General features: G+C 35.2%; 2 protein-coding genes across 2 annotated transcripts; one reads left to right on the top strand and one right to left on the bottom strand.

Annotated features, from left to right (window-relative positions):
• Nucleotides 1-737: 737 nt before the first annotated feature.
• On the bottom strand, nt 738-22,617 carry LOC123565427 (DNA-directed RNA polymerase III subunit RPC3-like). Its single transcript, XM_053549679.1, has 15 exons — nt 22,437-22,617; nt 17,290-17,551; nt 15,813-15,980; nt 14,893-14,975; nt 12,286-12,387; nt 10,968-11,060; nt 7,746-7,826; nt 6,842-6,893; nt 5,911-5,971; nt 4,829-4,895; nt 3,785-3,868; nt 3,410-3,511; nt 2,918-2,967; nt 2,011-2,160; nt 738-886 (listed from the first exon to the last, which is right to left on the bottom strand). The coding sequence occupies exons 1-15, from the start codon at nt 22,584-22,586 to the stop codon at nt 793-795; spliced, it is 1,599 nt and encodes a 532-aa protein (XP_053405654.1). The 5' UTR covers nt 22,587-22,617; the 3' UTR covers nt 738-792.
• Nucleotides 22,618-22,712: 95 nt separating this feature from the next.
• Nucleotides 22,713-54,474, top strand: LOC123566650 (aryl hydrocarbon receptor nuclear translocator homolog). The gene is made up of 15 exons (XM_045360937.2): nt 22,713-22,871; nt 34,063-34,120; nt 35,250-35,479; nt 38,681-38,760; nt 41,333-41,425; nt 42,401-42,518; nt 44,335-44,364; nt 44,884-45,078; nt 45,953-46,127; nt 46,663-46,769; nt 47,455-47,605; nt 48,490-48,654; nt 50,207-50,408; nt 52,437-52,521; nt 53,383-54,474. Exons 1-15 carry the CDS (start codon nt 22,832-22,834, stop codon nt 53,571-53,573), a joined length of 1,920 nt encoding a protein of 639 aa, XP_045216872.1. The 5' UTR covers nt 22,713-22,831; the 3' UTR covers nt 53,574-54,474.
• The last annotated feature ends 6,474 nt before the right edge of the window (nt 54,475-60,948 follow it).

Raw genomic sequence — 60,948 nt, 5'->3', positions numbered from 1 at the left:
TTGTGCAAGTTTGATTAAATTCAAATCATAAATGAAGCTGCTATTGTGCAGACAAGGTCAAAATAGCTAATTCTGGCCCTTTCAGGAGCTATAACTATGGAACCCATAAAGGAATTTCACCAGTTGAAGAAAGGAACCAAGATCTTATGGTGATACAAGTTGTGTGCAAGTTTGGTTAAAATAAAATCATAAATGAAGCTGCTATTGTGCAGACAAGGTCAAATTAGCTAATTCTGGCCCTTTCAGGGGCCATAACTCTGGAACCCATTAAGGAATCTGGCCAGTTCAACAAAGGAACCAAGATCTTATGGTGATACAAGTTGTGTGCCAGTTTGGTAAAAATCAAGTTATAAATAAAGCTGCTATTGTGCAGACAAGGTCAAAATAGCTAATTTTGGCCCTTTCAGGGGCCATAGCTCTGGAACCCATAATGGGATCTGGCTAGTTAAAGAAAGGAACCGAGATCTTATGGTGATACAAGTTGTGTGCAAGTTTGTTTAAAATAAAATCATAAATGAAACCACTATCGTGCAGACAAGAAATTGTTGACGCACGGACAGACGGACGAAGGGTGATCACAAAAGCTCACCTTGTCACTATGTGACAGGTGAGCTAATAAAAATATCTGCTTTTGCCAAAACTTAACACATGAAATTACATGACTTCACAATATTCCAGTTTATGACAAAAAATTCCCACCTTTGTGAAAGATATTGGGGATCTGGAAAATTAAGACAATCAATATTAATTTTATTATCAAAAACAATAACAAGTAAAAATCCCTGTAGTGTCTTAATGTCTGTATTTCATCTTCTGATCATGATAAAAGATGTAAGTTTCCAAAACAAAGATCGTCTCATCAAGTTGTAGTTCACTTTGATCTAACCTGAAAACAAAACAAGAGAAAGTTAACTCTGTATACTGTTTGTTTCCCCTTTTCTGTAAGTTTTTCGTTTTTGTTTTTTTCTGGGGTGGGGGAGGGGCAAAGTTCTGATGAAAATACAAATATGTATTACCCTAAGTACATGAAGGATGGTACCATGAACTGTTTGCAAATTATTTATTTTCATGGAGAAAAAGTCATGGTTTGTATCTAGGAGCCTATTTGCTTGGCATTTTTATCGTGGATTTTAAATTCAAAGGATGCTTTAAGTAGGAGTTTTTTGATAAGATTTAATTCTGCTGATTGATGCCACACAGCTAGAATTGAGTACCCAACAAATGATACTGATTTTACAGTAGAGCAAAACAGTTCTAAGTACTTTATACATATGTATGTCACATGACCAATCTCGCTCAAGTGAAGTCAAGTCCCCCAAAAAGTGGTTGTTTTGGTCCATATTATCACAAAGTACAATAATACACACAGTAGGTGGGAATTTTAGGATGTGAATAATAGTTCTCGAATCCATGCCTAGGATTGACTTAATTTGTACAATAATACTTTACTTTTTATTTTACTATTATTGTGATAAAAGCTTTGAAGCTTATTCGAATTTATCTAAAGTCTGCTTTCTGGAAAAACCAGCACTGTTCTTATATGAGAAGGTATTGTCGTGACCCTAGTTGGACTAAAACCCAGGACCTCAAGGTTGAGTGGCCAACATTTTTAAACACCAAACCACCAGGCCCCTTAGTTCTGAGTGGACACCGTGATCCAGTGGTAATACAGTCTGACTACAAAACCAGCGGTCATGAGGTCCATCCACCCAAAACTGAGTATTTTGGGATAAGAGATTAGAGTTCCGTGTATGGGTACTTTAAACCTGGCATGCTACAGAGCAAGGAAAGCTTTTGGAGTCGGAGTGTCGACTGTATCTTGCACTGTCCTCCAACTAAAGTTACTAACAATCATCTGCATGAGTTAGCAATATAGATTACCAGTGGCAATATATACATCTAAATATAAAAATCTCATAATTACAGTATGGATAACAGCATATTTGACAGTTATTGTTATATTTTCTATTGTTATATTTTATATTTGATTTTGTTACTTTATAAACTTACATATTTATCATGTGTTTGACCTTCTGCAGTTGTGACCTTTCTGATGGTGTTATGGTTAGCAGGATTTCCTCTTTCTGAACATCGTCTGCTCCAGACTGCTCCAGTGATGCTAAAATAGCATCAACGCGTTCTTGCTTCTCCATCAGTCTCCTGAAATATACAGCATTTAAACTAAGATAATTACATTTGCCCTATTCTTTTCCATTGAAAATTATGGCATTCATTTTGTAAGAACAGCGAAAGGAAAGGCGCCAAAGTTACGACTATACTGCTTTGTGATAATGGGTGCTGTTTTGATGACATCTGCGTAGTCAGGGAGAACTTCGTTCCTTAGATGACGTTGCAGTTGTTCCGTCTGATGAACAGAATGGCTGGGAAGCCCATTTTAATGTTAAATGCAACAAAATGTGTGCAATTCATAATATAACCTTGCTTAAAAATAAAAAGGAAATATAATATAAATATAAGATATGAATTACTTTTTGCGGAATTTGCAAAATGAATGACAGAATAGGATCGGCAAATTAAACATGAATCACTAGTGTGATTTGCCAATCCAATTTTGTTCATTTCGCATAAATACCTAAAAACAAATTCATTTGTTAATTAAAACTTTTTCGTGGGTGGGTGGCGGGGATGTTTAAAGTCACTCTGACACAATTGTAAGTCATATATATTAACCTCTTTCCGGCTACACGTGGTATTGAAAGACCTAAGGTGCCCTTCAAAGCATTCAGGAACACAGTGGCACCCATGCAGAACCACCAACATTCCACAGGCCAGTAAACTTACTTCCTCACACAAAATCATTCTAAAATACCTCGAGCATTACAACAATGAACATAAGTGTCCCCTCCATCCTTCATAAAGAATAATGGTACATTTTACAGTATTATAATGTACTTACCTATTTTCCTTGGTTTCTGCTATTCTTTTCCTTATAGCATTTGAAAGGGCCTGCAAGCAAACTGAACTGGTTATTATATCAGTATCAAGTGAGATTCAATACAGATGTTTGTATTTAAATGTCTCCAATTTTTATTTTTTTGTCACATAAATCAGTGATATGTGTATTTGATTTTCGCTTCCAGATAACAAAGGTTAGAGGAATTTCAGAAACTCCTAGTGTTTAAAGAAAGCAAATGAGCCGCGCCATGGGAAAACCAATATAGTGGGTTTGCAACCAGCATGGATCCAGACCAGCCTGCGCATCCGCGCAGTCTGGTCAGGAACCATGCTGTTCGCTATTAGTTTCTCTAATTCCATTAGGCTTTGAAAGCGAACAGCATGGATCCTGACTAGACTGCACGGATGCGCAGGTTGGTCTGGATCCATGCTGGTCGCAAACCCACTATGTTGGTTTTATCATGGTGCGGCTCAAATGACTTTAAGACCTTACCTTATAACTATTCTCCAGCAACATTCTGGCAAGCTGATCTAGTTGTACCTTGAACAGGTAGTATGTTCTTGCTGGGGCATGGTCTGGTGTTTTGGATATTTCCTGAAACAGTTGTATTGAGAACCAGTCAAAATTTCTAAATAGAAACAAAAATCAGAACCAGTCAAAATTTCAAAGAAGAAATAAAACTTATAATATTTAATAGCACAATCATCCTTTTTAAAATCATTATATAAATCAGATGTAATACTTATCACTTGTCCCTTACCTTTTTTTTCTGTTCACAAATAATTATGGTTTTGAACATAATGCCTTCGACTCGCCCACTTTATACAAAAGAAAAGGGAGATAAATCACAAAGATTTATGTACTTACGGTGACTGCAACAAAGTTCTGTGCAAACATTGTATACAGAAGTTCTTTCGCTTCTTTAGATGGAATCATAGCCAAATCTTCAATCTGAAATTGTTAACAGATATCCAATGCTTGTCTTCCACAAAGAGTATTTCATCTTTAGACATTTACTTCAAATGTGAATGATCCTCATCAGATGTATTTTTTTTTAAATATAAATCAGTCGAATATGCAGAGCTACATGTATACTAGAAATACATTTGGCATGCCCACGGGCAGAATGTCGAACCCGCCAGCACCTTTGGCCTCTAAGTGTGATCTTGACTTTAGACCTAGGGACCTAGTTCTTATGCACGACACTCCGTCTCATAATGGAGAACATTTATGCCAAGTTACATCAGAATCCAACCATGCATGAAGAAGAAATGCTCCGGACAAACTTCAATTTGACCTTTGACCTCCAACTGTGACCTTGACCTTTGAGATAAGAACATGGGGTTTGCACATGACACTCCTTCTCATTGAGTTTAACATTCATGCCAAATATTAACAAGACTGGTCCATGCATGTCAAAGTTATGGTCCTGACAAATCGGACGCACATGCACATGGACGCACATACACCATATATCATATACCAGATTTATCTGTAGTCTAAAATCAGAAATATTGATGAGGTGCAAATTCTAGTTAATTCATTGTTATTTATCATTTTTGTGTGAAAATTCACTTTTATGGGAAAAAATCAACAAATTATGTGAAAAATAAACCTCATTTTAATAACAGGTACTTAAGATATGAAATGCATACTGGCTGTTTTAATATCTGGACAGATAGAGATTGATAAATTCTTAAACCAGCTTATTTACAGTCTTGTTCTCAAGACACAGCTAATACTCAAATACTTGATATTGTTAAAATCATACCTCTGCATTTCACAATGCTGAGAAATCAGTTTTAACAAAAGTTTGCAACACAAAGAAATTAGCTTCAACAAAAATACAATAATTATCAAAATGTAACAAGTATGCCTGTGTATAGAAAAATATTAAAGTAGAAACTGAACCTGTTTCTGCTCTAAATGTTGCTTTAAAAGTAAAACTCTAAAAATCCTCAAACTTTTGGACCCAAACCTGAAATACAAGAAAAATGAATTGAGTAAGCATACAGGACAGTTGCTAGGAGATTTCTAGTTCAACCGTGTTTAATGCCAGTTTTAGATTAGTATTGCAAAGGTGGTCAGTTTACTTTTTTTTTTTTTTGGATTCAACGTCGCACTGACACATGATAGGTCATATGGCAACTTTCCAGCTTTAATTATGCAGGAAGACCCCAGGTGCCCCTCCGTGCATTATTTCATCACAAGTGGGCACCTGGGTAGAACCACTGACCTTCCGTAAGCCAGCTGGATGGCTTCCTCACATGAAGAATTCAACGCCCCAGGTCAGTTCACTTAAACAGTGTTCTTTACAAATGATGGATAACTTCTCCACATAAGTTGACAAAAATGTTAACAAGTCATATGGTGTCTGCCTGTATATGGATGTTAACTTCAGCGCAGAGTAGTACCAATCTTCCTTAAACTCATTTTCAAATTTCACAGCAGATAATGTAAAATATTAACCCTTACCCTGTTAAATTTCTTTAATGAACTTGTCCATCTTTCAACTTGGACAGTACCATTAACTGTTAAAAGGGGTGCTTACCAAAACGATACTTTACTGAATAGCGAACAATGCAGATCTTGATCAGACTGTATGGATGTGCAGGCTGATCATGATCTACACTGCTCGCAAAGGCAGAATCAATCAAGTTCAGCATGGTAAGGGTTAACATGAAGTTCATTTGTTGTTTACAATTTGATATGGAGGATGGCCATTCTGAATCTTGAAATCCATAAAAATAGGTCCTCTAAAAAGATAATTGAGCCGTGCCATGAGAAAACCAACAAAGTGCATTCGCGACATGCTCAGTCTGGTCAGGATCCATGCTGTTTGCTAATGGTTTCTCTGACTGCAATAGGCCTTGAAAGCAAACAGCATAGATCCTAACCAGACTGTGGCAGGCTGGTCTGGATCCATGCTGGTCGCATATGCACTATGTTGGTTTTCTCATGGTGCAGCTCATTATTTTACAGTTTCTTCTTACCTTTCTTGTACAACAGATTCCAAGTGTGACTTACATAATGCAGTAAGCCCTTTCATTATATCTAAAACAGGTCAAGGATAATCCCATTATCATATAATGTAAGAGAGTAAATTACTCTGGTTTAAAACTGAAACAGAACAAAATAATGAAATAGGGTAAAATGTACCCACAGAAAGCAAAGAACCTTAAAAATGCTTAATATGCTAATTTTGTAAAAGACAGTATTCTATTTATAGACTCATGCAATGCCAAAAAAGTACTATAAAAACATTACATTTTGTGGACATGAAACTTTGTTGTTTTTTTTGGCTAAAACAGTCCTTTCTTTGGGACTTGAATTCTTGGAATTCAACTTTAGAAGTTAAAATGATAGGAATGCAACCCTGAAATCCGTGAAAACTGGTCTCCTTTCTCCCCCATAGAATTCAAAAAGCTTTTATTTCCCTAAAATTTAATTATTGCAATAAAAGAGTTTTATTTTTACTAAAATTAATACAGTATTCAAAATGTTTTATTTTTATTAAAATCAGATCTATAAATAATTCAAAAGGGTTTTATTATCACTAAATTCTGATTATCCGACTCAAAATGTTTCATTTCCATGAAAATGGGATTATAGTATTCAATATTGGTGATTTTACCTTTAAAGTGAGATAACTGTATTCAAAATGGTTTTTATTTTTGCATGAATTTGGTAACTGTAACTATACAAATTGGTTTCATGATTAAGGGTGCATCTAAGTTTGACCCAATTACCCACTGAAAACCCACAAACTCTGCATGGTTTGAACAAGTGTCCAACTACCTGCTAACTAAGCAGTCTGACATAAAATCTTGAAGTACAAATGTAATACTGTACAGCTGCAGTGAGAAAGTGTGTCGATGAAAACCACTGCATGACACTAAAATTTTATTATTTTTCGAAGGATACTTATCACAAACATTCCTCCTCCACTCTCCCCTACTTTACTCACTAGCTCCATCTATATAATACAAAACAAAATAGTTATATCTATGCTGCTGTCATAAATCGGTCAGAAAATAATATACATATTCAAAAGTCCTTGTGTTCAAATACTTCTAGTTTTCAGTTTTTTTGCTTATAGGCATTATCTGCCATATAACGTGGGTCTACAATTTCCGATTTTTTTCAGTGGCTGAAATAATTGTATTCACAACTGTAGTTTCTGCAAAGAAGGAACTGTAAAAGTTCTCTCTGCCAGTCAATGCAGGTTCAATTCCTGGACACTAGGTTATAAAACTAAGGTTGGAAACCAGTCACAGAATGCTGATTTGCTATTGGTCAATTTCAAACTACTGCTTTGAAACAGCCAATCAGATGTTGGGGTTTGTAGACTGGTCTCCAAACTCAAGTTTATAACCACTTGCTGACTAAATTTTTCTTTTGCTACAGTCAGCTTTAATAACGTACATATTTCCTTAAATTCTAAATGATTTACAGAAAGCTGTGTTTATGCTGTGCTATACTTATATCTAAAGAATTTCAAATTCTCTAATCAGAGTACATAATCACATGGAAATTGCAGAGTTCATTATGGGTCCATTACCATAAGTCATTATTGCATAGTTCAAGTCACAGGATAACATTCCAGCTGTAATTTTGGAGGGAGATCTCAGGTTCTCCTCAGGGAATTATTTCAAGCAGGCAACTGGGTAGAACCACTGGCCTTCAGCAAGCCAGCTTCCTCTGATGAAAGCCAACTAGGGCTCCAACCCACAACAGTGAGAAACAGGTGATTCTGAGTCAGTAATTTAAAACATAACCATGGAGGCCTACTTGTTATATTAGCTGTAGAAATGAAAGAAAATCTTACAGAATCGTCTGTCATCAAACTCAGATACTGTTCACACAGGTTTCTTGTAATACCGAGGTCTCGTGGAACTGCCTGAAATATCTGCAAAATAAAAAAATTACATGTGTTGTTTCTGTTGGCTTTAGAGTCACAATGACACACTTTAGGTCTTTAAAGACCTGCTCCAGTCCTACCTTTTAACCTTAAATTGTCACTGAAAAAGCATGAAAACCCTGACTATGAACAGTGACACCTGTCAAAATACAGTCTATTTTCTATAAAATTCTATATAATATAAAATACCTGTGGTTTTGAGTACTAAAGTGTGGCACGTGGCTGTTAACTGTTACCTATTGTAATCATGGGTTGCATACACACAAAAGAATTAGAATAGACGCGGAGCAGGGCTTTAATGACTTTTCAAGCTTTTTGATGATAGTTAAAGACCCTAGATGCTTCTCTAGGTATTGTTTCAGGCATTAGCAGGCATACGGCTAGAACCAGCGACCTCCCATTAGCCAGCTAACCTGCTTCTTAACCTATAATATTCTACATCCAAAGTCCTGTTTCGCACTCACAGTGGTGAGGGGCAAGCAATTAAACAAGAGCTGTCTGAGGACAGCAATGCTCAAATATTCAACAGCCATGTCAATTGAATGAATATAAGCGGAAAAAGAATTTTGTAACAAGAGTTGTCCGTAAGACAGCACGCTCAACTTTTCTCAGTGCTTGACTATGAATTAGAGCTTTGTGCGTAAAAACTTTATAAAACTTCTAAGTTAAAAAGGGGCATAACTCTGTCATTCAGTTTCTCCTGGTGTAGACTTTGATAGTTAATAACTATTTTAAGTTTCAAGTCAAAAGCTTTGATAGTAACAGAGATATTTGACTTTGTCAAAAACTTCAACCTAGCCGAGGTGAGTGCAACAGCTCTACTTTTTCTTCGGAAAGTCAAGCTAAAAATGCAAAACAGAGTTATGGAACCTACGCAATGCATGTTAGATCATCACAGTGAATAAGTGTGCCGGTATGAAGTTTTAATCCATTCCTAGAAGTGTTTACAGAGATACTAGCTCACATACAAAAACTTAGTGGGACGCAGATGCGGTAGAGAACATGGACGTGGACGCACAGGCAAGTACAACAGCTCTACCTGTTCTTCGAACAGTCAAGCTAAAAATCAGCAATCTTAACCACAAGGCCAATGAAGCCCCTAAAATATAGTACATGACAAATTCTGTGAGAGATTTTCACACTCAATTGTTAACATATTTTTTAACAGATGTGCATTCTGTAGCAAAATGTAAAAATATTATGGCCAAACAGACAACTCAAAAATAACGTCAATGTGATCAAACTGCACATTTCTTTAACATTTAATTATGTTAACTGACAATATATGGTACTAATTTTGTTCAAACCTTTTATGCTAGAATTGCGTTAACACATGTATGTTAAGGTTTCATCTTGAAACATCTGCAGAATGCCTCGGGCCATGTTGGTACCCTCAACCTAAAGAACTCTGGCACCAACCAATCCCTCAGGATTCTGCAGATGTTATAACATGGAAAAAAAAAATGTGCTATCCATACAATTGTGGGTATCAGGCAATGGGATATGAGTATGTGTATGATATTTATCATAATTCTGTGGTGTTTAAATTCAAAACATGGTTATTTCATTAAATTAAGACAACAAGAGGGCCATGATGGCCATATATCGCTCACCTGTTATCATTGCACTTAAGGACAAGTCTTCAAGGTCAAAAGATCATAATAAAAATCATTCAAAAGAATTATGTGAAAATATAGTTGAAAATTTCTTAAAGTAACTTTAAAAACAAGATTTGAAAACTTTTTGAATAGGTCCACTAAGCAATGCTACATGTCAAATATCTAGTAAGCTCTAGGCCTTCTGGTTTATTTTTAGAAAATTTTGAAGATTTTTCTATGTACAATCAAGTAACCGCATGGGGCGGGGTCATGATTTGAATAAATTTTGTAAAAGTCTACTAGGCAATGCTACATGTCAAATATCTAAGATCTAGGCCTTCTGGTTTATTTTTCGAATTTTCTTTTTAAGATTTTCCTATGTAAAATCAAGTGACCCCTAGGGCAGAGTCAATTTTGACCCCGGGGGACATAATTTGAATAAATTTTGTACAGGTCCACTAGGCAATGCTACAAGTGAAATATCTAGGCTCTAGGCCTTCTGGGGCGGGGTCATGATATGAATGATTTGAACAAATTTTGTAGAGGTCCACTAGGCAATGTTACATGTGAAATATCTAAGCTCTAGGCCTTCTGGTTTATTTTTAGAAAATTTTTGAAGATTTTCCTATGTAAAATCAAGTGACCCCTAGGGCGGGGTCAATTTTGACCCCCGGGTCATAATTTGAACAACTTTAGTAGAGGTCCACTAGGCAATGCTACATGTCAAATATCTAAGCTCTAGGGCTTCTGGTTTTTGAGAAGAAGATTTTTTAATATTTTCCTATGTAAAATCAAGTGACCCCAGGGGCGGGGTCAATTTTGACCCTGGGGTCATGATTTGAACAAATTTGGTAGAGGTCCACTAGGCAATGCTTCACACCAAGTATCTAAGCTCTAGGGCTTTTGGTTTTTGAGAAGATTTTTAAAGTTTTTCCTTTCGGTTGCCATGGCAACCAGAGTTCTGCATGGAATTCAATACTTTGGAAAATTTTGAAAGGGGGCCACCCAAGGATCATTCCTGTGAAGTCTGGTGTAATTCTGCCAAGATTAGTGGTTTTCAAGAACAAGATTTTTTTACAAATTGTTGACGGACGACGGACATCAAGCTGTCACAATAGCTCACCTTGTCACTTCGTGACAGGTGAGCTAAAAATGTGCATAAACTCTAGTAAAAAACTATTTTTGTCATTCAAACCCATTTAAATTTATGAGTACTTTTTTGCAGAACCTTGGTATAAAGTATTGGGATTTTCAATATTTGAGCCGTGCCATGGGAAAACCAACATAGTGGGTGTGCGACCAGCATGGATCCAGACCAGCCTGCGCATCCGCGCAGTCTGGTCAGGATCCATGCTGTTCGCTAACAGTTTCTCCAACTCCAATAGGCTTTAAAAGCGAACAGCATGGAGCCTGACCAGACTGCGCGGATGCGCAGGCTGGTCTGGATCCATGCTGGTCGCAAACCCACTATGTTGGTTTTCCCATGGCACGGCTCATTTCAGTATCAAAATAAAGTAACAAGACAGTTTACCTCTGTGAAGGACAAAGGATTTGATGTAAAACAGATATCGTCTGATTTCACTTCGGTCAGTCTCAACATTGTCTGTAATATATCTGCCGCTTTCTGTGAAAATATTGCAATGTTTACATGAATATTGCATCCTGGGTATTTTCTGTGACCATTTAACTTTGACATTTGATAGTCTCTCATATTTTTTCAAAGTTACCAACTTCAACTTTTTCCTTGTAAATATTCAATCATGTTATACTATGTAAATACACAAAGAAAACAAGAGTTTAAATCTGAGAATATGGAATTCAGATATCATAAAATCGGCACAAAAAGTGGGTAAGTACTTCTATATTTCAATGCAGTTATCCACCTTTTGCACCGAGGTAACAAACTACAGTTACGGTAGTAGCACGTATTAATGTTAGGTTAGTTTGATTATTAATGATAACAATAAATTCTGAAGAGAAAATTTCTACATGGTTAATGCGCAACATAAAGAGACAAAATTCAAGGATTTTTCACAGACTTTTGAGGCCTTTTTTCATCAATGCCACAACCAGTCTAGTGAAATAAGGAAAATGCTCTCGGAATTGTCTTAACTGGGAAAAATTGCAATTTTAACAAAATTTAAAAAAGATGTTTTTTTGTAATATTTACAAATGTGCAATGGGTTTTTTGATAGTTGATCAATATTTTAACTGTAAGTGATGCTTAAACAATCAAAATAGACATACAAAGTAGCAAAACTATCTTAAAACAGCAAAACCCCTAAAAATCAAACAGTTGGAAAATTCAAATTCAGAATAGGGGAAAACATACTTTTTTGGATTGGGACTACCTCCAGTAATAAAAAAAATGCCTTGCTTTTTAAGTAATACTATCACATTGTTTTTCTCAGAATTATATTTTGACATGTCAGAACAAAAATCATAAAAAATTTCAAACGGGTTTAACTCATCATTTATTTCAAATGAATACGTAATTAAAATTTAAAAGGTTAACCAGGTATCGGTACAAAGAACAACAGTATCACTTCTTTTATATATAATATAGGCTGACCAACCTTTGCATAAACTTCAAGTGTACCTTTTTTTCTTCAAAACCAAGTACTATTGTTCTGGAGTTTTACTCATTTTCAAGGTCTAGCATCAAATTCAAGGACTAGCATCAAATTCAAGGACTTTTCAAGGTCTAGCATCAAATGCAAGGACTAGCATCAAGTTCAAGGACTTTTCAAGGTCTAGCATAAAATTCAAGGACTTTTCAAGGTCTTAGCTCTGGATCCATTACTACAATTTGTTATAATGATGCTTGTGTGTAAAGGATAAAGGTTTACCTTGCCTATTTTGTTATGTATCGCCTTGATGAACAGCTGGTCTCTGAAATATTGATGGAATCTCCGGTGATTTATCTTCCAATATATACCGTCATCTGATACCTACAAGAAAACATTTCATTACAATTATACACTTCCAGTACTTAACCTTTAGCATGCTGCCAGCAAGTGATTCTGCCTTTGTGACCAGTGTAGGCCAAGATCAGCCTGCACATTGGTGTAGTCTGATCATGATCAGCACAAACTATTCAGTCAGTAAATTTTCAGTGAACACCCCTCTGAATAATAAATGGTACTGCCCAAACTGAATGATGGATTAGTCCATTTTAGAAAATTAGCAGGGTAAGATTTTAGTTTAATGTTTAAAATATCTGAAGTTTATCTTTCAATATATAACATCATCTGATAACTACAAAAAATTTTCATTACAATTAATATACATTTTAATCATTTAAAGCAACTGTCTTATAAACAGATTTTTTGTTAAAGTCAAAAATTTTATGTTTATCGTCTAACAAAAAATTCTGCTATCATCTTATATCTACAAGAGAAATGTTACATTACTGTAAAATCATTATTATTCATGGGTCTTATTTTCTACAGATTTCATGTTTTTTTTAACCCACAAAATTAAATCTAAAAGGACAATAAAAGTTGCAATTTATTTCATCTTTAAAACTGATTATGACTTTTAACTAGTTTGTGCAGATAAAAATTCAAGGACTGATTAAACCATGAAATCAACAAAGATTAGTCACCCACATATATTACTGATTCAACAGTTCTCACTTTTTACACGTAAGTTACATGTTAAATCCAAGTAATTTTAGAACCTGGCAAGAAACATAAAGATATCTTTAATAAAAGTTAATAGCATATCATTTTCCAAGAACATGATCATTATTTCTTTATATTCCTACTAGTGCCAGAAAGCGTTTTATTATTTTTTTCTCGTCCTTTCTACTGCTGAATTATAAGGCTCCCTATATAGAATATCGTGTTTACGAAGTCATATAGGCAAATTGCAATTAAGAAGAATCATTTTACAGGGAGACATGAAAACTAATGTGAAAACATTTAATTTCATGGGCAGGAAATTTCCCGGTTAACAATAGCTGCCGTAGAACAGCAATGCTCGATTATGCAACAGCTTTGTCAACCGAATGAACATTATAAGTTGAAAACGGGGTATAATTTTGTAAAGATGCAAAATAGAGTTAAGGGACCTGAGCAGTGCAAGTCTGTTTATAAATCACAGTGAACAAGTGTATGAAGTTTCAATCCGTTCCCACAAGTGGTTACTGAGATACCAGCTTACATACAAAAACTTAACCGAATCGAGACATGGACGCACGCTGATGCGGATTCTCTGATTAGTCGAGCTAAAAAATGTTGTTTTTTCGTTAGGATATTAATTTGTGGATTTTGAACACTGATCATAAAATGAATGAGAATTTTACTGCTTCCCTGAGCTGACTCAACCACAAAATCCACGATAATCAATCCCCCTCAAAAATTAATGATTTCACTGTACATATATATATTTCAAGGGATCCAGATAACTTCTTAGGCCAATGAGTATCTACTCATCATAATTCTTATGAATGATTAAAATAGTAAAATCTGAACTTGACTTATACACATCTTATCTGGAGCGCTGCATTTCAATTCTGACCTGCATTTAGATTTTCTCTTGTGTTTGATGTTTACTGCCTTAAATAGAATATTTACGGTAGGTAATAATTATGTGGTCAACAGCAACTGACACATGAAAATTGCACTAAGAAAAATAATTTTACAGCGAGACATGAAAACTTTGCATTTCAAGGCTAACCTATATACCTACACTGTTAATTGAACTCTGTGATTACTGCTTTTGCACATTTTATTTATAAACCTATTATGTAGTCAATAAATGAGATCATGTAAAACCACAATAGAGAATCATTTTACAACATGACACGATACCTACAAAGTTCAAAGCTGATTTATATATAGTATTTCTTTTCCACAGGCATGAAGCTTGACAGTAGAAGACCAAAATGTTGGGAAGCCTTTATAACCTCAAGGGTTCAATGACCTTGACCCGTAAACTACATATTCAGACCCTAAAACTGGTAAGAGTTCATCTAGTGACCCATACAATCATGCTATGAAGTCTGAAGGTTGTGAACCAGTGATCTAATTCTGTTTCCAAAAAAAATCATCTAACCAGGTTTGAAGTCAAATATTGATGGAAACGAAATTGTCCCAAACAGCTTAACTAGCACAAGTAAGAGTTCTTATGAAGTTATGAGGGGCTGTAAAAAAAAGCAAATATGTAAACTGTAACAAGAACAGTGTGTTTTTGGCATTAGCATCTTTTCCAATGATTTTTCAGTCATATAAATGAGTGTCTACTTGTAGCAGTGAGCACAATGCCCGACTTGATAATTTAATGCCTCTTCATTGGAACATTGGAATCACGACGCAGACACCTAATATCCCTAGTTACATTATACTGCCAAATAGGTGCCCAGTCCTTTAACTATCCCCTTAATGCTGACTGCCAAGCAAGGAATGTAACAATAATAATCTAGACAGATATTGTGTATGATGATATCTTACAGTATCATTGTCTGCAGACATTTTCTGTCTCTTTGACGGTGGTTCGCTCTCATCTGTAGACCTCTTTCTCTTCCTGTCTCCATCTATACAAGTAACAAACAAGACATTAAAATGATTACAATACATTTTCATAATACTTACTGATATACAAAAATTGTTCTTTTCAAAGACATTTATCTACAACTTGACCTTTAGCCTGCTGGCAGCAAGTCATTCTGCCTTTGCAACCAGTGCAGACTAAGATCAGCCTGCATGGTCGGCACTGTTCCCTATTCAATCAGTAAATCTTCTGTGAACACCCCGTTGAGTAATAAATGGTATTGCCCAAATTGAAAGATGGACTAGTCCATGTAAGTGCAGAGTAAAACTTCAAGCATTCTTCAGTCACTAAATGCTAAAGGAGGTAGAGACTTAAAACTTGTATGAGTAAAGCTGCTTACGGGATATCATTGTTTATTTCAAAAAGCGTCTTATCTGTGAAAATACAAAACTTTGCAATTTCGACACAATTTAAACGTGTTCCTTCAAAATTCAATATGTCTGCTTCAACATTTCTTCCTTCATGCAAACCTACATTTATCTAGGGATTCTAAATGGGTCTGAAATTGAATAAATTCCTATTAATTATGAATAAGGCATATTCAGGAGGAATGTACAAAGGCTAATCTACAGTGAAATCATTAATATTTGTGGGGGACTAATTTTCGTGGATTTACTGGTTGAGTCAATCCACGAAATTTAATCCCAATGAACAAGTAAAATTCCGATTCATTTTTATGTTCAAAAGTTGAAACCATGAATTCATATCCCCACGAAATTGCCATTTTGACCAAAACCATAAAATTTCATGCCTACGAAATTAAATGATTTTACAGTATGTGCCATTACCCATTCCCAGTTTTGAGGTGGAATATAAGTACCTTTAGCGTTGAATGCTGGAACTTTATACAGACTCGACAAATCTCTCTCATCTAGATCCTCTTCATCACCTGTCGTTTCCATCTGATTCAAACATTGCTGTATGAAATGGGTACCAGCCAGCAGATTGAACTTGTCATATACAACTCGGGAACCAATTTTCTGATGCCCTGAAAAATATTAAAATATTGTTATACCAAATATAATCTACCTCTTTGATAATGATGAAGTTAATATAACCATGTCATGTTGCGCTAAATCACCGACATGGATTTCTAGAGCCGTGAAGTCAATGCAAGCAGTTTACTACAAATATTATGAGGCTTTGATGTGTATTAGAAATTTCTTATCTAAGTTGACATAGCTAAAATGCCAGGAATTTGTCAACTCACTGAGTTTGGACATAAGTACGAGTAATTTAGGTAGTGTACATTTTCAAGGCTGCTGATACAATTTTATGGCATGCATGTTAAATCATCCAAAATAATGACAAACAAAATTACTGAAGACAAAGTTTTGCTTCATATATCAAAGTCTCTGTTTCATTCATTATTTGCCACACCCTTATACTAATAAAAGCTCTGGTGGCAGTTGCTGCTTTAAAAAGACAGGCAATGGAAAATGAAAACAGCTGCTTTGCATACCAATATATGCACTCCTCAGAAAACTGGCTCACAATCCTTGTTTATAGCATGGCTGCCACATTTTTTTTTAATACCAACATAAATACATTAATTTCTTGTCAAATCCTATTTCCAATAATTGTTTCCTCAAATATTTGTCAAAGGTTTGAATACTGATTAACTTAGCAGAAAGTTATTTTGAATCCATTTTTATTACCTCCCTTTATGGCTCTACATGTAACTGTATAAGTTCATGCACAGTATTGAAAGCAGCACTTTTCTATCCGTGTAAGTATGCATAACATCTATTTGGAGAGCTGTTCTATCTGTTTTTGACATAAAATCTAACGCCTTATAGAAGTTTAATGAACTTAAAATGGCATTATGCTCATCTTACTGCACATAGTGTGTTTTTGGTGAATGTTTTATAAAAGCAATTTTCAGTTGCTGTGCATTTAAATGTGTTAAATTAATGATAATGCCGCATAAGTATTTGAAGTTGATGCTTTAGAAATAAAGAAATTTGACTAATTAAATAATAGTTCTTTTCTTCAATCTCCCTTACCTATAGGCAGAGATTTCTGTAGTTGAAGGGAAGCAACTCCTGCGTGCAGTTTGATGTTTCTTATAAAAAAAACTGGCCCAGTCAAAATAAATCGTATTTGGAAAGTAATTATTTTGTACTGGTAACAGGAAGAGTTTGGGATATTGGGTTAAAAGCTATTTCCTCCACCCTTTTTACACACGCATCCAATGTAGTCGGATTTTTACTTGAAAAATGCGCATAATTCTACTTTAAAATAGATTTTACAGCAGATAAACAAACATTTTAGAAATTTATCAGTATTTTCCCTACCTGCATGTTCCAAGGCTTCATTCAACTTATTGGTGACCGTGTGAACGACAGAAGACATCATCAGCTGGCCATGATGCACGAGATCCTCCACAACCAGTTCTGCAGCATCACCGTACAGTGTCTTGGCACAGTGAATGTATCGTGGAATACGATGTCGCCATAACAAATGTTCTACATCAACAAAATACTCTGTAAATCCTCGTTTGCTCTTCTCAAATTTCACTATATTCTGCTGTATCAAAACTACAAGAACTTTTCGCACCTGTTAATATAAAAACAACAGTGCCATTGACCCTAAAGCGCTCACCAGTGTAAAAGGCTTCAAGTGTAGGTACAAGTGTGACCAGTTCTATATTTTAGATATATTTCATTATGAAAATCATTAAAATAACATTAAGTCATTATTTTATCAGAGTGCCCTTACCTTTCTACAGTTTATTACTTATCTAGAAATAATTATAGCTAAACATATGTGCATTTGATTTGGTCTACTACTTCAAAAGATATTCCAGACAGAATTTGATATGGTAATAATTTAACTAGTAAGTGTTAAATAGTATCAGAAAGTAATAAGCCACTGGAGTAGATAAGTACTGGTCAGGTTTTAATGTGTGCATGTGTGATATGATTGGCTGAAGTATGATGCATGTGTGATGTGATTGGTTGAAGTATGAAGTGGGCGTGAATGAATAGGTTGCAGAGTTTGGAGTTTGAGTTAGATTTAGGTTTTTGTTTTAGGCACAGGAAAGTCAAAATTAGTCAAAACTGATATTCTTATATTTTAGGCAAGAAATACTTTGGAAACTTTGAGAATAATAAATTATTATATACTATGAATTGATCAATTGGAATTATTGGAAAGTGAAATAATATTATTATTTAGAATGGAATAAAAGAATATTAGAACTCTACCACTTGTTAAATAGTAGCTATTTCCCCGAGAAATGGACCCCGGTTACACAAGTACAGAGTTAGGTTTATATCAATATCAAAGGATTTAGAGAAGAAGATATTCAAAGTTCATCTTATATTAGCCTACATCATATACATGTCATACACATGGACATGGCCAGTTTTGAACCTAGGGCAATAATTTGAATAATTACAGTAGATTCAGATTACAGCCAAACCCTGCTATCACATGTCAAATAATCCAAGGAACCTTTACAATCACTTTGGATTCACATATACTTGAACACTTTTGACCCTGAAGTATCAGGATATTTAAAAAACAACTAGTTTTTAAGAATAATCAATAAAAATAAATTGGTCACACTTTATTCTAAAGAGCAGTCTTTCAAGAGAGAACGTACATTTTTAAAAATATTTTCTCTTAAGGACAATTCTTTGAAAACATCTGTCTTGCTTTCTTTGACATTATTATTTGACAATACTTAAGTTCTAGAAAATGCTTAACAGTGGACAATGCTGGACAATATACATCAGATATATGTCTTTTATGTCAAATCTCTTTTACTGAAGAGCAGCAAGTCCCTGTTATGTAGTCTCACCATACTCCTTTATTTAAACAGATGAGTTGATAAGCAATACCCAGTCATATCAAAGAGACATTTTGTGATATAAATTTATATTTTTGGATGCCCCCGGTGGCATTTTTGTCGATACAAAGCAACCTAAGCCCAAAACGAGGTCAAGTTCAAGGTCAAACTGAGGTCAGGTGATGTCTGATGATGAGGAATAGTCACAGGTTACATCTGCTTTAGTATCAAGTCATTCTAGTAAGGGGTATTGGTGCTAGACAAAACGGTCCCATTTGGTTAACCTTGTACAGACGGACGAACGGACGGACAGGACAATCACTATATGCCTCTCGCATCAGTAGATGCCAGGGGCATAATTAAACAACATCTGTCTGTAAAACACATGCCCCACAGGAGACCAGATAGTAAATATGCCTAAATATCTAATAAAGAATTTATACTAGATTACTTCTCACAGATTTTCTTAGTTTATTGTTTTCTTATACTAGCATGTATATTGTTATTCTTGCAAAAATGTCTATGTAAATATTACTAAAAACCGATTTTTATTGTATCACTGAAAATATGTAACGCAGGGATATGCTAGCAATAAGCAGAAGAATTTCAGATTCAGAAATGTTTAGGATCTCTCAAATGGAACACACTCGCTATACAAACCTTACCCGGAAAACGCGCAAGAAATTTGTCAAGCGTACGAATTTAAGCTCGCATCCTTGCAAAATGATAGTGAACTTGAGAAATTGGGAGTTGAATTTGCCAAAGCCGCAAAATATTGTGAGCTGAATTTTCAAGCCAATTTCCATAAAAAGAGCTTTCTCCAATCCGATCGTAGTAGCTTGCTCTACTGATTCCATGAAAGCAATCAGGAAACAGACAAAAAGAGCATGTTTTGAAGTGTGTGTGCATGCATTTACAGGTTGTTATGACATATCAAGAATCTCATGAAACGTGAGGGAACTCTGCCTTATACATGTATCATTGGTTGGTGAGTTTAACCTTTGCAATTTCATGGACAATATGGAAACCCCATTTTTATCTGTCAGTACTTATTATTGTTATTCATGAACTGTAGAACTGAAACACTCGTAAATTATATGAGCCACGCCATGAGAAAACCAACATAGTGCATTTGCGACCAGGATGGATACAGACCAGCCTGCGCATTTGCGCAGTCTGGTCAGGATTCATGCTGTTCGCTTTCAAAGCCTATTGCAATTAGAGAAACTGTTAGGGAACAGCATGGATCCTGACCAGACTGCGCAGGCTGGTCTGGATCCATGCTGGTCGCAAATGCTCTATGTTGGTTTTCTCATGGTGTGGCTCATATATGAACAAATCTGTAGGAAAGAGCACCTGCTGAGTCTTTATCTGTAAGCTTGCAAACAACTAATTTTAAAAGCAATATACATATTCTTCAGCCCAATTACCTATTTACTGACTGTTTTCCATTCGCAGTGTACTGTTTTGATTCCAGAAGCTGACAAATTTTGTACTTTCATTTTTGCTTGCAGAGGTGGTTTCATAAAGAAAAAACATTCATTTGCAAGTAGACAAAAAAGCAACTCACAAAAATTTGTGAGCGCTGATTTCTGATAAATTCTAATCCTCCTGACATGCAACAATTTCATCAAGTTATATGCTACTTTACTTTAATATAATTTCATTCCATTTTTCTTATGAGCTAACATAAAATAAACCGTGCAACAGAATTTGAAGACGAGTTATGCACACAAATTTCACTGTCAGAAATATTTTGCCAACTATCATGACCATCGCAGTTGTCAGATGATCGGGTTGCAATCTTCAGCTGCAAAACAATTGGCAGTACAGAATCGCTATTTCTGGACTTTTTTGGGGGACTTTAAATTTTCTTTGGTATGTTTTTATGAAATTTGATGAAAATGCTTAAACTTATAATTATAATATCATAAATCCATAAATATAAGAAATGTGGATCTTGACATTCAAAATGGAACAAATTGCAGGGGCGGCAAATTCAATTGTCCGTATTGCCCAGGTTGTACTGACAAGTGAAATTTGACCAGAATTTACTATATAACTATCATACGGACAAGTACAAAGAAGCAATTGACAATATCGGACAAGCAAGTCAAAATCAGATTTTGCCACCCCTGAATTGAAAGTTTCTTATGAGTCATTGTGCACATCAAAGAGGTATAAAAATAAATAGATAAGCAACTTGAAAGGCATATAGAGCAAATATCGCCAACATCATGTGGGAACTGAATGATTTATTTATTTATTTATTTGGGTTTTACAGTGCACCAACACAGTATAGGTTATATGGCGCCAAACAGGACTACAAGTTTTGGTTTCACATCTCATTTACATCGAAATAAAAACACGAGGTATGGAATCAAAATTTGCATACCTGCTGGAATCACAGAGTTACAGCAAAACCAAGTGTTAAGACCCTATTAGTCGCCTCTTACGATCATACAGTGGTTCCAATTCTTTTCATACACAGATCGTCCCAGAACCACATGGGGTGGGAACTGAATGAGATATTGTTCAACCAGTGTATGAAACAGACAGCAGAAGGATAAAAATTTATTTCGTGAAAAACTTTCTATCAGATCGTTTGTTTTTAATTATAATGGTGATTTTTTAAAAAAAATGTTTAGTATTTTCTACACGGGGAATGAATGAATTTATGATTGGAAGTCTGAGAAATCAACACTTGTCGTCTGAAAATTTAACCCGATTCAGTTTATTACGAGCCGGCCTTATCGCCATTGTAATTCTTTGATAAGCGTCTGTGGATTTGATCACTAGTGAACAAGTCATCAAATGCTTCAAGATAACACAGTGACATGCATTTTCGCGAGATTATCTCCTGTTGCCATTCTGTGTATTTTATACTTCTCTGTGCACATATAGCTCTATTTAAGAATAATTTATAGCAAAAGAGTGTTTTAATGCTTATTTATGCGTGATGGGCGGTTATACGTCGGGCGTAATAATTTTACAAGGGCGCAGCCCAAGTGACATTATTTGTACGATGTATAACCGCCCGAGTGCATAAATAGTGTTAAAATACGGTTTTTGGAATAAATTATTTCGATTCTAATTAAATACGCTCTTAATGTAAAAATGTAGATCAAATATAGTAGCGCTCTTTCTTGGTTGCAACAAAAACATTGACGTCACCGCACGTTAACGTGACATCATTAAGAGTGTCTTTAACAGAGACAAGCATATTAGAATTTTAGATAATACAGTATGCCTACACTTAGCATTGTCTTTATAAATACTGGTTCAATATGTGTATCAACTGATGTGGAAAATAAACTTGAAACTACTGTGTTTTGAAATATTGGAACAAATGGGGCTAAGCAATAATTCAACTTACACGACCATCAGAAAATAAAAATAGGGTTGGTTAAAAGACAAAACTAGACGATGCAATAACTGTGCAATTATCTAACCTGATAAAAAGATTGTTAGCAAATGGCAGGATTTCTAAATGATAAATTACATGAACTCTCATACTTCTTTTCATGAATTTAACATGTCCTCGCTTTTTTTTTTAAAATTCAATACGGCAAATCATAAATGATTTAGGATTTTGTTTGACATGTAAAATCATTTTTTCTCCAAACTCGGAAGATAACACCAGTCTACCTTGTCTATGTGAAGGCATGTTTCTGTGGATATTTGACGTAAAGGACACGCCCCTTTACTGAGCAACACAAACGCGACTTCTTCCGCAACTTCTCCGAAACTTTCCCTTAATAAAAGTTTGCAAATTTCAGACTTGCATTTCGACATCATGAAGGATGTAATTTCACAAATAATATTATATCACGACACCGGTTAATATTTGACTGTGCCGCAGATTGTAATTTAAGTTCAGACGCTTTTTAAAGTGTGACAAAAAACCAAGCGCTTAATTTGAGGTGAAAATGAAATCAAGAGCCAGTCAATTCCTTTAATTGGGCCATTGTGTTTTTGTCATAATTAACAGTTTTTGTCAATAAACAACAATATCTGATTTGTTTTAACCCCAAAAAAGTGTAATGGCGAGTACATCGCTCTCGCCAGGACCATGTGGATCAGGTATAATACTGAGTTCAAGAAGAGATTAATAGGAGGCTGTTTACAGAAAGTACAGAGTGAGACTGTCTTTATAAATAAATATTTGTGTATCACGATCTGTCACTCATCATACTACAGACAACTCGCCAATAGCGGGTCACTATCAACACTTTTAGCATGTGGTGACGAATGTTTAGACTTTCATGATATCTAAACTTACTAACACTTAAAACTATTGCTCACATTCATTTAAACGTTTGATTTATTTGAATCTATCTTTTATGTCTGAAGTTATGATGAAATATTTAAACCTGTCCGATTCACCAATAGGGGGTCACTTTTGCCAATAGAGGGTCACCTAGTTTATCATATTTTCTATCCATTTAAAACAGTCTTTTTTCTGACAAAACATGACTGTGGTATTGGAAATAAACATTTCAAGGCAGAATATAATGAGAATCAGTATGTTTACATTTCAAACAGGAGATACTAGGTAAAAGGAATACAGCGCTAGTTTTCACAGTTGTATTTCTAAGCATAATTAGCACCAACTATATCTAAAACAAACAAAAAGTATTGATGCACAGAACCTTATTCATTTATCTAAATTTGCCAGTTCAAACCATTATTACATCAAATCAACCATTGATTTGTATTCTTAAGCAGAATAAACAATCTTTTGATTATCCCTGATATGGGTGACCCTTTATTGGCTAAATGGCCGCCTCTGCTTGATGGCACTTTTTTCATCAAAGTCAATCTAAAATTCATAATCATATTATTCCTATGAAAGTGTGTGTTTCACTCTTCAAAATGGTACCGAATTTGTGTGGTTTTATCTAAGAAACTGTGAGGTATGCTCAAAAATATTCTACTTCGAAGAATTCAAAAGTGCTAAAATCCAAGTCAGGAAACTGGTTGCAAGAGTTATCTATTCATGGAACTCAAACTCATTAGATTAGATCCATCTTCTTTTGTGTAATAATAGCTAAGTGATAAGTTTATATTACTGGATACTTAAACATTGTATACTCTAATATGTATTAGGGAGATTCACATTTTATTTTCAAGTGACCCGCTATTGGCAGTGATTCTCTATTGGCGAGTTGACTGTACCCAAAAATTTAAGAGTTTAGCACAAAAGTTAATTTGATCAGTATACACATATATATATATATTTACTTAGTTGGGAAGATATCTGTAATCACAGTCACTGCTGGAATTTCATTCCTACTAGGGAATGGCTGTACTAAAAAAATTTAGCCTCGTAGATCATGTAGATGTTATATTTAGATGTTAAGCGCAAATAGCCAATCTCTGCAATTTACCAAACGCGCAGCGCATATATCAAATTTCTTTCCATTGGTTATCTGCGCATCGATTTACCAGTCGTTGCGCAGGATAGATTCGCCCTGTGCGATTTACTAAATGCGCAGCGCAAATAACAAATGTCACTATAAATATCTGTAATTTGTGCTGCATATTTGGTATATATTCTGCAGTAAGTAAATTGATTATTTAACAAAATTTAATGTCAAATGCTAAATGTCTTTGTATATTATGGTCATTCCTTTTACATTTTTTTTGTAATGTAAATGGTCTGTTGTCATAAATTAAATAAAACTTAAGAGTTTCATATACAGTATCTTGGTGAGGTGAGATAAATTTGTTTATACATCAGTAAATTCCCAGCAGTTGGTCACCAGGTTTCAATACCTCCAATCTGAAACAAAGCAATAAAACCAAAACATGCGTAAAGTGTGATTTCCTCTGGCTAGTACACATCGTCCTATGGTATTTTTAGGCTATTTTTATATTTGTATTATTTCAGCAATACTGGAGCACACAAACGGAACAAGTTTCAATAAATCGCTTGTATAATGAAATACCTCAGTCGTAAAATCGAAGTACAAATTACAATTGTTGGCAATCTTGTATTTATTTATTTATCTAATTATTCTAGTTATTTCTACAGATTACCTGGCCTGCGCAAAAAGCAAATTGAAAAATTACGCTGATATTTTAGGTATTTCTCCTAAATATTTATTAATTTCAACAAGGTTATTCCACAACTAAACAACACAAAATATTAAACTTGTAATTTAGCGCTTTCAGTTCAAGTTTTTTACACATTTAGATTTTTTATGCCACTATAATTTAACATTAACCAAGTTGAATATGACTAAAATATTTTATTTTTTTTGCGTGGCGTGGTTTTATACTAACCTAAAAAGAAAGGTTTATTGTTTAATTACAGGTAGAGGTATTAACAAATCAGGCTGCGCAGAAAACCAAAAATGTAGTGATTGCCTGTTCTGCGCTACTCGCATATCCCATCATTAAGTAGAATACTCAAGGATTTTACATATAAACTTACTAATTAGCTCTCTAATTCTACTCACCCTGGTGTCGGCGTCACACCTTGGTTAAGTTTTTGCATGCAAGTACATACAGCTATCATTTAAAGGCATATAGCTTTGAAACTTATTTTTTCTTTTTCTAGGTCAATTACCAACCTCTCTGGGTCAATTTCCATAACTCTAACATGTATTTTGAGCAAATTATGCCCCCTTTTGGCCTTAGAAAATTCTGGTTAAAGTTTTACATGCAAGTCACTATCTCCAAAACTAATGCAGATATTGAATTGAAACTTCACATGTGTCTTTGGGGTTATAAAACTAGTTGATAGCACCAAGTTCCATAACTCTGACCTTCATTTTGGTCAAATTATGCCCCCTTTTGGACTTAGAAAATTCTGGTTAAAGTTTTGCGTGCAAGTACATACAGCTATTACTAAAAGGCATATAGATTTGAAACTTATTTTTTCTTTTTCTAGATCAATTACCTACCTCACTGGGTCGAGTCCCGTAACTCTAACATGTATTTTGGGCAAATTATGCCCCCTTTTGGACTTAGAAAATCCTGGTTAAAGTTTTACATGCAAGTTACTATCTCCAAAACTAATGCAGATATGGAATTGAAACTTAACATGTTTCTTTGGGGTTATAAAACTAGTTGATAGCATCAAGTCCCATAACTCTGATATGCATTTTGGTCAAATTATGTCCCCTTTAGAACTTAAAACTCTTTTGATATTTAACATTTTGGGTAATAATTTCCTGCTTCTGTGACAATATTTCGAATAGTCGAGCTTGGCTGTCTTACGGACAGCTCTTGTTTTAATTTAGTTGTTTCATTATACTTCAACATAAATGTACTAAATTAAAAAAAAAAAACTTGAATATTATACTACTTTGTCGGGATGTCTTTCTTGCACCAAAAGCAAATCCTGAAATGACGCCCATATTGTAAGTATTATTAATAAAAACTCGTAATATTATGTTCGTCATTGCAAAAGCTACAATTTCAGTCGATAATGGTATAATAAAGTTAAAGTTAACATGGTTTATGAAATAAATTCAAAATAATGGAGTAATGGAGTATTAGGGCAGGACAAAACACCCTGCACAGATAACAAATGTAATATTTTCTTCACGTTTTGATGAAAATTACTCTTTTTTTCTATTTATTTTCTACTATAAAAACTTTTTAAAAATGATATCGATATGTTGTTTTAAAAATGAAATAATTAATTATATTTGAAATATCGGTGTCATTTCAAGATTTGCTGTTGACGTGGGACTGACATCCTGCACATGTTACAGATGTAACATTATATTAATCTTTGAAAAAGCTACTGGTACTACTTTAGTCTGTAATGGTATTACGATGTTAAAAGTTAACATGAAAAGAAGTTTATGAAAGATATTCAAAATATCAAAGTAATGTCAAGATTTACTTTCAGCACAAGACAAAGATCCTGCACAGATAACAAATGTAATATTTTGTTCACGTTTTGAGGAAAATTACTCTTTTTCTATTTATTTTCTACTGTGAATATATTTAAGAAAAAAAAAAACAGTTATATATTTTAGAAATCAAATATATTTAAAATATCGGTGTCATTTCAGGTTTTGCTTTTAGTGCAGGGTCGATATCCTGCATACTTTACAGATTTAATGTTATATTCATCATTGCAAACACTACAGTTTTAGTTAATGGTATAACAAAGTTAAATGTAATATATTGTATGAAATATATATTCAAATTATCGGAGTAATGTCCAGATTTTCTATTAGCGCAGGACAAACACCCTGCACAGGTAATAAATGTAATATTTCTTTCACGTTTGATGACACGACCAATCGCCAATTAAATTATCGTAGCCAGAACTAGAATGGTTGTTAATGATTATTCAGGAGTCTGGGAGGCACTATGGTATTACTGGAACTGATGGATCTGCATCGACCATTTATATTTGACTGTCTTGTCCGCCCAGTTACTGAAGTGAACCTATGTACTGAAATAAACATGTGCACCGTTAGCCTGTCATTCAGTAACACATGTATCATCAGTACATGTTATCATGGAGGTGTCTATTGATTGTTATGCAATAACGAAAATAACTGGCACAACAGTTGTGCGAACAAAAAAAAAATCAGCATGATTGTCATGAGGGTAAAGAAATAAATCAACATGACAGCCTCATCCTCATATTATGGCAATGGCAAGGAGTTTGGTGACTGTATGTACCTGTAGATCCAATATCTAGAGGTTTGGTTTCAAGAGCTCTAGACAAAGGGCATAGGGCTATATAGAGGTCCGTTAATTAATATGAATACTGACAATGATATTTGCAGATAGAAGACTATAATTTATCTATCAAAACAGAAGATTATTTGAAAAAAAATGCTCTTGTTAGCTCACCTGAGCACAAATTGCTCAAAAGTAAGCTATTGTCATCAACATTTGTCTGGCATCTGTTGTTAACATTTTACCTTCTGGACACTCTGGGGTCAAAAACTAGGTCACCAGGTCAAATCAAAGGAAAACCTAGAAGCTACATTTTAAGTCCATTTGTCAGGGAAACTGGTAAGAATGTTTGTCTTGATGATATCTCGGTCAAGTTCGAAACTTTGTCATCTTGGATCAAAAACTAGGTCACCAGGTCAAATCAAAGAAAAACCTTATGAAGACTCGAGGTGAGTTATTGTGACCAATCATATTCCGGCGTCTGTTGTGTTGCGTCTGGCACCTGTCAACATTTGCCTTGTTAACACTCTAGAGGTCACAGTTTTGATCCCATCTTTATGAAACTTGGTCAGAATGTTTGTCTTGATGATCTCTAGGTCAAGTTAGAAACTGGGTCATCTGGGGTCAAAAACTAGGTCTTAGGCCAGATCAAAGAAAAATCTTGTTAACACTCTAAAGACCACATTTTAAGTTTGAAACCCATGAGAATTAGTCAGAATGTTTGTCTTGGTGACCTCTAGGTCAAGCTAGAATCTGGGTTTGTGGGATCAAAAACTAGGTCACCCAGTTAAATCAAAGAAAAACTTTGTGTATGCAATAGGGGCTGCATTTTTCACCGGATCTTCATGATTTTTTCAGAATGTTTGTTTTGATGAAATCAAGTCATCTGGGGTCAAAAACTAGGTGATCTTTTGAATCAAAGAAAAACCTTGTTGTATGCAATAGGGGCAACTTATTTTCACTGAATATCCGTGGAGTTTGATTAGAATGTTTGTCTTGATGAAATCTAGGTCAAGTTCGAATATGGGTCATATGGGGTCAAAAACAAGGTCACCTGGTCAAATCAAAGAAAAACCTTGTGTATACAATAAAGCTTGGTCAGAATGTTTGTTGTTTCAAAGTCTTGGATGATTTCAAATCTGGGTCATGTGGGGTCAAAAACTAGGTGACTAGATCAAATCAAAGGAAAAGCTTGTTCACATTCTAGAGGCCAGTTTTTTGTTCCAATCTTCACAAAACTTTGTCAGAATGTTTGTCTCCATGACATCCTGGGCGAGTTCTAATCTGGGTCATGTGGGGTCAAAAACTAGGTTGCTAGGTCAAATGAAAGAAACTGCTTGTTTACACTCAAAAGGCAACATGTTTGGCCCAATCTTAAAAAAACTGGTCAGAATATTTGTCTCCATAAAATCTCTGATGGTTTAAAAATTGAGCAAAGGGATGGTGTTTGAAATATCAGAGTTTGAGCAAACAAAAATTGACTGTAGTTGTATCTTTACTAAGGCGTATACCTTTACTGGCCCGCTTTGCATGTTAAAATATAAGTTGAGTCTTCTATTTCTGTTCACTTTGGAGAAATGTGACATTTTCAATATGAGCTGTGCCATGGGAATACCAACATAGTGGGTTTGCATCCGCGCAGTCTGGTCAGGATCCATGCTGTTCGCTTTTAAAGTCTATTGGAATTGGAGAAACTGTTAGTGAACAGCATGGATCCTGACCAGACTGCGCGGATGTGCAGGCTGGTCTGGATCCATGCTGGTCACAAACCCACTATGTTGGTTTTCTCATGGCACGGCTCATATATAGGTGAAATTGTGTTTCCCTGCACAATAATTAGAATAGTACCTGTCAATACTTACCACTAGATCTAACATAGAGTATGAATGTGACACTTTCCTCAGAGAGTGTTGCCTGCCTAGCAACAAGGTGTGGGAAAGACTTGTATTACATCAATATGTGTTTTCTCTAAAATATTAGAAATGTTTGCAGCTGACATATATTTCCTGCGATAATTTCTCTGTTAGTGAATATTAATTAAAAGGTCAGATATAGTTTTGGTGCATATTTTTGCAGCAAACGGTTGATGGGTTTATGGACTAGATTTTTAAGAAAGGAGAGCATTTTATGAATAAAATGACAGTATTAGATTTGTCTTAAGTATCTTGTGAGAAATTGGAATATTGGAGTTTTGACTAAATCATAAATAAATGTTAAAACAAATGATAAACCTTAAAAATCAGTGAAAAAAAGATACGTTGGTCGGAAGTGTAACTTTCGTTTTCCGTTTCACAACTGTAAAATGGTTTACGCACCTGCTTGCACAGTTTATGGATATTAAATTTGAAATCACTGTCAGGATTGTTCTCATAGAAAACTTAAAAACAATACAACTGGTCAGTATTTTTTAACCAGTCTTTCATGAAAAAACTGGAAAATGGATTCTTATCAGAAGCGATTGAATCGAATGTTCAGCATTGAGACTGGAATGTATAATTCACAACATGTACCAGACTATACCAGACGCTCTTTGTTGCAACGAAGTTACTCTCTTTCATCACTGTCAAATAATATGCCTTCAAATGTTCATTCGCCGGCTGCCAATCAGTTTTATCAGAAAGCTGATGATCCACAATGCGGTAGTGTTTGTTTAGTATTTTTGCGGGTATATTGAGTATAACGCCATGACAGCACAAATTAGGCCAAATAGCCATTTTCGAGCCTAGATGACAGTGAAAGAACCCGTTCTGACAATATTTCAGGCCCGGGGCAAAAATGGTTGATGAAGTCAAATGTTTTGTAATAATTGCATTAATGTTTAGAAATTTCTTTGCATAGTATGTTAGTCAACAATAGTTATTTATTGATTATTAATAAGATTTTGGTCAGCAAATGGATTTGTTAGAAAATTAACAGTTAAGTCATTTACAAAATTATTTGAACCGCACACTGAGAGAAGCAACATAGTGCGTTTGCGACCAGCATGGATCCAGACCAGCCTGCGCATCCGTGCAATCTGGTCAGGATCCATGCTGTTCACTTTCAAAGCCTATTGTAATTAGAGAAACTGTTAGGGAACAGTATGGATCCTGACCATCATAAGTATCGATACAAGGTATTGGACCTCTATTAGTAATGTTTAAAAAATGACATTTACTTAGTATATTCTAAAAGTTGATCGTGTTTTGCAATGTGTTGCAATTTTTAAACAACTTTTACAGTGCAGTTTTTTTTTTTTTAATATTTTTTTTTTAATAAATTTTGTATAATTTATGGTATTTCCTCAGGCTGAAGTAGAGACAAACTTCATAGTGATGGCCACTGTCCAAAACATTTGCAGAGAATTTGTTTTACCATCAATTTTAATAAAAGAAACATCAAACTATTGGTAAACAAGTAAACACAAAATAAAACTGTCAATATCATTTTTTCTTGGGTGCCTCAAGTAAACGAATTTATTGAGACAGACATCGAAAAATTAAGGTTGAGTCCTGTGGGACTGTTTTAAATTTTGCTCACTTCATTCAAAAATAACCTTTGGGGCAGAAATAAAACCTACCTACATATCTTCAACAATATGTACAGGCAAAATAGAGAACTTTAACTGCATGTAACTAAGTATTTTTAAAGATGTCCAACTCGGCCCCCTTCTATTTCAGAGGTAGATTCACTTTGAACAGCAAGAAGTCGCTTACCAAATAAAATATTTCCACTTTTTTACAATAGATCAATAATAAGTCTTGATAAAAGTAAAAACTTACCAAAAAGAAAAAGGAAAATAAGGAAAAAAGTTTTGGCCCCAGTGGGGCTTGAACCTACGTCCCCTGAAAAATTCCAGTGAAAGAAGGTGAATATACATGTGTGTATTTTGCTGAAATTCACAAGAAATGCAAGATTGTAAACTTATTATTACCTCCTTTTCTGTGTCTTGGTTATGCAACCAAGATAGATTGAAAACTGATTGAGTTCAGAAGCTTTATCAGTGCAGCAATTTAAAATCTTGCTTTTTGTTTCAGATTGTTGAAATATCTCGATATCTATCAAATGCAAATTAGCCGCGCCATGAGAAAACCAACATAGTGGCTTTGCGACCAGCATGGATCCAGACCAGCCTGCGCATCCGCGCAGTCTGGTCAGGATCCATGCTGTTTGCTTTTAAAGCCTATTGGAATTGGAGAAACTGTAAGAAACGGATGCGCAGGCTGGTCTGGATCCATGCTGGTCGCAAAGCCACTATGTTGGTTTTCTCATGGCGCGGCTCAGATTATGTTGAAATTTAAAAAAAAAATGGACTAATTCTGCTTTAAAAGAAAAACAGTTTATATTAAAGTGACGTAATTACAAAACTTCATAGACAAACAATAAAATATAGATTTTTAATAGGAATCTAGCTATATGGTATGGGTCTTTTTGTTCTTTAAAAAATCTAATTGAATATAAAAATGTCGTAAAATGTTGTTCAAATGTAATTGACCACCTTTAAAAGAAGCGAAATGGAATTCACATGAGAGATGGGACGGTTTTTTTTTTTAGCTTTTCTGATTTTTGAAAAAAAATCGATGAGGTATTGTCGTCACTTGAAAAAAACTATAAGAGCTACAGCTTTGATTTGAAACTTTGCACTATTGGTTATCATCATTAGAGGACTATGTAGGCCACAAACCATAACTCTGATATACATTTTGTCAGAATTATGGCCCTTTTTGTACTTAGAAAATTTGAGTTTCTTGGTTAAAATTTTTGTTTAGGTCCACCTTTTCTCAAAAACTATAAGAGCTACAGCTTTGAAACTTTGCACACTTGTTAATCATCGTTAGGGGAATATCATTATGTAGGCCAAGAACCATAGCTATGATGTGCATTTCGTCAGAATTATGGCCCTTTTTGTACTTAAAGAATTTGAGTTTATTGGTTAAAATTACTGTTTAGGTCACCTTTTCTCAAAAGCTATAAGAGCTACAGCTTTTAAACTTTGCACACTTGTTTATCATCATTTATTAGGGGTCAATGTAGGTCAAGAACCATAACTTTAACCTGCATCTTGTCAGAATTAGGGCCTTTTTTACATTAGAAAATCTGAACTGTAACTCTTTTCTTCCATGTTGTCCTGGCTTGTCCAGCACTTGCAGACGAGCGATGGCACCCGTAGGCGGTGCTCTTGTTTTTTAATTGCATGTTAAATCAAAATAATAGCAAAATGCTGTATGCTAGTACCACAGGTGGCAGTAGCGTACCTAGGATATAGTATGGGTCCATGAGCCATATACACTTAAATATATTACAATTATTACGTTTTCTAAGGGAAAAAAATACCAAAAAGTCATTTTGAAAAATTTTTGTCACAGGGGCAAAAAAATTTCAAAATGACTTTTTGGTATTTTTTTCCTTAGGAAACGTAATAATTGTAATATATTAAAGTGTTTATGGCTCATGGACCCATACAATATCCTAGGTACGCTACTGCCACCTGTGGCTAGTACAAGTGGAATTCAGAAAATTTTGAGACTGATTGCAGAGATTTGGTTTTTATCACTTTTGCTCAAAATCATGTCAGTTGAGTTATATTCATCAGAACTATCCCAGATTTTGTCACGACTGGTATTGATTCCCACCATAATATTAAAAGCTATATTTAGAAACTCCTGTATTAGTTGATCATAACCATACTGAAACTGACACCACTGCCAGGCAGAGAGATTTTAATGACAGGTGTTACTGAGAAAGGAGAGTCATGAAACTATCTCAGGTACATGTACAAAGATTAAATACCTCAGAAAAAAAAACAACACACACACACAAAGAAATGTAAAGCACAATTTTTAAAAGTAAAGGTTTGTGTGTAATATTTCTCCATTTTTATTTTTTTTTCATTTTTTAGTGGGACTTTTAGAAATCATTTTAGTTTTTAGCTTATACTCCTAGAGTTCAGCTGAACACTTTAGGGTATGGTAGACTGTCGCTCAAATATAATTACTGGTACTTCAGCCTGTTAATGAACTGACCAATCAGATTTAGCCCTGGGAGTTAGTAAAACTGCTTTTGCCCTGCTAAATCATTGTGACTGTTACAAGCCGGGAGCCAGTCAGCACTGTCTCGTAACAGAGTAAGTAGAGTTCAGCTCTTTTAATACGGAAAGTGGTACTAAATAGAATATAGTGTAGTCTGTCGACTTAACATGCTAAGTGTGTGTGGAAAGTTTGAGAAAAAAAGTAAATGTGTGTAAACTTTACAAAAGGGACACAAAACCATATTAATGTTGGTTTATACTAATCTTTTTAAATTTTATCTTTATTGTGATAAAAGCTGAAAGCTTATTTGAATCACTCAGGAGTTCACTTCCTGGAAAAAACAGTGCTGATGTCATATGAGAGAAGGCATGGTGGTGACCCACGTAGGTCTTGAACCCATGACCTCCAGGTTGAGCAGCCTACAACTTAACCTCTAGACCACTGTTCCCTCAAAGGTTTATGTTAAAAAAATGAGCACTCCTTATATATGGATTGAGGTTAGTTGCTAGTTTCCATGCGTCTTTAACCTAGTAGAAAGTAAAAAGACTTTATGGCCTGTTTTACAAAAGGAATCTACATTTTAATTTAATGTAACTTTTTATACATTTCAGGTACACCAGACAGTGTGAAGAGTAACAAAAAAAGAAAAGGAGGTTCTAGCAGTAGAGAGTAAGTTCTCATGTATATTCATTGAATTTGGCATTTGCCTTTGAAGTTTTTGGTTTTCTAAGTTCTATGTCACCACTATTAGTCATTCTAGCTGCGCTTGCGTGTGATTTTCAGTTTTAATTGCATTTGAAAACTACAGCATACTGGAGACGTTCAATAAATCTGTACGAGACACATTAATTTCTCTCAAATAATATACCGGTAGCCTATGATTTCCCCATAAATAACAATACCAGTAGGTATCACACTAGTATGGTTTAAAATTTTCAATGTCTTTCTATCCACAAATTTTAACGTTAAAGATACAGTTATGCAAGCACTAAGCAGCTGAACGGAGTGATATAATCTGGCTGTTTAAGGCAGGTGGCTACTTTATACAGATGGTAGCTAAGGCAGGTTTATTTACACATAAAATTGAATTTACAAAGACTAATTTTGTTTTGACCATAAACATTTAAACATACTTGTAATGAATCTATATACAGATGTTCATATTGTTGATACTGTTTCGATTTAGAAGACATGTTTTAGTGTTTCTGAGATGTAGGGGGAAAAAGAACTTGTTAAAAAATAATTTTTATTAAGTTTATTTTATGTCAGGTAAATTGCATGTATCTAATATGATGGTCTGACATATATAAAATTAAGTGGTCACTTGGGTATTGCGACCATGGAAAGTCTCTTCCTTGGGGTCAATTCAATATAATTTAAAGGAATTTAAATAATATTTCTGTAAATTTAAAGAAATGTTGTTTTGAATATCAAAGGATACAATTTCATTTTACTTGTGGGATATTTTGTGTTTGATTCATCTTACGATATATACTGTAAAGCATGAAGTTTTGTGGGCATAGAATTTTGTGGTCTTGGCAGAAACAGTTTTTTGTGGATTTCAAACGTAAAATGGGGATTTAACTTCTTCAGTGGGATTTAATTTCATGGATTGACTCAACGGAGATACCTGTACTAGAAAATTTGATATCCATGAATATTAAACATTTTTCAGGATGAAATGATGAGCTGTAATCAGTTTTAATATAATTCTATCTTTTCGAGTTAAAAAAAAAAGTTTAGTAATTGCCATATGTCATATTTTTATTGCATTGTAAGTTTGGCACTGTAATTTCAGCTCTGACGATGAAGACAGTCAGCCAGGGATGTACGCCAGCAGCGATCAGGCAGATAAGGAAAAGTTTGCTCGCGAGAGTCACTGCGAGATTGAGCGACGGAGAAGAAATAAGATGACATCATATATCAATGAACTTTGTGACATGGTGCCAACGTGTTCCACACTTGCCAGAAAACCAGATAAACTTACTATACTCCGTATGGCAGTATCACATATGAAGTCACTCAGAGGTATATAAACACAAGCTTATTCAATTGTCAAGGCCCACTCCTTCAGTTATAAAACCCCTGGAAAAAAAACCGGTATTAGAGCGTCGTCTGTATATTGGTCTATCCTCCTAAATTTTGAATTACTAAAATTCTTCTGGAGAATCCGTATACTTTAAAATCATTTAATTTTGTGAGCATGAAATTTCATGGTTTTGGTGAAAATGGCAATTTTGTCGGGATATGAATTTGTGGATTTCTTTCAACTTTTGAACATAAAATGAATCTTGTTCGTTGGGATTAAATTTCGTGGATTTACCACGAAATCCACAAAAATTAGTCCCCCATGAATATTAATGATTTCACAGTAGATGATTGGTGGCAACTTTGAATAAAACTTGGGTACATACACGGTTTTGCTTTGGAATGATAGAGGATGGGAGGATTTTATCTGTGGAATACAAAAAAAAATCAGCTGATGAAAACTCTGGTTTTTTAGCTCACCGGAGCCAAAGGCTCATGGTGAGCTTTTGTGACCACTCAGTGTCTGTCGTGCGTCATCCGTCATGTGTCGTGTGTCCATCAACATTTTCTAAAAAAATCTTCTTGAAAACTACTGGGCAAATTTTCACCAAACTTCACAGAAATGATTCTTGGGTGGTCCCCTTTCAAAATTTTTCAAAGAATTTAACTTAATGCAGAACTCTGGTTGCCATGGCAACTGAAAGGAAAAACTTTAAAAATCTTCTTGTCCAAAACTGCAAGACTTAGAGCCTTGATATTTGGCATGTGATATCATCTTATGGTCCTCTATCAAGATTCTTCAAATTATGCCCCTGGGGTGAAAAGAAGCCCAGCCCAGGGGGTCACAAGTTTTACATAGACTTACATAGGAGAAAATCTTTTTGTCTGAAACTGCAAGGCCTAGGCTTTTGATTTTGGTGTAATGCATTGCCTTGTGGTTCTTTACAAAAATTGTTCAAATTATTACCCTGGGGTGAAAAGAGGCCCTACCCTGGGGGTCCCAAGTTTAACATAGACTTATATAGGGAAAAAAAATAAAAGTCTTCTTCTCTGAAAGTTCAAGGCCTAGGCTTTTGATATTTGGTATGTATCATTGCCTAGTGGACCTCTAACAGGATTGTTCAAATTATGCCCCTGGGGTGAAAAGAGGCCCCACCCTGGTGGTCACTTGTTATATGAGTTATATAGGAAAAAATACTTCAAAAATTATCGGATCATATTTTCTGGACTGTTTCGATATAATTACCTGTTGTATCCAAGTGATTATGTGTCACCTTACTGTTACCTTGACCTACTGACCTACTTTCTTGTTTTTAGCTCACCTGAGCGTGAAGTGCTCAAAGGTGAGCTTTAGTGATCGCCCTGTGTCTGTCTGTCGTCCGTCGTCAACAGTTTGACTGTTAACACTCTAGAGGTCACAATTTTGGCCCAAACTTTATGAAACTTGGTCAGAATGTTACCCTTAATAAAATCTTGGATGAGTTTGATATTGGGTCATCTGGGGTCAAAAACTAGGTCACCAGGTCAGATCAAAGGAAAAGCTTGTTAACACTCTAGAGGTCACAATTTTGGCTGAATCTTAATGAAACTTGGTCAGAATGTTACCCTCAATAAAATCTTAAAAGAGTTCGATATTTGGGATCAAAAACTAGGTCACCAGGTCAAATCAAAGAAAAAGCTTGTTAACACTCTAGAAATCACAATTTGGGCCCAATCTTAATGAAACTTGGGGATAAAAACTAGGTCACCAGGTCAAATCAAAAGAAAAGCTAGTTTACACTGTAGAGGCCACATTTATGACCATATCTTAATGAAACTTGGTCAGAATGTTAATCTTGATGATCTTTAAGTCAAGTCCAAATCTGGGTCAGATGGGGTCAAAAACTAGGTCACTAGGTCAAATCAAATGAAAAGCTTGTTAACATTCTAGAGGCCACATTTATGACTGTATCTTCATGAAACTTAGTCAGAATGTTATACTTGGTGATCTTTAGATCAAGTTCGAATCTGGGTCATGTATGGTCAAAAACTAGGTCACTGGGTCAAATCGAAGGAAAAGCTATTTTAACACTTTAGAGGCCACATTTATGACCATATCTTAATGAAACTTGGTCAGAATGTTAATCTTGATGATCTTTAGGTCAGTAGGTCAGTGAGTGATACAGGACCTTCATGGCCCTCTTGTATGAAATATAGCAGGCAAGTATTATCTAACAGCTATAATATATTTTAATTTGATATTGCACAGAAAAACCATTTTTGCTTAGAATGAAAAAAGTTCTCTTATGAATTTAGGTATCAAATATATGGAAAAATATGCATAATTTTGCAGATGTTACAAACCTGATAAGAAATTCATTTGTCAAAATGGTGAAAAATATTTAAAATATTGATGTATGTGCTTCAGTTAACAGAGTTTAAAAATGAGTGTGTTAATAAGTTTGCTTGATTATGCATGCATTAAGTGACAATTTTTGAGTCACTAAAATGGATTGAAATAAATTACAATGTTATTTATGCAAATATGCTAATACAAATATGCTAATTAGTTTGCAAACTAATAGAATAATAAGTCCGTGCTCTTATATGATACTAATAGTTTAACATTTACCTTGTTATATTTCAAAAATGGACTGGTCCATCATTCAGTTTGGGCAGTACCATTTACTATTTAAAGGGGTGTTCACTGAGAATATACTGACTGAATAGCGAACAGTGTAGACATGCAGGCTGATCTTAGTCTGCACTGGTCGCAAAGGCAGATTCAGTTGCTGACAGTAGGTTAAGGTTAAGAAAATATATTGAACCATTCAATAGAAGAATGAGTGGACCAGTTACTTATCAAGAAAATATAAAGATTTTATTTACAGGAAGTTATTTGTTGGAATGATAAATGTGTTATAAATGATACACTTGTAAACGTTTAGCCGGCTGGCGGCAAGTGATTCTGCGACCAGTGCAGACCAAGATCAACCTGCATGTCCATGCAGGCTGATCGTGGCCTGCACTGTTCGCTGTTCAGACAGTAAATTTTCAGTGAACATCCCTTTGAATAATAATGGTACTGCTCAAATTGGACCAGTCCACTCTGGAAATTTAGCAGGGTAAAGGTTAATATCCCATCTTTTCAACTGCCAAGATTTCCTGAATGATTTATACTTTGTCTATGATATTTTACTAACAAATATGTATAATTACCAGGAACAGGAAACACCAGTACAGATGGATCATACAAACCCTCATTTCTCACGGACCAAGAGCTTAAACATCTCATATTAGAGGTAAGTTAGCATTTACCAGTCTAAGTCATTGATATTTTCCATTATTTGTATATGACTGAAAAATTGCTGAAAAGACTCTAATCCCAAAGAAATACACATGAGCCGCACCATGAGAAAACCAACATAGTGGCTTTGGGACCAGCATGGATCCAGACTAGCTTGCACATCTGGGCAGTCTGGTCAGGATCCATACTGTTCGCTTTCAAAGCCTATTGTAATTAGAGAAACCGTTAGTGAACAGCATGGATCCTGACCAGACTGCGCAGATGCGCAGGCTGGTCTGGATCTGTGCTGGTCGCAAAGCCATTATGTTGGTTTTCTCATGGCACAGCACACATACATGATATTGTACAGTCATGTACTGTGAAAAAATTCTATTTTGTTGACATGAAATTTCATGGGTTTGGCTATACTTGCCATTTTGTGGATATATTGTTTTGTGGATTTTATGGATTTCAACTTTTGAGGATAAAATGTGTAGGAAGTTATATATATTTTGTTGAGATTTAATTTCTTGTATTAATGCAATCAGAACATACCCAGAAATGTTTTACCAACACCTGTGGATATTAAAGAGGGCATTTCCAGCTATGAAGCATAGATTCTAAAAATTGCCTTTCTACTTTTTAGCTCACCTGAGCAATGCTCAGGTGAGTTTTTCTGATCGCTCGATGTCCGGCGTCCGTCGTCCGTCGTCTGTCGTCTGTCGTCTGTCGTCTGTCGTCTGTCAACATTTAGCTTGTGTATGCGATAGAGGCTGTATTTTTCAATTAATCTTCATGAATATTGGTCAGAATGATAACCTTGATGAAATCTAGGCCGAGTTCGAAAATGGGTCATCTCGGGTCAAAAACTAGGTCACTAGGTCAAATCAAAGAAAAACCTTGTGTATGCGATAGAGGCTGTATTTTTCATTTAATCTTCATGAATATTAGTCAGAATGATAACTTTGATGAAATCTAGGCCGAGTTCGAAAATGGTCATCTCGGGTCAAAAACTAGGTCACTAGGTCAAATCAAAGAAAAACCTTGTGTATGCGATAGAGGCGGTATTTTTCAATTAATCTTCATGAATATTGGTCAGAATGATAACCTTGATGAAATCTAGGCCGAGTTTGAAAATGGGTCATCTCGGGTCAAAAACTAGGTCACTAGGTCAGATCAAAGAAAAACCTTGTGTATGCGATAGAGGCTGTATTTTTCAATTCTTCTTCATGAATATTGGTCAGAATGATAACCTTGATGAAATCTAGGCCGAGTTTGAAAATGGGTCATCTCGGATCAAAAACTAGGTCACTAGGTCAAATCAAAGAAAAACCTTGTGTATGCGATAGAGGCGGTATTTTTCAATTGATCTTCATGAATTTTGGTCAGAATGATTGCCTTGATGAAATCTAGGCCGAGTTCGAAAATGGGTTATCTGGGGTCAAAAACTAGGTCACTAGGTCAAATCAAAGAAAAACCTTGTGTATGCGATAGAGGCGGTATTTTTCAATTGATCCTCATGAATTTTGGTCAGAATGATTACCTCGATGAAATCTAGGCCGAGTTCGAAAATGGGTCATCTGGGGTCAAAAACTAGGTCACTAGGTCATATCACGTAAAAACCTTGTGTATGCGATAGAGGCTGTATTTTTCAATTGATCTTCATGAATTTTGGTCAGAATGATTACCTTGATGAAATTTAGACTAATTTCGAAAATAGGTCATCTGGGGTCAAAAACTAGGTCACTAGGTCAAATCAAAGAAAAACCTTGTGTATGCAGTAGAGGCTGTATTTTTCAACTGATCTTCATGAAATTTAGCCAGAATGATTACCTTGATAAAATCTAGGCCGTGTTCGAAAATGGGTCATCTCGGGTCAAAAACTAGGTCACTAGGTCAAATCGAAGAAAAACATTGTGTATGCAATAGAGGATGTATTTTTCAATTGATCTGTATGAAATTTGGTCAGAATGATTGTCTTGATGAAATCTAGGTCAATTTTGAATATGGATTATCTGAGGTCAAAAACTAGGTCACTAGGTCAAATTAAAGAAAAATCTTGTGTATGCGATAGAGACTGTTTTTTTCAATTGATTTTTATGAAATTTGGTCAGGTTGATTGCCTTAATGAAATCTAGGTCGAATTTGAATATGGGTCATCTGAGGTCAAAAACTAGGTCACTTGGTCAAATCAAAGAAAGAACTTCTGTATGTGATAGAGGCTGTATTTTTCAGTTGATCTTCATGAATTTTGGTCAGAATGATTGCCTGGATAAAATCTAGGTCAAGTTTTAACATGGGTCATCTAGGGTCAAAAACTAGGTCATATCTAAGAAAATGCTTGTTTTATCGCAAGAGACCAATTTTTTGGTCCAGTCTTAATGAAAATTGGTCAGAATATTTGTTTCCATGAAATCACTAGGTCAAACATGTTTTACACTGTTATGGAGTGTTTCTTAGGTGAGCGACCTAGGGCCATCTTGGCCCTCTTGTTTGTATCAACTCTCAAATTAAAAGTGACTTGAATATTTCCAGATGTACAGTAATGACCAATGACACTAATAGTTGTTATTTCTTGTTTCTTTCAGGCAGCAGATGGTTTTCTGTTCGTAGTGCAGTGTGATACGGGACGGATTATATACGTATCTGACTCAATTGTTCCAGTTTTACATCAGTCACAGGTTAGTGATAACTAAGTAAAAGACATTACTGTATGATCAGAAAGATTTACAGTGATTTATTTTTGTTATATTTGCGGAAGTGATATTATTGTCATGAAGTGGTAAGTACATGTTTAACAAGTTAGCTATATATATCACAAATCTTCTTCCATCTGAACCAGTTCCAGTTTCAAATAGAACAAACTTTAGACTCCAAAACTACCTGATTTTACAGTGTTATTTTCATAACAGCTATATGAGCCGCACCATGAGAAAACCAACATTATAGTGCATTTGCGACCAGCATGGATCCAGGCCAGCCTGCGCATCCACGCAGTCTGGTCAGGATCAGTGCTGTTCGCTTTCAAAGCCTATTGCAATTAGAGAAACCATTAGCAAACAGCATGGATCCTAACCAGACTGTGGGGATGCGCAGGCTGGTCTGGATCCATGCTGGTTGCAAATGCACTATGTTGATTTTCTCATGCTGCAGCGCATAACAGCTGTATAATGTTGCAGGCCCCATAACATGTAAACATTACGGATGTGTAATTTCCAAAAAAATTTCATCTTTTTAAATTTATTTATCAGCAACTATTCAGATAGAAAGTTTTGAAGAGAATATTTTTCAGATACACTGTGCTATGTCACAGTTTATTTTATTTCAGACCATGGAAAAGGGTCAGTTTATGCAACTCTACTTTTACATACATTATTTTTCATTCTGGTTGTCAATTCTTCTGCAATATAATGCATTTTATTTAAAGATATCCAATGGCTATCTTTTACTGAAATATTTTATATTTGGATATATACTGTGAAAACATCAACTCCACGTATTGAGTGACATTTTTTACAGCTTCCACACAACACCTGAAGACTGCTGTTGTGACAGTTTGGTAAACCTGTTCATAAGAAGGGTCAAAGTGGGTAGTTTAGGATGTTGGAACTTCATTAACAAATTGCTTTAATAATCTGACAGATGTTATTTTACAGGGCGACTGGTTTGGTAACTGTATGAGTGATTTGATCCACCCTGATGATGTAGAGAAAGTCCGAGAACAGCTGTCCACTACAGAGTCTCAAAACACTGGACGCATTCTTGATTTGAAAAGTAAGTAGTGTAACAAATCATTAGTCTAGAGGCATTCCTACTCTGTGAAGTTAAGAAGGTAAAAAATACTGGATGCATATTCAGTTTGAAAAGAAAGTAGGGTAACAAAATTTTTGATGCATACTCTGTCGAAAAAGTAAGTGGGGTAACAGAACACTGGAGTCATATTGGATCTAAAAAGTAAGTAGGGTAAAAAAACACACAGGAGGCAATCTTTATCTGAAAGATTAGTAGGGTAACAAAATACTAGATGCAATCTTGATCTCTGAACCAAGTAGTAAGTGCACCACTTATACAAGCCATATCCTAAACCAAGAAGTTATATTGGGTTGCTAGTTTACGTTTCCACCATAGAATCTCATATTAAAATAGATAGTGTGATAAGTGTGACAAATGCTTAACCCAGACTAGTGCAAAAAAGGAAAAAATGCTTCTTTTTAGCTCACTTGTCACAAGGTGAGCTTTTGTGATCGCGCAGCGTCCGTCGTGCATCCGTCCGTAAACTTTTGCTTGTGACCACTCTAGAGATCACATTTTTCATGGGATCTTTATGAAAGTTGGTCAGAATGTTCATCTTGATGATATCTAGGTCAAGTTCGAAATTGGGTCATGTGCGGTCCAAAACTAGGTCAATAGGTCTAAAAATAGAAAAACCTTGTGACCTCTCTAGAGGCCATATTTTTCAATGGATCTTCATGAAAATTGGTCAGAATTTTTATCTTGATGATATCTAGATAAAGTTCAAAACTGGGTCACATGAGCTCAAAAACTAGGTCACTATGTCAAATAATAGAAAAAAACGAAGTCATACACAGTTCAAAATTGGGTCATGTGGGGACAGGTGAGTGATTCAGGACCATCATGGTCCTCTTGTTTTCTGTTACATAAATGTTTGACCTTCTGATAAGAAATGAGACTAAGAGGTAACTTAGCCCACATTTCTGTTCTCTTTTCTGCAGAGATTTAGCTTTCAGACTATCTAGACAACAAGAAATATTAAAGCAAGCAGTGCCTTAGAATTTAGTTTTAAAATAGATGGATCTCATAATGTGTAGCATAGGAATACGAGACCAGAGAAATGTGATACCTGGTGTTTGTTTTTTGCTGCTCAAGGCTGTCTTTTGCCTTGCTTTGACATTATCTCAGTATCAAAATATTTCATAACTGGGGATACGTTCAGACCTATTAAATTGACTTTCATTTGAAGGTCATACCTGGTAGGCTCGATTGTGTAGAGACTGAAGATCATATGAGATAGACTTAATTGTGTAGAATGAACAGTGTGGCCAACCCATGTGACTTTTGGATGTTGTACATACAGAGAAAAAGTCCTGATTATGCTTTCCTGTGCATAAAACGTCTGCAGTCAGTTCTTCGTACTTTTCTCAAACACTTCGCCCAGCTGCTATTTGTTAACTAACTCGTCCAACTGCAAAAGTGTGTAACTATGTTATCTACATAGTCCATAAATAGCAGTTGGGCAAAGTATTTGAGAAACATACTCAAAACTGATGGCAGACACTTTGTGCAGAGGAATGCATGCATTTTGCTGTCTATGATGCACTTTATTTCATGAAAATCTGTTAAGTAATAAGGAAAATATAGACAAAATGCTACCTGAATCAAGATGTTTTCTTCGTGTGTACATTGTTATATGTTGGTTAGACTTACTCTACAAAAAAATAGTTGAGATACCAATTCACTTGCTAAAATAAATATTATTAAAAAGTTCAGAAAAACTAGCACTGAACGAGATTAAACTTTGTGACGTTACCATCAACTTTCAATATTGATAATTACCTTTTCATTTTTTCAGCTGGTACAGTGAAGAAAGAAGGCCATCAATGTAAGTGCCAGTCTTATTTTTCTACAAGCCATTTGTACTTCTTGTTTGTCTAGGGGTTTTTTGGGGGATGCATGGGTGAGTGGTTAAGGTAACTGGTCTCTGTCGACAAGACCCGAACTAGCTTTGTGTGTGCAAGCACAATAATGCCGACTTTGAGGAATGTCAGTGGGTCTACCTGAGATAATGCTCACAGGGAAACCTAGGAACTTCCTCAATTTATGAAGCTGGAAAGTGGCCACATGACCTGTTATAACTAGTGTTGGTGTGTCTTTAAATCTGGCCAAACAAATTAACAGACATTTTATTTCTTATCATTTTGATAATTTTACAAATGTAAACTGCTTAATATTTTATAATAAGGATGTTAGTTAAATTGGGGACTAATCTTCATGGATTTTGTGGTTCAATTTAGTTATGTTTAAAAAGCAATGTGTGTATTCTTAATTTTGATATCTCAGGCACTTGATAAAATATACAGCTAACAATAGCATATGACATGTATGAAATCTTTCTTTGTAGCATCAATGAGATTGTGTATGGGATCAAGGCGTGGTTTTATCTGCCGTATGAAGATGGGAAACTTACAGGTCGACCCGATGACCGCCAACCATTCATTACGTGTACGGCAGCGTAACACACTTGGACCTTCAACAGATGGCAACCATTATGCTGTGGTTCATGTGACAGGATATATAAAGAACTGGCCACCCTCAGGTAAACAGAAAAAATTTTACAGCCTCAAGGTGCTTACAATATTTTAAACATCATTTATAAAGATACTTGACGAATAAACTGTTCAAAATAGAAGAGGTTGAAAAGCAATTTAAAATCCCAGCTGACATGCTTACCTGAATATGTTCTTTTCATTAAACATGATAATATTTTTTTTTTTCAAACTTCATATTGCCTGGTGAAATAAACATTCTTTTAAATTCACAATCATCCCAAATTCCTCCTATTCTACACTGACTGATAACTTTATCTCATACTGCATTATTTCAAGAACAAGAGGTCATATTCTTACTTTCTATGAATCTTTACTGCTGCTGATTCTTTCATTACATTAAGTTTTGTGTAATGCTGTCGTTCATATTTATGTGTATATAGAACTTTTCTTTGTCGTTCATAAATCTATAATGCCTGTTGTATATAGTAAAATAGATATTTCTTGTTGTTTAAGCTCTCAGACGAAATAGTGAGTTGTTTTAAAGCATTAATTCTCTATTTTAGCCGCACCATGAGAAAATCAACATAGTGCATTTGCAACCAGCATGGATCCAGACCAGTCTGCACAGGATCCATGCTGTTCGCTTTCAAAGCCTATTGCAATTAGAGAAACTGTTAGCTAACAGCAAGGATCCTGACCAGACTGTGCAGATGCTCAGGCTGGTTTGGATCCATGCTGGTCGCAAATGCACTGTGTTGGTTTTCTCATGTTACGGCTCATTTGGCCTTTTAGTTCAATTATTCCCCAGTATACTTTATATGCTTTAATTGATTCTGTATGCTCTGGCAAAAAATTCAAATATTTTCTTAAAGATGATTAAACCACTGTATTTTATTAAGAATTTTTGGTTCCCGACTCTAGGTGTACAGATGGATAGAGGGGACGATGAGCATGGATCCAGCCATTGTTGTCTTGTAGCAATTGGACGGTTGCAGGTGACCAGTGCTCCAAATTGCTCTGATATTCTTGGAAATGCTACAAATGAATTCATTTCAAGAATTACTGTTGAAGGAAAAATAACTTTTGTTGACCAGAGGTTAGTGATTTGAAAATTTTGCTTAGTTTCACCTTTACAGCAGCATACTTTATGTCTTTTTTTTTAATCTTGAAACTTACTTTAGTGAGTAATTGCAAGCAAAAGAAATTTAAAAGCAGTTCTTTGCTTTGTAGCAACTTTCTATCTTCAATCACAGTCTTTGTAGAACAGTCTCAAAAGGTTTGAATTGCAGAGTAATAGAACCTTATTTCCTGCAAAAAAAAAATGCTCTTTCATGAGTATTAATCAGTTTCTATCATAGCTGTAGCTTATGGCTAAGAACTGTGATTTTGTCATTATCTTTGTCTACCACTTCTTTAATGTTGGAAACTGGCTAATAAATTCCCTTTAAACAAAAGTGAAGTTGCACATATATATATACTTGGGTAACCTTTCTGAAATTCTTGCATGGACAGTGACAAGACACAAGACCAAAGTGTTTTAGTTGTTTTCGCCTGATAAGTCAATTAACAACAAAAAATTAATCAAATATGCAGCATTGATAAGTGATCCTATCTTGTCATGTATGTTTCAGGGTTTCAGGCCTGCTGGGATACCAACCCCAAGATCTCTTAAACAAGTCTGTGTATGACTTTTACCATCCGGAGGACCAGGCACACATGAAGGATACGTTTGATCAAGGTCAGTGCAGAAATTCTAAACATAAATAAACTTATTGCTTATTCATTTTTAACCTATGTTAAGTTTCAATGGAATTTCAAGCATTAATGATCTTAGTATGTTAACTTGGGGAGGTTTGCTTTTGTTTATTTGTTTATTTTGCATTGGAGAGTCCTCAGTTATTAGTATGTTTACTTTGCATTGGAGAGTCCTCAGTTATCAGTATGTTTACTTTGCATTGGAGAGTCCTCAGTTATTAGTATGTTTACTTTGCATTGGAGAGTCCTCAGTTATTAGTATGTTTACTTTGCATTGGAGAGTCCTCAGTTATTAGTATGTTTACTTTGCATCGGAGAGTCCTCAGTTATCAGTATGTTTACTTTGCATTGGAGAGTCCTCAGTTATCAGTATGTTTACTTTGCATCGGAGAGTCCTCAGTTATTAGTATATTTACTCTGCATCGGAGAGTCCTCAGTTATTAGTATGTTTACTTTGCATTGGAGAGTCCTCAGTTATTAGTATGTTTACTTTGCATCGGAGAGTCCTATGTTCATCTCACATGAAAATGATATAACAGTTAACTGTTAAGTTAAGCTGATTATTGACAGACATATTTTCCAGTGCTGATTATTGAGTGACATATGTCGATGTGCGTTATTGATCGAGGTATTTTCCTGTGTGGTATTTGATTGACCTAATTTTTCAGTGCTGAAACTTAAAGGCCAAGCAATGTCAATGATGTATCGTTTCCGGGCATCAAACAGAGAGTGGGTATGGCTTCGTACAACCAGTTTTAGTTTCCAGAACCCATATACTGAGGAGGTGGAGTACATTGTGTGTACAAACACTGCAGCCAAGTAAGATATTAATTTAAATGTAATGATAATAAATAGGTTGCAGCAGTTAGTGAAACTTATACTACTTGCTGCTGTTAGCGTGATACCACCGGTCTAGCGATATTTACCTACAGGAATCAGATTTGACCTTCTTTGAAAGCTGATAATGTTTCACACCTTTTTTGGGAAAAAGTGGAATTATATGTGAAGTCATGATATTGCACTGGCAAACTGGCTTGAGATATGTTCAGAACGTTTGAAAAGACATGAATTCTATATATGAAAAGAAAACTTGTTTAACCAAACTATCTTGTGCTTGATTTTAACATTTAAAGCAGTGATCTATAATTCTTCAAATCATTTTCCCAAGTTTTGTTGATTTCATCAAACACTGAAAGGTTTAACCCTTAGCCTGCTGGCAGTAAGTGATTCAATCTTTACGACAAGTGCAGACCAAGATCAGCCTGCACATCCGTGCAGTCTGATCATGGTCTATACTATTCGCCATTCAGTCAATAACTTTTTTGGTATGCACCACTTTTAACAGTTAATGGTACTGTCCAAACTGAAAGATGGACAAGTTCATTATAGAAATTTAGCAGGGTAAGGGTTCAGAATCAGTTTTATTTTGCCACTCATAAAATATCTTTTCCCCATTTTCCATTTAAATAATCCCTTGTATGAAATACTGAGCAATGATTAATTTTTTAGGCGGACATGTTTTTAAAGGAACGTATTTCATGGTGGTTTCATTTCACAAAACTAAATTCAAATGAATTAAGAAGATTCATGTGCATTTTCTCTTTAATCGTGGAAGTCCGCTGTTTTAGCCAAATTGCATAACTTACGCTTATAAAATTAATTGAGTTCATAGTATAGCTGTAAATTTTGTTTTGTATTTATAGAACTGGGAATCAAGCTGCACCAGCCTCTGCCTCAGGGGCCGGTGGACTTCCCCTGGACCAGAGCACAGAGTCCACTCCTCAGATGAGTAATTTTACAGCACCAAGGCCTATGGTTGGCGGCAGTGACGCGTTGAATGTTGGTGCTACAAGTAAACCAGATTTCAGGTTTGTTAAACTCAGAGCGGACACAGTGGTCCAGCGTCTGACTACAAAACCAGACATTATGAGTTTGATCCCCCACTCATCCAACTAAAATAATTAACACGCGATGGGAGATATTGGTGTTTTTCACATGGTACACAAAAGAACCAGGGATGCCAAACGTTAAATTATGCAAATAGTGTTTAAACACGTCTATGGACACTAAAGATGTTGATTTTGAGTCAGTTGCTTGTCACCATCGTAGTTGCGAAACTTCACTTGTTATGTAGAGTTCTGTTATATGTTCAGCTGGCTCGCAGAAAGTCCTTGTTTCGAACAGTTGCTCATCTGTTCCTAAAAGTCTAGGAAGACATCATATGACCTTAATTGTGTCTGTGTTATTTTAACTGCAACAAAACAATAAAATCTTTAAGAAGATCCTTTGGAAGCAAAGAACGCGACCAAGCAAATTAATATCAGACTCTGTTTGATTGAGTCTGTTCATGAGAGGTAATGGAAAGTGCAATACCTCTTACACCTGCTAGCTTCGCCTTAAAAATGGAACTCTGTTACAAATATATTGAATGGACTCCGCAATCCCAGAGGATCAGAAAATAAAGCAACAAGGAATCCAAGTATAGGGAGACATTTTGCAGCCACCACATGACACTTAAAGATGGCTTTTTTGATAATTTATATAATCTATAAGAAGATACTTTGCAAGCCAGCCTTGGTTTGATTTTGTTCATGAGAGATAGTGGAAAGTGCAACACCCCTCATGCCCTCCAGCAACAACAAGCCAAATCATTTTTACTTGTGCCTTTTAAAAAAATTTATTCACAAGTAGTGTTTAAATAGGAATATGATTTTGAAAAAAATCTTACTAGATACTTCTTTCTCTATTACCTATAAATTTGTGTAATTCCCCTCGAAAAATTTGGGGGCACTTAGATTTACCTTTGTCTCCAACAGTCTATCATCCATCAGGATGTCTGTCAGTCTGAGTTTGTGTCATGCATACCTCAAGAAAGAATTATCAGACATCAACGGATTGTTATTCAGCATGTGAAGTTGTGTACCTGTGGTTTTGTTCAGAATTTCACTTAGTCAGACTAGAGTTATGGCCCTTAAGTTAGTAAAAAAAGAGCTTTAAGTTTATGTCCGATATACCTGAAGAAGTGTTTGACCTAGTATCTTGAAACCATTTTCAAATACTATTCACCATATGAAGTTGTTGTACACTGGGTTTTTGTTTTGGATTTCACTCCACAAGACCAGAGTTATGGCTCCTTACTTAGACAAAAAATCTGCTAATATGCTCTAAGGGCCTATAAGTTGTGTCACACATATCTCAGAAAGTACCGTACTTAATCTGGCTTTTGCTTCTGATGTTGATAAACTAATTAATTTTTCTAATATAGATTTACAAGAAATATCTTTAGCTAAAAAATATAATTTAAAAGCTTTTAAGAAATTGCTGTATGTAAATACTATGTAAATACTATGTAAATTTAATGATGGTACATTAGTGTGAATGACAGCTTTTATTAAGTTTGTTAACTTATATTTTTTACAGGGAGCAGTTCACATCTGACCCTTACAGGCAGATGGGGCGCCAACAACAGAATATGTATGCTGGTTTTAGTTCGCAGTCCCCGATGAAGTACCCCAATCAACCTTCATCTACAAACCTACCCCAACAGAGCCTTAGCCAAAGACAGAGTCCTGCTAGTTCGGGAAATTGGGGCTCCCCAACGGGACATTTTGCACAGAGTCAGGTATAGTAGACTTTCTCTTCAGAATCTTGAGAATGAAAGGGTTTGGAAACATAGTCTACTTCACATATAGTTCATAAATCAGTTAGGGTTTGGAAACATAGTCTACTTCACATATAGTTCATAAATCAGTTAGGGTTTGGAAACATAGTCTACTTCACACATAGTTCATAAATCAGTTAGGGTTTGGAAACATAGTCTACTTCACACATAGTTCATAAATCAGTTAGGGTTTGGAAACATAGTCTACTTCACACATAGTTCATAAATCAGTTGCACCAAATTTGGAGTAACTGGTTAACTGCACATGTCATTTATGAAAGAAAGAGAAAAAGTCTTCGTTGTTTGTGCCTATCCATATGAAAAAGAGTAACAAGTAACGTTTGTAAGTTTTTTCTGGGTTCAGCCTAACCGTTCAACAGTATTTCAATTAGCCAGTGTCCATGAATTCTGAATCAGGACTAATATGTTCTGCGGAAGTGACTGTCAACTTCTCCACATGAATCAGAGGTGGAGGATGTATTTACTTTGGACACAATATCTTTCATCAAATCGTCCTGTAGAACATATGCCCCACCTTTCTATCAAACTTGTGACTAGGTGATACATAGGTCTGCGCTTTCTATTTAGCTAAGTGAGATGAGGCTGAGGCTAAATAAGTCAGTGTAACATTACTTCTGTATATGCATATTGACAGGTGAACATTTTCACTTACTAAATATCTTAGATTATTGACCGGCTGGCCATTTAATAAGCAGCTTTACTGTAAAATCATTTAATTTCGTGGTCTTGAAATTTCGTGGTTTTGGTCAAAATGGCAATTTCATGGGGATATGAATTCTTGGATTTCAACTTTTGAACAGAAAGTGAATGGGAATTTTACATGTTCGTTGGGATTAAATTTTTTGGATTGACCTAACCACGAAATCCATGAAAATTAGTCCCCCACGAATATTAATGATTTCACAGTATTACATGTCATTAATAATAAATTTTCACCGATTTTGTTTCAAGTTCTACTTTTACCCATCAAACATGTACTTAATATGAACTTGTTTTAAAGCAAACAGCAGGTGATTCATTTGTTATTCAGGTAGGGGCCTCCGTGGCCGAGTGGTTAAGGTAGCTGACTTCAAATCACTTGCCCCTCATCAATGTGTGTTCGAGCCTCACTCGGGGCATTGAATTCTGCATTTGAGGTATCCATCCAGCTGGCTTATGGAAGGTCGGTGGTTCTACCCAGGTGCCAGCTCGTGATGAAATAATGCACAGAGAGGCACCTGCGGTCTTCCTCCACCATCAAAGCTGAAAAGTTGCTGTATGACCTATAATTATGTTGGTGCGATGTTAAACCCAACAAAATAAATAAATTGTTATTCAGGAGTGATGTAATTATGTAAAATCGACATATACACACATAAGTCAGTGGAATGAAACAGTCACCACTTGTCAGCCAAGAAATCAGTAGACCTATTTTAGCATTATGTTTTGTACATAAATTATTACATATGATTTGCATAATCTGATTTTTAGCTTGACTTTTCAAAGAAAAAGTAGAGCTGTTGCACTTGCCTCTGCGTCAGCGTCACCATTGGTTAAACTTTTTGATAAAGTCAAATATCTCTGTTACTATTAAAACTATTGACTTAAAACTTAAAATAGTTATTCACTGTCAAAGTCTACACCAGGAGAAATAACCCACATAACTCTGGCTTGAATTTTTAGAGAGTTAAGCCACTTTTTACTTTGGAATTTTTTGGTTAAAGTTTTTACTGGCATAGCTCTAATTCAGAGTCAAGCACTGAGAAAAGTCGAGCGTGCTGTCTTACGGACAGCTCTTGTTATGCTTGAAAACTGTACACAAACGATAAGGCAGAGCAGTATTTGCTTTGGTGTCAGATCAGTTTACCATTACTATGCAGTTCTGTAAGTTAAAATCTGTAATGCTGCAGAAGATACAAAAATCAATTTAATTTAAAAATGAAAATGTTTTAATTCACATTCACTTGACAAAAAATGTTTAAATTTTAGGGTGGTGGAGATTTTGGTGCACAGTCTGCAGCAGCGGCTGCTGGTCCAGGATTTAGTCAGATCAGTCCTAACAGTTCTTCTCCAGGTAAATAATAGTTAAAAAAACTGACTCAGAGGCATACCTTACCTTCAAATCTGGAAAATGCTTTTCAATAATCTGTTGAAAATCCAGGAGGCATATTGTATTTGAGCTGCCCGTCTATTAGTCTATCACATTTTCTTGTGTACTGTCTCCTCGTATAGTTTTCATCCAATTGAAATGGAACTCTGTATACCTCATCATTATGAAGTCATGTGCATATTATATATTTGTGCCCCCAGCCTTGAGTGGTGGGAGCATTTGATATAAATTGATGAAAACTTGCTTTAGTCTTTATCATGATACAAACTTGCGCACCCCTTATTTTTTGTCTGGCCTGGCTCCACCCCTTATTTTGAAAGTTAGTACTGAAATAGTCAAAAATGCACATTTTTCACCTAATGACGTGCCTAGCTCAAAAAGTATTTGATGTAAATTTATGAAACCTTGCACGAGTCTTGACCATGATGCGACCTTGCACATTTGGCATTCTTCTTGAGCATCTTAGTGCTTATTACAGAGTTATGGCCCTTGTAATAGCAAAAATAGCGGATATTTTGTTTGTGATGCTCATAGCTCACAATGTATATGGCTTAAAATAATGAATCCTTTATATAAAATGTTTGTTTAGGCTATACCCCCTTATGACTGCAAACATTTGAATTATTGCCCCTTATTTGTGACAAATGTACCAGTGGGGGTACACCCAGTGTCCTATAGCCACATTCTAGTTTTACATTTTCATATTCTTGGCAGAAAACCTTGTAAAGCTATATCAACAGCATTTACCCTTTACCCAAAGGCAGTATTTATACCTTTTGTCTATATTTACCATCGTAGCATAAATCAATACATTCATACTTACAGCACAAGGGAACATGTGGCAACAGGGTTGGCAAGGAGGAGCTAATGATGGTTCTCAGCCACAGGCTGGTACCCAGCAACATCAACCTGGGAACCAGCAAGATGAGAATTTCAGTGACATGTTCCGCATCCTTGATCAACAAGGACAAGAGTTCAGTGACCTTTCCGGCATGTTTAATACATTTACAGATTGATTGTATTCGAAAAATACATTTCTTGGATAGGAAATAAAAATCTGACCACCAGGTGGCGCTTGCTGAACAATATTTATTTTTGGACAGATTTTGAGGTATATTTATTAGTTGATGAAAAAGGAAAGGAATTTTTATGAAGAAAAGTTTCTGAAAGATACCGTGGTCACCATTAGTGGAATAAATACAATTGTACAAGTTATTTCAATTGTAACTGAAAATTCTTTAAATATGTGCTATTAATTTAGAAATGTCTTCATGTGTTCGCCTTTGTAACAGATTAAAAAAAAAGGAAACATGTTTTCTAATGTTTTTTTTTTTAATTTAACACATGTATTGTTTATTGAAGATGAAATTGATGATAAAGTTGGTGAAAGATTAGAATCTGATACCTTGTATTGTTGATATTTGGTTTAGGTTATTATAAGATTGTAAAAATGGCAGAATCTATTAAATTTCTCAGAGTTATGCTTTACAATTCAAGCTTTACATGTAAGGATTTGTTGCATATGTTGCTTTGACAATGCTTTTGCATAATTTCTGAAGTTATTTTTATATGTTAATTGGTCAGAAGGAATGGAAAAGATGGGTTTTGAGTGGAAGAGTTCTTTTAGCTTAGAAGTTTTTCTGTCTTCTTTCCCTGTACTAAGCTAGGGACCAGTCTGAGAACTCTAGCATCTGATTGGTTGATTTTGAGCTCAGTCTTGAAATTGACCAATGGCAAGGTTGCATTTTGAGACTGGTCTCTGGCTGTAAATTGAATTGTTTTTGTCTGCATAATGACTATTTCTTCTAAAACTCCTTTGTGGTATAATTTTGTTAAATTGATACTGTTGTTTATCATATTATGCAGTGCATTTTTAACAAAATATGGAATGCTTAGTTTTAAATAAAATGTGGAACTTACAGTTTTACACAAAATGTTGAATTCTTAGTTTTAAACAAAGAGCTATAAAAATAAATAGATCGGCAATTTGAAAGGCATATAGAGCAAATCTCGCCAACGTCCCGTGATAACTGAATGAGATCTCGTTTACCGGAAGTAACGCTTTCTCCACGCGCCATTTTGTATTCGAAAGCAATCATTCATCGATAAATTAATTATCACCGTATGACCACGCTTCTTTTGCTTGCAAGAAACGTGTACTTTGTGTCTTAAGTTAAGACTATTTCACATTAAACTTATGTTGTTTTAGATGCTAACATGTATTTTAAATGTAGTTTTAAAGGTACAAATTGTAACTCCATGCACGCCGATGTTTGTTTTTACGAAGATAACGCCAATTCACGCCCTGACACGAGATCACACAAGATTACAGCCAGTTGCCATTCTGTGTATTTTATACTTCTTTGTTTTAAACATGGAAGAAATTTGATTTCATAGAGTTTTTATACATTCATTATCTGATCTGACATCTGTATCACAAATTTTTTGTACCATTAAGCATTTAATGGAAAGTTTCTAAGCCTTTGAAGCAGAAAATCATGCTTCTTTGAAGAAGGAAAATTTAACTTTAATTTAGATATGAGATATGGTTATGTCACTGTGAAAACCAACATTATGGTATCTCGACCAGTATGGATTCAGATTAGCTTGCAGTCTGATCAGAATCCATACTGTTTGCTTATCAGCTGCTTAGAAGTACTGAAATTTATGATTTACTGATTTACTGATTATAAAGTCCTAATGTTGGTTTCTGTAGGGCAGCTCTTATATGAAGACTACACTTGAGAGAGTGAAGAAGTTGTCTTAATTTGAAACTGGTCATTTTTTCTTGCATGTAAGTTTGCTGCAGATATCTGAATAGGACATTGACAGTATAGTTTAAATAAAGACAATCACTTAACCCCACTTGTTTAACAGATAAAAGAAATTTTTAGCTTGACAATTGGACTTGCCCATTTGTTGTTGTCTATGTCTGCATCACAATTTGGTTAATAAGTATTTGTGTTTGAGCTGGTATGTCTAATTCATTCGGAATGTTATAGGGATCATGGAAAGTAAAAAACTCAGTGTCATTGTCACAAGTTAGGAATAAAACATTATTAATTTTATCAATTGTTATATTGAGCAATGGTATTTGTTGTTTAACTTTCATGTTTGTCTTGCTTTTATATGTTGATTTTATCAAAATAGCTTTTCACTCAGATACTGGTCATATCATTATCATTATAAGCCACCAATATTTTAACCCTTACCCTGCTAAGTTCCTGTAATGGGCTTGACCATCTTTTAATTTGGAAAGTACCATTAACTGTCAAAAGGGGTGCTTACCAAAAAGATACTGCCTGAATGGCAAACAGTGCAGATCATAATCAGACTGCTGATCATGATCTACACTGGTTGCAAAGGCAGAATCAGTTGTGTCCAGCATGATAAGGGTAAAGTTGCATAATACATTTTGGGATTTTTTTATGCAAAGTTTCCCATGCAGTGCTTGCTGTAATATGGATTCTTTTCGCTGTGTTGTTGGTGTTTGTACACAGTAAAGCATTAATATTTACATCCATTCCAAAGAGTATATATTCGTATTTTAAAAAGATATAATAGAATTAGAATTGGGGGAAAATCATTTCAGTTGATTTCATGGTGGTATAAATTTCATCCTGTGGTAGGATAGTAATCTTCGCAAGTAGAGGTAGTTTTCAAAGATAAGAATATTCTTACGTATTAACCCTCATCAACAACAAGTAATCTTAAACAAATTAAATTTGAGAAAGTCTCAAAAAGAAACAGGTGATTGCTTTAACTGTTCAGGGTGTTGTCTGTATGTGTATTCATTGTGTGTATCATTTAATTTGTCATTTTTAGCTCACCTGTCACAAAGTGACAAGGTGAGCTTTTGTGATCGCGCGGTGTCCGTCGTCCGTCCGTGCGTGCGTCCGTCCGTCCGTCCGTAAACTTTTGCTTGTGACCACTCTAGAGGTCACATTTTTCATGGGATCTTTATAAAAGTTGATCAGAATGTTCATCTTGATGATATCTAGGTCAAGTTCGAAACTGGGTCAAGTGCCTTCAAAAACTAGGTCAGTAGGTCTAAAAATAGAAAAACCTTGTGACCTCTCTAGAGGCCATATATTTCACAAGATCTTCATAAAACTTGGTCAGAATGTTCACCTTGATGATATCTAGGTCAAGTTTGAAACTGGGTCACGTGCCATCAAAAACTAGGTCAGTAGGTCTAAAAATAGAAAAACATTGTGACCTCTCTAGAGGCCATATATTTCACAAGATCTTCATGAAAATTAGTGAGAACGTTCACCTTGATAATATCTAGGTCAAGTTCGAAACTGGGTCACGTGCCATCAAAAACTAGGTCAGTAGGCCAAATAATAGAAAAACCTTGTGACCTCTCTAGAGGCCATATTTTTCATGGGATATGTATGAAAGTTGGTCTGAATGTTCATCTTGATGATATCTAGGTCAAGTTCGAAACTGGGTCATGTGCAGTCAAAAACTAGGTCAGTAGGTCTAAAAATAGAAAAACCTTGTGACCTCTCTAGAGGCCATATATTTCATGAGATTTTCATGAAAATTGGTCAGAATTTTCACCTTGATGATATCTAGGCCAAGTTCGAAAGTGGGTCATGTGCGGTCAAAAACTAGGTCAGTAGGTCAAATAATAGAAAAACCTTGTGACCTCTCTAGAGGCCATATTTTTCATGGGATCCGTATGAAAATTGGTCTGAATGTTCATCTTGATGATATCTAGGTCAAGTTTGAAAGTGGGTCACATGCCATCAAAAACTAGGTCAGTAGGTCAAATAATAGAAAAACCTTGTGACCTCTCTAAAGGCCATATTTTTCATGGGATCTGTATGAAAATTGGTCTGAATGTTCATCTTGATGATATCTAGATCCAGTTCGAAACAGGGTCATGTGCAGTCAAAAACTAGGTCATTAGGTCTAAAAATAGAAAAACCTTGTGACCTCTCTCGAGACCATACTTGTGAATGGATCTCCATAAAAATTGGTCAGAATGTTCATCTTGATGATATCTAGGTCAAGTTTGAAACTGGGTCACGTGCCATAAAAAACTAGGTCAGTAGGTCAAATAATAAAAAAACCTTGTGACCTCTCTAGAGGCCATACTTTTCATGGGATCTGTATGAAAGTTGGTCTGAATGTTCATCTTGATGATATCTAAGTCAAATTTGAAACTGGGTCAACTGCGGTCAAAAACTAGGTCAGTAGGTCTAAAATTATTAAAATCTTTTGACCTCTCTAGAGACCATATTTTTCAATGGATCTTCATGAAAATTGGTCAGAACTTTTATCTTGATAATATCTAGGTCAAATTCAAAACTGGGTCACATGAGCTCAAAAACTAGGTCACTATGTCAGATAATAGAAAAAATGACGTCATACTCAAAACTGGGTCATATGGGAAGAGGTGAGCGATTCAGGACCATCATGGTCCTCTTGTTTTAAAAAAGAAATCATATTTCTCACTGTTTCGAAGTCTTATTGCATTGTCATAAAATTCAGCATTATCAAATGTCACAAAACACGTGACGGATTGAATCTGACTGTGGAAGAGCTATGTTTAAATTTTTGTGCCCTCGAAGGGAGGCATATAGTTTTTGAACCGTCTGTCGGTCTGTCCGCAATTTTCATGTCCGGTCCATACCCTTGTCATCGATGGATGGATTTTCAAATAACTTGGCATGAATGTGTACCACAGTAAGACGACGTGTCGCGCGCAAGACCCAGGTCCGTAGCTCAAAAGTCAAGGTCACACTTAGACGTTAAAGGTCATTTTTCATGATTGTGCATTGATGGGCGTGTCCGGTCCATATCTTTGTCATCCGTGGATGGATTTTCTAGTAATTACGCATAAATGTGTGGCACAGTAAGACGACGTGTCGCACGCAAGACCAGGGTCTGTAGCTCAAAGGTCAAGGTCACACTTAGACGTTAAAGGTCATATTTCATGATAGTGCATTGATGGGCGTGTCCGGTCCATATCTTTGTCATTCATGCATGGATTTTAAAATTATTGGCCATGAATGTGTACCACAGTAAGATGACGTGTTGCACACAAGACCCAGGTCCGTAGCTCAAAAGTCAAAGTCACACTTAAACGTTAAAGGTCATATTTCATGACAGTGCATTGATGGGCATGTCCGGTCCATATTTTTGTCATTCATGCATGGATTTTAAAATAACTACGCATGAATGTGTGGCACAGTAAGACGACGTGTCGCGCACAAGACCCAGGTCCGTAGGTCAAAGGTCCTAAACTCTAACATCGGCCATAACTATTCATTCAAAGTGCCATCGGGGGCATGTGTCATCCTATGGAGACAGCTCTTGTTTTGTACTGTAAAATGGAAAAATTTGCATAACATGTTAATTTGAATATATTCTGATTTATTTTGTTTTTGAATGTAGAGTTAAGTTGTTTTTCATTTGTAACATTTGATGCCAACTATGTTTGATCTGTTTTACTATATAGAAATAAATTGCCTTAATAATATTGGAATAATTCAGTGCCAATAGGTTTTCAAGATGCATGTTATTAGAGATACATCTTTCTTTAATATAAACAGTTGAACCTACCTTATTGGCCACCTGTATCAAACAGCCGCTTACCTTTAGCAGCCAGTTACCTAACTTCCCAAATTGAGTTTTTGTTCTAATTTCAACTTGTCTTAAGCAGCCGCCTGCTTTGAGCTGCCAGATTATGACTGGCTACTTAATGCAGAATTGACTATTATAAATGTTAAATTGGGAACATATCAGGTGTTTGCTTTTTAGAGGTGTTGATAACAGAAGCTATACGGTACAACAGAAAACAAGTACAAGTAGTAAAGGTGAACTTTAATCTTTGAGAATGTATTGGCTTCAGAGGTTTCTCAAACTGTTTTATTTTTACTTATATATGTCTCTTTAACATTTTATGATGCTATGTTATGAGCAGATGTACATTTTAATTTGTTTAGCATCCTAATATTTTAATAAAGAATCTTTTGTAAAATCATTAATTTTTGTGGGGGGAAAATCAGTGGTTTGGGCTTTAAACAGCTTTTTTAATGGGGATATGAATTCATGGGAACAGAACAAATTGGATTTTTTTTTTAATAGGATTTCATGTTGTGGATTTATATGACCATGATGTTCAAGAAAACTTAGTACCCCACAAATATTAATGATTTCACAGTACTTTACTTTAGTAGCCTATTTTTGTTTTGTTTTAATAGTTACAGTATAAGTGCAATGTAAATATATTTATAATATTTTCATGTTAATTGCCAAAACAAAATATATTGCTGTATTGGTACAGTATGGTATGATACAGTCTTGTCACTAAACCAAGTTGAGTCCTTTCACAGTTTATTTTTGTCGCTTCATCAGGGTGGCTGTATCAGTCTATTTCATTGTATTTTTGTAATGTTGACCCATTTCAATAGTCAAAAATCAGTACTCAGCTTTCTTTGCATATATCATAAGGTACAGTATTTCCAATTTTATCTTTTTTTTTAATTATTCAGAAAAAACTGGTTTAATATAGAAAAGGGGCCCCTTTGTCACTATGATCGCAGACTTTCACCCCTTAAGTTTTAGATAGTAACCATCGAAATGTTAAACATAAAGAAACTTTCTAGCTGCTATTCCATTTGTCTTAGGTTCTGTTCAAGAGCCCATACTTGCTTGAAATAATGTTAAAAGTGGTGTCTTTGATTGGTCTTCATAGTTAAAGCTGGGATGTTGCCACTTAAGAGCTGGCGGCATTATTTTAAAACTTAACAAAACCAAAATGAAATGAGAATAAGATATAGGTGCACATTTGGATGGCTCGGTTTTAAACTGTAGGTCAATTACCCCAGTTGACTTATTATGATATCTATATGTCAAGTTATGATCTTAATATATGAGGTTGCTACTTTATATTAGGGTGAGTGGGGGGGTGGGGCTGCTATCCCCAGAACTCCGCTTTCCAACATGCACACTGTGCCATACCAAGTTCACTTGGTTAACAATGGGCAAGCCTAGATATATTTACTGTAAAAGCCTAAATTTTCACAAAGGTTTAATTTTCGGTATATTCGCAAAATAATCCTCGCATATATATCACCATTTATAATAGAATAATTCAGATTCAAGTAAGATACCATTTTCACAATTTTGCAATTATTAAACTCATAATCAACATACTCAAAATTTCAAAATCGCGCAATTTTGACCCAGCGAAAATATTGTGCTTTTACAGTATATTTAACAGTGTTACATTTTTTATACATCATTTTTTTCTCAATCAAAAGTAATTATCACACAGAGGTCATTTTTTTGTTTGTTTTTTTATTCCTATATTGTTTTTGAATTTATATAAATATTGTTCATGAATATGCCATCCAACATTTACAGAGAAATCAC

The sequence above is a fragment of the Mercenaria mercenaria genome, chromosome 8 (genome assembly GCF_021730395.1).
Source record: "Mercenaria mercenaria strain notata chromosome 8, MADL_Memer_1, whole genome shotgun sequence".
Taxonomy (NCBI): domain Eukaryota; kingdom Metazoa; phylum Mollusca; class Bivalvia; order Venerida; family Veneridae; genus Mercenaria; species Mercenaria mercenaria.
Note: the sequence above shows the minus strand (reverse complement) of the source record. Positions and strands in the feature narration are given on the sequence as shown.

Excerpts from the sequence above, each read along its gene's own strand:
- LOC123565427 (XM_053549679.1), bottom strand. The coding sequence starts at position 22,586 with ATGATGTCGAAATGCAAGTCTGAAATTTGCAAACTTTTATTAAGGGAA. Across the intron at positions 5,972-6,841 it reads AGGAGGAATGTTTGTGATAA|ATATAATGAAAGGGCTTACT; the intron begins GTATCCTTCGAA and ends GACCTGTTTTAG. Across the intron at positions 2,968-3,409 it reads TGCTGGAGAATAGTTATAAG|GCCCTTTCAAATGCTATAAG; the intron begins GTAAGGTCTTAA and ends GTTTGCTTGCAG.
- LOC123566650 (XM_045360937.2), top strand. The coding sequence starts at position 22,832 with ATGGCGAGTACATCGCTCTCGCCAGGACCATGTGGATCAG. Across the intron at positions 44,365-44,883 it reads GAAGAAAGAAGGCCATCAAT|CATCAATGAGATTGTGTATG; the intron begins GTAAGTGCCAGT and ends CTTTCTTTGTAG. Across the intron at positions 45,079-45,952 it reads AAAGAACTGGCCACCCTCAG|GTGTACAGATGGATAGAGGG; the intron begins GTAAACAGAAAA and ends TCCCGACTCTAG.